A 71,454-nucleotide genomic window follows, 5' to 3' on the forward strand; every position below is an offset into this window, starting at 1 on the left:
TAGTTTGAAGTGCAATGAAGTTCTCTGTTCCCTGGATAATGTTGCTTGTGGTGTAGCATGTTCACTGAATTTTGGACATGCAAAGGCACAGGGGGGAAGAGAGGACATGCAAAGCTGTGCTCAGTTAGCTTACCCAGCTCATTCTGTTAATTCTCTTAATTGTTTTAAGGAAATCTGTACTTTCCATGCACTGAAGTGAAGCTTTTCCTCAAGTATCAATATAAGGAGACGCTTTTCTTACATCTACAACAAACCGTAACAACAACAACAAAACCCCAGAGTTCAGATCGGCACCAAGTCCCTGTTATAAGTAATGTGTATGTTCTAGACAGAATAAATCACTGAAAAAAGAAAGAAAAAAAAAAAAGTAATAAACCAAGCAAAGACACTGGAGAGTTCAGGGAGAGCAAAAAAAAGTTAGAAATGTTTTGAAAAGAAGACCTCTATGAAAAAGTTGGTCAGAGTTGTTAAAGTGCCAGCAAAAGACAAGGGAAATGAGCCGCGAACAGCTTGAGAAATACTGCTAAGAGAGGAAACAATCGTTCTCTTTAATCAAACCAGAACAGATCAAGAAGTAATTCCCCCGGGAGCTGTGTAGTATTAGGCAAAGTATTTCATATAACTTTTCATAACAATAACTAAGGAATGTAACAAGCTCATTAAGGTTACCAGGAATAATTGCTGCCATCAGGAGACATCTGTAGCCTAATTAGCAATCCACTGAATGCAAGTGAATTTGGGCTCAGTTAAAAATCATTCCTCTTACAGTAAAGGGGAAGATGAAATAAATAATTCAACTAGAAATTTCTTTGTACCAAAATGATTGTAATTCTACTAGAGTGAAACTGGAGAGGTTGCTCCACAGTCATCTCCTTGTCGTGAGCAAATTAATTCCTAATTTCTTGCCTTGTGCCAGGAGTTCCTTATAGCAGGATCAGGAGCTTCACTGATCTCCCTGAAACTGGTACTGTTTTTTGAAAAAATTCAGCAAAATAAGTTCTCTGTTAACCCAAGAAATGCTTAAGATTGCAAAGGGAAAAACAAAAATACCAGTATCAAAGTGGAATAGCTTGCACAGTTCACTAATAGAGCTGGTGATGGAGGGGAGGGGGAAATCATGAGCAGTTCCAAGTGTTCACTCTTGATTTCTGTCCTGGTGTGAACACTGCATAAACTCAGGACATTCAGTGTTCTGCTAAGAAGAGACATGGGAGAAGTGACAGCCATCCCTGCCCCCTGCTCCCAGCAGGTTTGTGGCTTCTCAGCTGCACATTGGGAACTGGGGGTACCAAGTGATCGTGGTCCTTGGACACAACACAGAGGGCGTCTTGGCCGAGCCTGAGCCTGCCTGGTTTGTCCAGGATTTCCACCTTGGAGCCAAGGGATGTTCCTGGTGCATTTCGTGAAGGTTTATAGGTACTGTGAGAGATGATTTTTGGACGAAGCCGGCATCGACTGCAGGTGTGTTCAGCTGCCCTCGCCTCGCCAGGCTGCAGCAAACCCCTCCTGTGGCTGAGATCAGCAAACCCCTCACAGCGTCAAGCTGGAGAGTGAAGGGAAGAGAAGCATCCAACGCAGCTTCTCAGCAGGAGAGGGCAGTGCTCTGCTGGGACCCTGTTTCTTGGTAAGTGGGGCTGGTACGGTGTTGAGCTTTGCTTCTACAGGGAGAGATTTTGGCTGCCACCAGTCTGGCCTGGGAGACAGGTCTGAACTGCTTGGGAGCACCAGACTGGCCAGACGAGCTGCAGATGTCACGTGTAGGGGTTCAAAGCACGCGGGGGAAGGTATGAGTTCCCGAAGACAGGCTCACCTGGGGAGCACGGTTGTTGCTTGTTCTCATGACTTTGTCACAAGCACAGTGGCAATTGGCAGGTCTGTCCTACATCTGGGTCTGGGCATGCAGGACCATTCCAGCTGCTCGAAGGAGCAATGACTAGCAAGCAGCTTGCTGTTGCACTTGCTGAAATAAGCCTGAAAGTTCCTGAGGACAGCTGATTGCCAGGGGGCAAACAAACTCATTAAAGAGAGCTGTTAACTATCTTAATCGGCTGAAAAGGGCAGAAGGGGAGGAAGCAGGGGAGGTGCTCACCAGCTGCACTGGAGCTGGTGGTGCCTTCAGGTCCAGCACCCAACTCCTCTGTGCCTCAGGAGAAGCCTCCGTGCCTAGGAAGTTGTGGCCTCGACAGCACCACAGGTTCCCACAGAGCCGTCCTGCCAGGTGAGCTTTTGGCTGATCTTTACAGTGGTATGTTGGGTGTTGCTTTCCAGCATTTGCTTTCTTCCCCTCCAGCCTCAGAGAACACCTGTTGTTCATTTTTCTTAGTCATCTAGTCACCTCCATCTTGTACTGTCCTCTCCATGTACTTGTTTTGCTTTAAGCTATTTGTGGAAAAGGTGCACTGCGGCACCTCCCCGTTGCCATGGGTGTGTTTTACTTGTACCTTTGGTTGCCCCATCCCGTGGTTCAGTCTGCCTGTCCACTTCTGTGGGGCAAATGGCTCGGGGCAGGGCTTATCACGTCCTCTTCTGCAGCACCCTTGAGTGAGCTGAGGGCTCGCTGTCTCCCCAGGACTGCTGTGACCGTCCTCTGTCCCGGCGGCAATGCAAAGCTCAGCCTGCCTTTCTGACAGGCGGGAGGCTGGCAGGGGTAGGTGTCCCACCTGGAGAAGGAGGCCCCTGGCTTTGATTGGGACAGTTGCCCCAACCACGCACTGGAGGAGGCTCTGCTGGGCAAGACCCAGCGAAGCTCCCTGTCTCTGCGAGCTGGGAGACCTGGAGGAGCAGGAGGCGGTGGGCGAGCGGTGCTCTGCCCCATGGTGGGCGAGTGACAAGAGCAGAGCAGGGGGAGGATTTATCATCCCAGTCCCACAAGGCGGTGTGGCAATTGAGGACCTGTGAGCTCACGCCCGCTTCTGCAGCTCATCACTAATGCACAGACACAGGCGCTCCACTGCTGCCGAAAGCTGAATATTACTGCTCCTCCCTCCATCTCTGGAGTGGTTTTCCCTGCAAAAGCCATCTGTCTGTGCCTGCCTGACAAAAATGGCTCCTTTGTCGCTGTGGGTTGCACACCATGAGGCTCGCTTTTTCTGTGACCTCTGCTATATTTCATTTCTGGCTGCTTTCTTCAGCCGCAGGCGCAGCAGCACAGCCCCTCAAACCTTTTCTAACTCGGGGCTTGCTCTGAACGGCGGCCATTCCTGGTTGCTCCCCTGGTTGTGTGTGTGGAGCTGCTCCCTGGGCTGTTCGGGATTTTGGCAGCCTTGTTCAGAGGTGGGGGTGGTTTGGTGTTGCCCTGCGGCCCCACGCACCTCTCTCAAGTTTTTGTTGCTTGGAGGCTGCCGGCAACTTGCGCGAGTGGGAATGACGCTGGCCTGGATCGAGGGGCCTCCCCAGTGTGTGCACTGGTGCCAGATGGGCTGCTCTAGCTGGTGTGGACAAGCTTCTCATCTAGCACAAACCGGTTATTTAATCATTGTCAGCTAAACTACCAGCAGCCAGGCTTGGCTTGCAACTGAATGCGTATGTATACATCTCTTGGAAGGAGCACGTCGCCTCCATGAGTGACCGAAAAGCCCCCGTCATCTTCAGTAAACTCAACTCCTGTGCAGTGATTCCCAAAAGGTGACACACCATACCCCTGATGATCCCCACCATGTTCTGTGGCACGGCTGCCGTACCCATGGGGTGACAAGTCTCTGCCAGATCTCGTTTCTCCAACCGCGCTGGCAAAAAGCTCAGTTTGCTGGGAGCCGTTTGTTTGGTTTTAATTTTGACTGAATGTACAGTTTGCAAAGGGAAGCTGATGCTTTCGCACGTCTTCGTTAGCACAGATGTGGGGGAAGCCCGTGCGCTGGACCCGCTCCGGCTCCCAGAGACAGCAACATGGAATGCAGGTCACCTTTGCTGAGCTGAGGGTCAGCAGGTGCTGTGGTGTGGGGCTGTCTTGAAAGTAGGAATAACCTCCTTTTCACGCAACGTTGGGGTGTTGCGGCAACATGCTTGGCCATCAGCGCCCTACGAGAACCTGCTACGATGATTGCTGGTTCTGATTTAGGGAGAGAAATGTTTCACTTCATTCGCTTGACACGGCCTTGTTAGATGAAAGGTGTTTCGCAGTGCAGCATAGGAAATGCCGGAGAGTGCAAACCAGATGCTGAGGGTGATAAGGGAACCTTGCAGAAACGGCAGAAACCTTCCCACCGCTCTCCTCAGACCTGTGAGATAGCGATGGGACCGTGGGAGCTTATTGCTTTCTTCTCGGCAGTGCTCGCACGAGAAACACAGCATCTTGGCGGCGTTCCTCCAGCCGCTTGTACTCAGGCTGGTTCACCCTTCCTCCAGCTCAGTTCGTGACGGCGCACCTACCTCCGGGACAGGGCGCGTGGCGCTTGTGAGGCAATGGAAAATGACCTCATTGCTGCCCTGTTTCCAGAGCAGTGTGGGAAGTCCTCACTCCCCCTTGGCTCCCCCCCCCTGCTGCTTTTCAGCTGCGTGACCCATGGTTTGTGGCGTAAATGGTTTCGGAAGCTCAGCAGCAGTTTCGTATCGATCCGCTCTTTCCATAGCTGCCTGCAGGTCGATCAGTCTCTCTGCAGACAGCAAGCAGTTGTTAGCCAGAGGAGATGCCAGCCCTACTTCTGTTGATGAGACCCTCTCCTAAATCACCGCTTGTGTTTCTCCTCCAATTATTAGCTTTTAATTAGGCACCTACCACCCCTTCCCATTGGCTAAGGTCATCAGGCACACACCGCGCGTGCCTTTGGGCTCCCACCATTAGCACTGCTTTCAAATCATGCACTCACCAAACGACTTTGAGTGCTGAGTTTGGGTTTTTCCTGCATGTATGTCCCTGGCACGTAATGCTCTTGCCAGGGCTGCAAGAAATCAGATCATAGGTATTTTCTGCTTAATGAAGGCTCAGTTGTACAATTTTCCCACACCATCGCTGTGGTGACACACAGATGCCACTGAGCAATTTTCTCCTAGCACTTCGCTATCACTTTCACCACCACTACATCACAGCAAGCACAGCTGGTCTCCCTCTCTCCTGGCTTGCAGGCTTTGCTTACGCTTTCAATTGCAGCCTTGAACATCGCAGCTCTGCGTGGCCTTGACTGAGCCCTCTGTGGCTTATGGTGGTGGGATGCTCCTGATGGAAGTAGAAATCTGGGACACCAAGACCTGATGGAGATGCCTGGAGTGAAGAGCCTGCAGAGGCCAAGCTCACGGTCACACAAGCTTTTCCTGTCTGTGAGTATTTCTGCCTTCTGAGCAAGGTTCACAGGCAAGGTTATGAGTTTCCCTTGCAATAGCTGAACTTCATGACCCAGGTCATGCATCTGCAGCAATGTGCAACTTTTGGAAGCCCTCAACTCACAATGCCACTAAGGAGAGATACCTGTGCCTTTTATAGATGCCCTGCTCATTCACTGGTTGGTGAAGGGTGGGTTTGTTTTTTGTCTAAGAAAGGAACCTCTCTGTTCATTTGAAAGGTTTGTAAAAATTTATCAATTAAGGACTAAAATTTGTCACACAATTTGTTGAGGACCAAATAATGGCTTCTAGAAACGCTTCAAAAATCCTGGAGTGAGAGGTAAAGTATCTGTTAACTCTTATTTATTAGTTTCCTTAGTGAAATGTAAACCTGTGAGCATCCTCCAGAACAACTTACATGACTGAAGCTCAGTAAGCTGCAGGTTTGGTTTTGGTTGCAACAACTTCATATGCTGTTTGCTGTGATAAGAGACCTGAAGCCTAACCAGACCAGTGTTCGTCTTTCTGAAGAGACGACTTCAGGGATGAGCACAAAGCTCCTAGATGGCTTTCTGTCTGACCTTCTCCTTGCTTTCTCTTGTCTGGGTAGTCCTTTGTCTCTATGACCAGCCCCATCTGCAGACCTGTCAAGCCTGAGTTCAGCTGTCTTGGCCAAAGCGTCATTGATATTTTGTATAGAGTTTTTTAGAGAAGTCCTCAAGAGACTGAATATTGAGTTCTATAAATAAAAATAGGAAACAGATGGCACCAGTATCAAAAGTTAAGTGTTTTTTAACTAGTCTAGTAACTAGTGTTCTCGTATACCTACAAAAATATTACAGTTTTATCTTTGCAAAGATCAAAAGAACAACTTTGAAGCACTTGCCAGGCACACGCAGCCGTGCATTTTAATAGATGACAGACCAAATATATCCTTACAGTAATGGGACCGACATGCCGATTTCAAATTTCCCCATGTACCCCTGCAGTGAACAAACCCTAATGAGTGCTCTGGGTTTGGTGGGGTTTTTTTTGTGGAGTTTTTTGTTGTTGTTTTGGTTGGTTTTGTTTGTTTTTTGTTTTTTTTTTAAATTGCTACTACTGTGTTGCTTCAAACATACTGCAGATATTAAAAGAAGAGAGGTCCACAAGCCTGGGGTCTGGGAGAGAGCCCAGTAAGGAAGTGTTTCGTGAGAGGAAGAAGTAGGAAGCCTCTGGAGCTCCCAGGTCTCCTTGAGATGCTGTGTATGTCAGCATCCCTCCCTGGTTAGATCAGCCATGTATTGGTTTTAACTTCCAGAAAGAGGTGGGGAGAAATAAGACCATAACACTCCTGACTTAGATTGGTACAAGCTGGCTCTGTGCTGCAACGTGGTCTCTTGGACAGGTTGCATATATGATGTCTAACATGACCAAACGCAGGGGAACCGCAGCACCGTCTAACAGCAAGTGGAAATGTTGTGTGCCAGCTGCTGCAAACTCAGAAAGCTGTCTTCCAGTTGCACAATTTATTCTGAAAACAGACTCCCAGCTGTACAATTTATTCTGAGGGCAGAAGAATTCTGCCCATTTCTCCCAAGCTAGAATAAACCTTTTGGAGTCCAGACTTTTTTAGAGTTACATTTGAGCCGAAGCTTGCTCTTATGCGAGATGCCGACTTTTATTAGTTTGTCTGCAAAACAGCTGCTTCTGCTTTCCATAAACACTGAACACGGGTTTAAGGTCTGTCTCTCTGCGGTGCCTGGCTGCTCTGCTCTGCAAGCCAAACCCCGTGCTATCGGAGGGGAACGCCGCTGCCTGCGCCATGACTCTCACCTCCTTTTATCGTACTTCAACTTGGCTCCCCAGGGCACGGGCTTCTGTTTTGTTTGCCTGGTTTGTCTGTTACCTGTGTGTTTGTTTGGTTTTAGGGATTCTAACCTTTTTCTTAGCTTGACTGAAAAGTGTATTTTTGGCAGTGGCGATGGAAATATAAAGCACAGTTAAGAAACCCCTGGATGTGATAACGGTACCCTTCCTCTGCGTTCCCTATCAAAACAGCCTGGAGTTGAGCTCCAGAAGGCCTATGCAAGAAGCTGGAGGTCAATGTCACCTCCAAAAATCATGCAAAAAGTCTGCAGCAGGGATATTTTCCTCAAAAATCCATCTTATCCATTAGACCTTATTGTGTCTCCTACAATAAAGAGAGAAGGAAAGAAGGTCGGCTTTCTTTTGGTAGGTAGATCATCAGCAAGTCACATTTAGTGACATTTGTAATGTGCTTTAAGACTTAGACAACACAGTCTTACCTCAGTGACATCAGAGAGACAGACTCGGGCAAAATTTGGGATCTTCGTGCCCCTTTAGACATTCAAGTATTTAGCATTTAGTTCTCAGGTGTCTCGTATTCAGCTGGCACCTCATATCTGGAGGTCCTGTTGGACCTCTGGTTCTGCTGCTGCTTTGGAGGGTGCTCAGGATGTCTCAGTGCAGCTGGTGCCAACCGTCCCTGCCGGTGTCCCATGGTTAAGCTCTTGCTTGTATCTTCTCTGCCCACCTTTTCTGCAAGGCTTAATCCAGTTCTTAGTCGCCTGGCCTCCTTCAGAAAGCACATCCAGAAGAGGAGAAAGTAGCACTTCCTTTTCTTCTGTGTCTCAGCTGTAGGAGCATCTACAGAGGTTTAGGGAGCTCGTAGGTTCCAAAAAAACCTCCTCTGCCACGGGACCAGAGCAGTCATGGGGTGTCTGCCCTGAATTTTTGTACGTGTCCCGCTTACTGTAGGAAAAGGAGCAATTGTGACAGCTTGTCTCGGTGGTTTCTGCCTGCCACAGCCTCTTGGACAGAAAATTATGGCTTTCCAGAGCCAGGCAAAGCCAATGCCTCTGAACACGGGAGCATCTTGCCCTGCTGCCCTCCAAGTGTTCAGGCCCGATTAAATGCAGCCGCTGGCGGCGATTCAGCTCTCAGCTGCTTCTGCACCGGCAGGGACAGGGAGCTGGGGGATCTTGTTGTCTCCCATCTGTCCCCTCTTCTGGCTTCCCACCCTGGAGCAGGGGGAATGGAGCATGGAGGGGTGGATGCAGGCCGCCCTCCAGACAGACCTCAGCGCCTTCACTATCTGATTTCCTCTTTAAAATGCAGTGGGGGTCCAGCTAATTAGAGAGTAAACACACCGTTAAAGGCACAGCTTTAGCTACAAAGTTGTTCTCTTTCATGCCAGAAGTTATAGGGGAAAAGCAAAGGTCAGAGGGGCAGGAAAACCCCTGGCTGAACTCTGGAGCGGGAAACACGAAACTTTCTGGACAGACCAGGGCAGAGAAGGCTCCCAGGCGTGGTGGTGAGCCTCTCACCTCCCCGTGCCTCGAGGGCGGCTGGGCTGAGGCCCTTGCTCAGCCTGTGATTTCCAAAGGCTGAGCAGCCAGGTGTGGTGGTGGTGGTGGTGCAAGGCTGGCAGTACCCTCCCAGTTCCCCATCCTGGCTGCCTCCCGTCCCAGGGGTGTCCATCACCCCCGACAGGTCCCCGTGGAGGTTTTGCTCCCCTTGAGATGGCAGGATCTGGCCTGAGTAAGGCTGATCCTTGGCAAGACAAAGGAAGATCTATTAGCGATTGCCATTTCTTTATTTATTTTCAGGTATTTCCTGGTTTCAGTGTTGTGCGATGTTTACCAAAGATGACCAGCCAAAGTAAACCACCCGGGTGAAAAATTGCACATGCAAAAGCCGGCTGCGTGGCGGAGCTGGTCCCTTGCCCTCAGGTGCTTTAGTCATTTCAGATTAGGTGCTCGCTTGCCGTTCTCCTGCAGATAGGCTTGTAAGGAATCGCCCCGAGACAAACCTGCCCCCATACGCAGCCACCGGCAGAAAGCTTAGGCGGGTCTGGAAAGACTCTCTAGCAAGAGGAGGGATTAACATGCCTGCTTGTTAACTTTGGCAGCGTGTGTAGTGGTTGCTGTGCCAGCAGAGTTAGGGAAAGCAAATGGGGAGGGATTACTTTATGATCGGTGGCATTGCTGGGGGATGGGCAGGGAGGGGGGTGTTCTTTTGGGAACTTCCTAGCAGGAGTGAAATGCAGAGCGGAGCACAAAGTGGTTCCTTCATGGCCGGGAGGGTGTTTTGGCAGCAGGAGTGGTATGGAGCCAGACCGGATGGAAACACTCCCTTCTCCCTTAATCCAGTTGCAGACCTGACTTACCCAGAATGAGTCAGTGGTATCAATGTTGTCCTGTTACTCAGTGAGAAGTTATGAGCTCACAGGTGTTTTTTTTTTTTTTTTTGTCCAGCAAACCAGCTTGCCAGCTTCTTGCAGAGTTGCCCATGAAAGAGAAGGGACTGCCTGGCCTGGAGACAGGATTTCTGCACCTGCAGAAACAGGGAACGACTCAAACTCATTCATAGGCTGTATTTCATCATGACAAGTGGGAGGAATAGTTATTTTACAGAAAAATTTAGACCTCCGAACAGTAGGGCAGAAGAGTCTAGCCAGCCTTCACCTTATCCATCCCTTCTCCCATTACTCACTGCATTTTTGTTAGTGACTCTTGAAAGAATACTATTCAACTGGAAGGCATTGCAAATATCAGACAGAAACATGGAGACACCAGAGAGATAACTGAGAGGGAGTCCTCTCAACAGAGGGTCATGCATCTCAGTATGCTTTACTTGGCCTTTTGGTCCCAGATGTGAGCTGGGAAGAGTTCAAGGAACCAACCCCAGAGAAATAAAGTACTCCAGGGGACTGATTTTAAGGAAAAGTGTTGGACCTATTAATCACGGAACCTACAGGAAATTAATTTAAAATGATGTCATAAAAATATCTCCTGAAAGAAGTGCAAATGTAACATAACTTCTATAAATAGAAAAGAATCTTTATACCGACACTTGTGGAAGTTATAAGCTGAAAACAAACCAGGTGGCCAGTCTCTTGGGTAAGGGTTGTTAAATGTTGGATGCTGAGACCCAAAGAAACAAAGATCTTCTTGTACTCACAGGTGCAAACCTCATGATGAGTTCAGTGTTGGAGGAATATCACCTGAAATGATACAAACTATGAGAGTGCACCCAATTTGATGCTTTTTCCCTCAGCAGAGCAGATGTAAGGTAGACAAATTTTATTGCCCTATGGTTACCTCTGAACCAACTTGTACTTGTCCTGTTGTTCCAGCTGTTGAGATGAAAGTTGGCTGTTTTCAGCTCTTTCTTGCCTATGATATTTCCTTTCATTCCTCTTCCTTTGGTATCTCTTCTGTCCCAAAGCAGCACATTACAGGGCAAATTACTTGAAAACAGGAGTTACCGTGCACTTATGAGAGATCTACAAGTTTTTTTAGCATTACTACAACCCCCTGTTGCACTCATATAAGTTCCCTACTTGCTTTCAAGTAAAGAGCGGGTTTGCTGGGGTTTTTTGTTGTTTTTTGTTTGCTGTTACTCTGTGCTTGCAATCACCTATTGCACCAGGGTTTTAGTCTCTGCTGGAGTTCCTAAGTCCTGCTTAAAAGGTCTACAGGGTCAGCAATGTTTCTGGACCATCGCTATTGGAGTAGTGGGACTTTGCTAAGAAAGGACTATTCCTTCTCAAGTCTGTGCCACCGCTGCCCAGCCTGTGCGTCATTTCTTCAAACAGGCACCGTACCTGGCAGAAACTGCTGGGTTGAAACTAAACCTGAAAAAGGAAAAGAAAACCATTTCCCATCACAGCTCTTGACTAAACGCACCCCTCTGGGAGAGCATGGTTGGCTGTGGCAGGACTTGCCGCAGGCTTCTCCAGACCATCCTGGACGTACCTGCACTGCCAAAGCACAGGTGTGCCCTACGTACCATGCCCAGATAGTTTTGTTTGAATGTTAGAGAGGAATGTGGTTATTTCACGGTAGTAGAAAGCACCTTGTTTTGGGGGGTTGATCCCTAGTATGGGCTGTTTCTCTCTGTAGATACTATAATAAATAAAAAAAAGTCATATTGCAGTACAGGCACAAGAGTTACACAGTCCGTTCTGAATATATCATTACTAAGCTGGTACTGCTACACTCAAGAAAACTTGCAGAAGAGCAAGAAATGCAATCTGAGGATAATTTAGGAGGAATGATTAAAATAACTGAGTGTGTACTCGAAAGTCAGCTTAGGATGTCTGTTTTCAATCATGTTCAAGTCTGGAAAGTCAGAGAATGGTCAGATATTGGAAATACCTAATTATTTGAAGATGTTTTGGTGCCTCTGTCAGATTCAACACATGCTTTTCAAATACTTATTGACAACGTTTTATGATCAGGATTTTAATTTTTAGTAAAAATGATTTTTTCATGGGTGTTTACAACTCTGCTGTATTCAAGCTTCTAAAAAGTTGGTTTAAAAAAATATGCAAATGCATAAAAACACAATAGAAATAATCCCTGCAAGAAACTCACAAAACATGTCATTTTTCCAGTGCAGAAAAGCTTGGAAATAGCTCATTATATTTTTCCTAGTTTTTTTAAGATACAGAAGTTTGGTAGGAGATAAATCAAGAAAAGTACCTGCACTGAATAAAGAGCTTCTCTAGGTCTTGAATAACTGAAAATGAAGATTTGGAATGGACTGGTTTTCTCTTTCTGAAATGCACTGTCATGTTGGAAATATTTCATGGCATCAGGTACAGAAGGAGTAAACGCAAAGCCTGAACTACCTGTGCAAAATAGATCCTGGCATTGTCTTTTTTTTGGAATGAGTACAAAAATCTTGATATTATTATGGCATATGATAATGATCTGATTCATTTCCTGCTCAGATTCTTGCCCAACTGTTAAACACAAATATTTTTTATTTTTTATTTAATAACAAGCAGTTAAATATGTATCTCTGCATCCCAGCACAGTGTTTTCCGTCTCCGTACAGGAAACAAACTCTAGCTGGTTCTGCAATGACTTGGTCCCATTCCCAGGAATGTTTCCTTTCTGTTTAAAAAAAAAGAAAAAAAAAAAGGGAAAAAAAGAAAGCACTTTTTCAGTGTATTAGCACTAGGTAGACCTAGGCATGAGATGTGTCCACACACTCCTCTCAATGAGAAAAGACAAGGTTTGTTGGACCTTTCTTGAACTGAAGCGCACGGACACGCGTGTCCCTTTGCCCAGCCTCTTTTCAAGGAACTTTTCCTCAGAGCTGAGTGAAACCATTTTTCCTCCTTATGGGAAATTCCACTGCCGGGATGTTAAACTCCAACTTCCTCACAACAGCCTGCTGGTGACGGCTTGCACCCGGTGGGCTGTGACAGGGTATTTTCTCTCCTGGCGAGCTGAAATGAAGCAGAAGCCGTCCAACAGTGAGTGTAAGAGATTTCATTCCTCTCTCTTTCCCCGACACCCCCTAGTGCAGCTTGTGCCTTGTAGGATACATGAGGACCCCAACCCTCCGGTACCTACTGCAGCCCTGATGGCCAGGGACATGCTGTGGGGATGGCACTGTCTCAGCACGGGGAGGTTTGGTGCCTCCTGGGAGGCCAGAGCCACGGGTGGTTGCAGCTCTGTCCGGAAACCTGCAAAATCCTTGTTTTGAAATAGGCACGGCACCTCGTTTTTTTAAAAACTGGAAATATGTTTTATGTCTCCAAATACCTCTCTGGGCAGTCCATAAAAGATGACTTCCATCATATAGTTTGGGATACAGCAACGCAAGCTGATCAACACAACAAGAGTGCGATATATGTAGAGCAAAGAAAAAAAGGACCTTCAAAATACTGAGCGGTACTTTGGAAAGCTACACAGAGGTATTTCCTGAAGATGCCTAAAAAACTGAAGAAGTAGTTTTGTACGTTGATAACTTCAAACCAATTAGCAGTATGAAAATAGCAGAAAATATATTAAAAGAAAATATGATTTCCAGATTGTGTCTGTTTTAGGGGATGGGGAAGAAGCAATCTGGGAGCCCATTTGCCCAGGTGATGAGAAGTACATTTGGGCTGAGCTCCGAGGTCTCAATACCCTGATGTTTGTGCTTCAGGTTCCTGGGTCCTACACCCTGTGGAGTGTCTGTGGAGATACAGGCTTATGAAAATGGGAAATATAAGGGCTGACACAGCCAAGGTAGCCTGTAACGGAGGTCAAGGCTCCTCTGAGCAGCCTTTTTATGGGCCTTGGGCACTTGTGGTTCCCATCCCTGCATCTTCTCTAGGAGCTGGACCCCTTCCGCGGGGGGTGGTGCTAGGAGGAGGTTATACTTAACCAGATGTATTTCCAGACAGACCTCTCCCCGACGTGCACTGAGGGAGTTTCATTAGTTGTCAGTATCAGTTTGTATTTTGCCTTCCTCCCTGCAGCGTGCTAAGCAGTCCCGTGGTAAGCACGCTCGTACGCCTTTGATCCTGCCGCGTGTCCAGCATTTGTGTGCAGCTGAGCCACCCATCAGCGTGCTGGACTGGTGTCCAGCCCCACGCAAGTCTGGGGAGCAGGCAGCAATGGCTGAGGGGACCTGTGCTGCATGAGTTGTCTCTGAGTTCTCATTTTCGAGTAACAAATTTGTGTGATGCTGATAACAGGGTTTTGTGTGTTTTTCATAGTGGTTTTCAGAAAAGGGTGCCCAAACTTGCTATAGTATTTACTGTTTTATTACTGTGTATTAATGGAAAATCCTAATGTTCCTGTCAGAAACAAATTGTTTTTACCCCACCTAAAAATGTACAAAGTAAGAAAGGAACTGCGTTGTCCAGCTTTGTCTCGCATGCAGGCTGCTTTCTGTTGATGCAATTTCCTTGAGAGTCAAAAAGTCACCAGGACTACTTTGGGAGAAATTAGGGCTTTTCTCCTGTTGAGTGATGCTGACGCAACTGTTCTAGAAAATCAAAACTTTCCATATTATTAGAAAAAGCTTTGGTGTCGGAACATGCGAACTTCCCTGCTAGCTGCTCCTCTGTTAAGGCAGCAAATCCGCGTCATGTTATTTTGGTGGAATGCTTTCAGAAAGGATATGATAAAAAAAATGCCCCACAACCCTGCTTCCTTGGCAGGGGCAGTCCCGAAGGCTGGCTTTTGAATGAGTAAGCATTTACACAGCATTATCATGCTCTGCCACAACGGCAGGGCGAGGATAGCCCAGAAGAAAAATAAGGGGAATCTGCTCCTCCGCATTTAAACTCTCAGTCTGAAGATCTAACCAGGGAATTGAGCTGCTGGCAGGGTAGGCCTGGTCCAGAACGCGACAAAGTTAAAATTGTTTATTTTTCATTATAGCGTTCCTTTTTGTTGTAGTTTGAAGATGAATACCCGAAGCCCTGAAAGTCAGATTAAAGCATAGGCACCGGCAGTGCATGCCAAGGCTCTGCTTCCAGGGCCCTGAAAGGATGCCAGACTGTTATGCTTTTAATTACACGGGTATTATACCTCCTGTTCCAAAGACTGTGAGCGCAGATTTGACCGCTTTGCCTCGCCAGCCTTTTCCAGGGGGGTTAGGAGAAGAGCGCCCGGGGCTCAGCCCGGCTGGCACCGTTGCGGCCGAGCTGACACGCTGACAGATCCTGCTTACCAGGGGTAAGTATCGGGAAGCAGTTTTGCGCTGCTTGCAAATATCTGGGAAGCGTTTCTGCTCGTACTGCAGGCTGGCCACCAGATTCATGACTTTCCTCCCTTTTCTTCTGCTTCTGGCTTTTCTTCCAGGAAGGGGTCTGGGTGCTGCCTGGGTTGGGCCCCTTCTGTGCTGCTCACTCATCCTCAGCGGAAACGTGAAAAGCAGCTGTGAGTGTGGATGCTGACATACAGGAGGAAAGAGAGGAAGGGAGGGGACGGGCTGCAGGATCCTCTCGTGTGGGACTGGGAAGGGGAAGTGCTTTAAAGGGTGCAACACGCCCAGACACTGCAGGAGATGGAGAACTTGGCACCTCTGGCTGGCGGAGGGGAGGGGGCTGCAGGGCTCTGGCAACTGCAGTCTGATCCTAAAGCTGTGTTCCCCTGAGTAACACAACACAGACACAGAGAAAGGGGGCAGTGGGGTTGTAACAGTGAAATAACCCTTCTAACTCTGATGGCAGGCTGAGGACTAGTGTTGCCGCTTGGTTCATGGTTTTTGATTAGCAAAACACCAGTGGGGTCCTGTCCCGCATAAATGGATTTCTACCTCAACAACTATTTTGGTCAACACCTGTCTAATGCAGCTCCCCACCGCTGGTCGCTGCCCCGTCTAGCAGCAGCAGTTTACTAGCGGAGGAGGGTTGTGGCAGGAGCCTGTCCCCTCTGCCAGCAGAGACAATGCACGGATGCGGCACTGAGCAGCGGGAGGCAGGGATGCTGAGCAGGCTGTGGCTGGGGGGCAGGGGAGATCCAGCTGAGGGAAATGTGTGCTTCTCGTGCTGCTGTCGGCTAAACGGGAACATGGGTCCAGAGGAGGGCTACGAAGATGATCAGAGGGCTGGAGCATCTCTCCTACGAGGACAGGCTGAGAGAGTTGGGGTTGTTCAGCCTGGAGAAGAGAAGACTCCAGGGGGACCTTATAGCGGCTTTCCAGTATTTGAAGGGTGCCTACAAGAAAGTTGGAGGGGGACTTTTTACAAGGGCATGTAGTGATAGGATGAGGGGGAATGGCTTCAAACTGGAAGAGGGTAGATTTAGACTAGATATCAGGCAAACATCTTTCACTATGAGGGTGGTGAAGCACTGGCACAGGTTGCCCAGGGAAGTTGTGGCTGCCCCATCCCCGGAAATATTCCAGGCCAGGCTGGACAAGGCTTTAATCAACCTGGTCTAGTGGGAGATGTCCCTGCCCATGGCAGGGGGCTTGGAACTACATGATCTTTATGGTCCCTTCCAACCTAAACCATTCTATGATTCTATGATTTAAAGAAAGAGAGCTTCAAAAATGATGACCACAACTCTGTCTCAGCCCTATCTATCTGCTGACAAAGGCTCGTGTGATGTCTTTGCTGAGAACATCTGCAGTTAAAAAAGCACAGGCTTGTTGGAGATCTGTGCCCTTCTGGTGGGAAAAAAAGTAATGTACTGGCACAGGTGGAGGTATGTGCCTTTTTTAGAGGAAGGACAATCATAGCTTAAACTTGGAGGAGGAGGGAAAGCACCCACAAGGTGCAACTGTTCAACACTAAACATGCAGTTACTCTAGAGAACAGACAGATGAATGGTATTGTCATGTTAAAAGACAGCGGTTTTCTCCTACTTTAGACTCTTTGATTTCAAAAGAAGTTGTTCTAAGTCCAGGCTGCCACTCAGCTTGGAAGCTGATGGTCTGGGACGCAGGTGGCTGGTACCTCCCCTCTGTGTGTGGGGCAGCTTGTGGAAGGCATTTCTGGCCACCTTGAGCATCCTCGGGCCTTCCTGACTCTGTATAACCTGATAAATCCTCAAATTGACCTGGAAAGAGAGGGAGAAAAGTTGTGCTGCTTGTAGACTTTTTTCCCTACTGATGGAAACAAGTAGAAGGCCCATCCCAATTTCTTGGCTTTTTAAGCAGCTTGCTGAAATGAGCTGCTTGGTTTGTGAACTGCGGCATTAGAAGGTGGGAAGGGTTGCTCTGGTCCTATCTTTCTGAGACAAACCAGAAACCTGGCCCAGTTTAGAAATGTGATGAGAGTGGGCTGAGCCTGGACATTAGGAGAAAGTCAGTACTTCTGAAAAAATAGCTAGTGCCTACCTCGAGTCTCCATGATTGTGTGGTGGTGAAGCTGTAACACACAAAAAAGTGTGCTTGCGAAGTATGTGGCCTCATATGTGGTCATCGTCTTCAAAGCTCTTCACAAATTTAACTATATTTAACTTTACCAAGGAGTTACAATTTTGGTGACAAAACCATATAGGAACGAGTCGTGACAACCTTAGAACTAATATTTTAAAACATTTTGAAAACTGAGTGTCTTCTCTTTTTAAGAATTAGAACTGTTTCAGCTGAGAGGTGCCAGAAGGAACAGGCAGCTTTTGGGAAGTTGGTGACATCCCTTCACTAAAATGCCAGTTCCCTTCTCTGCTGTGTTCCACAGCCTGCTCTGTCTCTATTCCCCACGCCCTCCCCCCGCCCAGTAAAACTGCTTTAAAAAGTTGTTATACTTGTCATGTGTCTTCTGTAAGACAGAAAATACAAGGGTATCTCAGTCTTTCAGTTCCCTTTTTTGGAAAGTGTCAAGTTCTTAACCTAATGTGCAATGCTAATTTTAACATAGTGGGACTGAGGGTTGTTATGAGATGCACTCAGGGTTCTGCCTGGGCTTTGCCACCCTTGAGCACACAGATGCCACCGTGGGCCCTCTGACACATGGCCAGGCAAGGTGGCAGGAATGGGTTGGTCTGTCTGGTCCCAGGCAGGTACCCCTTGGTACAAGCAGTCAGCAGACTGTGACAATTTCTGTGCACAGAAAAAAAAAAAAAAAGGAAATGGCAGTAGGAAGGTTTGGTGTTCGAATGTAATGGGTTTCCCTTTCAGAGCTGGTAGGAAGACTCCCTACCCCTTCCTGCCTGCAGCGTGCTTGGCCATTTGACCAGCTGTGTGTTTCCATTCAGTCAGGCTAAAATAAATATCATCAAACCTCCCCTCTCAAAATTGCCTTGGATGTTTACAGAGGGATACTTTCTTTCAAACTGTGTCTTCTTTCTTAGACAGAATATCATTCCCATTCTTACGCGTTTTCTATTTGTTGATAACGTATGACTGCGGTGTCCTGGGAAACGAAAAGATACTGAGTGTTTCTGTAGTAGTCTCTCTGACTAAACAATTTGACTCCAACATTTATATCAATATAATATATATATCAATATATATAGTGATAATAACATTTTACAGAAGCTACACAACAAAATAACTTGGCTGTGCTGAGATTTTCTGCTGCTCAGTCCAGTTAACACCCACCCCAACACGTACCAAATAATAGTAAGTATCGAAAGTAGAGATACAAGGAGGTCAATGCAGTTCTGCCTAGGAACTATTTCTGCACTTAATGCTAGAGGAAGTGGTTGTGAAAGAATGACTTGTGTAAAATCGTTGCATCAGCCTTTCCAGCCATGGGTGATGACCAACAAAAGGAGAGAGATTTGCCACTGAATTTCAGCTCGCGAGGAAGAGAGTGCAAACACTATCTACGCTCATTTTTGTGTCCCCTGTCAGTGGCAGCAATAGAAATGGTTGAAATGTGAGTTTGAAGGGCAGTGCCATGCGTCTCGGACAATGCCGAACTCTTCAGAAGGCATGGTTTCCTTAGTTCCTTACTAAAGGAAAGCCTTGCAAACCAGTACGCTTCACTGGCTGAGCAGTTAGAGGACGTTGGGAAACTGTCAGCATAAAGCTTTGTTTGAGGAGTGTGCTCTGAAATATTTTCTCACTCCAGGACTGTCGTTGCATCAGGCCTGGCAGAGGGTTCCTGGCTTTTTGTTGTACTCGCAAGTATGAAGTGACCATTTGGATCCCAGAGTAGACTGTCAGCACACAAGGAGACTGAAACGCAGCATGCAGTACACAAGGTAAGTATTTACTTTCTGCATATTCAGGGTTTAGGGGTACTGTTTGTCTGCAGTACTGGGGCTGTTTGCAGCAGCTTGTGAGCTTTAATAAGTGACTTATTTTCTGGTGTAGCCGATGGTGAAATGTTCTTTGGCACCCGTGGCAGGAAATACAGCCCTTCTGTAAATTAAAATCAGTATTGTTCTAATTACATCCACTGTTTATAGGGTGACGGTAACATCTAATTCCCATCTATTACCAGTGTTGATTTACAGAAAAGGGCGATAGACTTGTTTGGTTGCATATCAGCTTGTTCTGCCTTTCCAGTAAAGAATGTAAATTGCTTACACAGTGTAAAAAAGGGTGTGCTGGGAGCCTGTGCAGCTCTGCTTTTTAGAAGCCCTGAGGCTGGTGAGACTTCAAGCGGGGGACCCCAAAATCTCTTCAGGGAAATTTTGGGGTGTCAGAAGCCACAGCCCACTCGAAGGGCCGAGTGGGCGGACACGCTCTGTTTGAGCTTCTGCCTCATGGGTAGCCATACTAGATGGACCCGCTAATGCTGCGAAGGCTGTGAGCATTTAGAACCATAGAATCATTTAGGTTGGAAAAGACCTTTAAGATCATCGAGTCCAACCATTAACCTAGCACTGCCAAGTCCACCACTAAACAATATCCCTAAGTGCCATGTCTACCTGTCTTTTAAATACCCTCAGGGATGGTAACTCAACCACTTCCCTGGGCAGCCTGTTCCAGTGCTTGACAACCCTTTCAGTGAAAAAAAATTGTCCTAATATCCAATCTAAACCTCCCCTGGTGCAACTTGAGGCTGTTTACTCTCATCCTATCACTTGTTATTGGGAAAAGAGACGGACACCCACCTCGCTACAACCTCCTTTCAGGTAGTTGTAGAGAGTGATAAGGTCTCCCCTCAGCCTCCTTTTCTCCAAACTAAACAACCCCAGTTCCCTCAGCCACTCCTCATCAGACTTGTGCTCCAGACCCTTCACCAGCTTTGTTTTCCTTCTTTGGGCATGCTCCAGCACCTCAATGTCCCTCCTGTAGTGAGGGGCCCAAAACCGAACACAGTATTTGAGGTGCGACCTCACCAGTGCCAAGTACAGGGGCATGAGCACTTCCTTAGTCCTGCTGGCCACACCGTTTCTGATACAAGCCAGGATGCTATTGGCCTTCTTGGCCACCTGGGCACACTGCTGGCTCATATTCAGCCGGCTGTCACCCAACACCCTCAGGTTCTTTTCCACCAGGCAGCTTTGCAGTCAGTCTTCCCCAAACCTGTAGTGCTGCATGGGGCTGTTGTGACCCAAGTACAGGACCCGGCACTTGGCCTTGTTGAACCTCATACAATTGGCCTTGGCCTGTCAATCCAGCCTGTTCAGATCCCTCTGTAGAGTGTTCCTACCTTCAAGCAGATCAACACTCCTGCCCAACTTGGTGTGGCCTGCAAACTTACTGAGGGTGCACTTGATCTAACCATCTTCCCCTGTTTAGGGCCGAAACATGCAGCCATAGCTTTGTTGCTAAGAGGAGGTATAAAGCAAGAGATGTAAGAGGCAAGAGCCAATGCACATAGGAAAAGGCAGGACCTTAAGGATGGTCTTTCATGACTGTTGATAGATGATGTGGCTGTACTTTAGAGATGAGGAGCACGCCATGTTTGCAGGACTGAGCAGCTGAAGTAAGAGTAGAAGACTGAAGCCACAGGAAAACTCTTAGAAGAAAAAATTTGAATCTGAATCTCCTAAAGAAAGTGCACAGGTTTTCAATTGTTTTCAGTTGCTGTTCAAAACTGAAAATGGATGCTACTTTCTATCCTTTCTGTTTCCTACAGGAAAATGTTCAACCAAACAAAACACGAACCAAGAACTACACACACCTGGCAAGTGTGGGCCATCTACATGGTCTTAGCTGCAAACCTCTCCGAAGAGCAAGTGCTGAAGCAGGTTTGTCCTTCATGCGGTGCCACTCAGCTTTGCAACTGCTCTTCCATGGACTTGGACTTCATTCCCGCAGGGCTCACGGACAAAATCACAACGTTAAACCTGTCCCACAACAGGATAAAGCACATCCGATCCCAGGATCTACAGCAGACTGTGAACCTGAGAGTCCTGCTGCTGCAGTCCAACAACATCAGCTCAATAGACGAGGACTCATTTCGCTCCCTTGGGAAGCTGGAGCTCTTGGACTTATCAAATAACAGCTTGGCTCACGTGTCCCCTGCGTGGTTTGGGCACCTTTTTTCGCTCCAGCACCTCCACCTTCAAGGGAACGCCTACAGAGACCTGGGGGAAAGCTCCCCCTTTTCTAGCCTGAGGAACCTGAGCTCTCTCCACCTGGGCAACAGGCGGTTCTCCACGATCAGGCGAGGGAACTTTGAGGGCATTGAGCTTCTCGACAAGTTGTGGATTGACGGTGGCAATCTCAGACAGTATGAGCCGGGAAGTTTCAAATCAATTAAGAAGGTAAATCACATGATCGTAGACATAAGAAGTATTAATGTATTCTCAGCAATTGTCAGGGACCTTCTGCACTCTGTCACTTGGTTAGAACTGAGAAAAATACCATTCAGCATACCTGCTGAAATGCAACTGTTGAGAGTCCTGTCGTTGTCTTTTGCACAGAAAATTTCTCTTAAAGAGGCCTTGTTAACAGATGCCACTGTGCCTGAGATTGTCAGCATTTTAGAGGACATGCCAAAACTGGTGGAGGTGGAGATGATAGACTGTAGACTCATGGGAACTGGACAATGGCAAATACAAATTCAGGCAAACCAATCACAGACTCTTAGAGTTCTGACAATAGAGAAACTGTCTATAGAAGAATTTTATTTGTTTACAGATCTTCAGGCTGTGGAAGGACTACTATCTCTTCTTACCAAAGTCACAGTTAGAAACACCAAGGTCTTTTTGGTACCCTGCAGTCTTTCGAGACGTCTTCTGTCATTAGAATACCTTGACCTTAGTGCAAATTTGCTTGGAGACCAGAGTTTGGAGCATTCGGCCTGCCAGGGTGGTTGGCCCTCACTACAAGCTTTAAATTTAAGTCAGAATTCACTGGGTGACTTAGAAATGACAGGCAAAAGTTTGTCTCGTCTGAGACAATTAATTCTCTTAGACATTAGCCAAAACAATTTTGGTGAGATTCCAGATGTGTGTGAATGGCCAAAACACCTGAAATACTTAAACCTCTCCAGCACTCAAATTCCTAAACTAACAACTTGCATTCCCCTGACACTGGAAGTTTTGGACGTCAGTGCCAACAACCTGAAGGAGTTTGGCTTGCAGCTGCCCTTTCTCAAAGAGCTGTACCTCGCAAAAAACCAGCTGAAGACCTTGCCCGGTGCTGCACCCATTCCTAACTTAGTGGCCATGTCGATCAGAAGAAACAAGCTGAACAGCTTCTCCAGGGAAGAGTTTGAGGCCTTCAAGAAAATGGAGCTGCTGGATGCCAGCGACAACAACTTCATCTGCTCCTGTGAGTTCGTGTCCTTCATCCAGCACCAGGCCGGGATGGCCCAGGTGCTGGTGGGGTGGCCAGACAAGTACATCTGTGACTCTCCCCTGGCAGTGAGAGGGACGCAGGTTGGAGCCGTGCACCCCTCCCTGATGGAGTGCCACAGGTCCCTTGTGGTGTCGTTGATCTGCGTCCTGGTGTTCCTGGTCATCCTCGTCCTCGTGGCCGTTGGCTACAAGTACCACGTGGTCTGGTACCTGCGAATGACCTGGGCGTGGCTCCAAGCCAAGCGGAAGCCCAAGCGCGCCCCTGCAAAGGACATCTGCTATGACGCTTTTGTCTCCTACAGCGAGAATGACTCTGACTGGGTGGAAAACATCATGGTGCGGGAGCTGGAGCAGGCCTGCCCCCCGTTTCGGCTCTGCCTGCACAAGCGGGACTTTGTGCCCGGGAAGTGGATCGTGGACAATATCATTGACTCCATAGAGAAGAGCCACAAAACGCTCTTTGTGCTGTCCGAGCACTTTGTGCAGAGCGAGTGGTGCAAATACGAGCTGGACTTCTCACACTTCCGCCTCTTTGACGAGAACAACGATGCAGCGATTCTCGTCCTCCTGGAGCCCATCCAGAGCAAAGCGATTCCCAAGAGGTTCTGCAAGCTGCGGAAGATCATGAACACAAAGACCTACCTCGAGTGGCCTCCTGGTGAGGAACAGCAGAAGAGATTTTGGGAAAACCTGAAAGGAGCCTTGAAGTCATAAGACAAGTTGTCAGTCCCCGTTTTGGTATATTCCCACATAGGACATGTATCAGTGTTCCTTCCTACTAAGAAATTTTTCTGTCTTATTTTTCTGCCTCAGGAGAACCTGCTCAGTTGTGTATAGAAATTATCATCATCTTACTAAATAAGAAAGACCCACTTTAGGCTTTCCAGTAATCTGATACTGTAATCTTTCAAAATCCCTGCCAATAACTACGATATTTGGAAGACATGTTGGAATTCATACACTTTTCTACATACATTTAGCTGAATGTAGGCTATTTCTGTACTTTTTCCTCCTTTTACCACATCCCTGACTAGTTCCTAACAATGCCATTGTAATTTAGAAATGAAAATAAAGCCAAGTGCTTCAATACTCCCCCGTGGCTGTTGTTCTCCTTTAGTTTATTTTCAGTGCCATCATGCATAGCAGGGTAATTAAAATTAAATTCTGAAAAAAAAAAAAAAAAAAAAAAGAGGACTTACATTAAAATAAGCCCTCTGAAACTCTACCATTGCTGAGCAACACAAAAACCAGAGAGTATTGAATACATACCTCTATGCACAAGTCTGTTATTCTGGCTAGTTACACCAGAGTCCATACCCCCATGCACAGGTTGGACTTTACTCAATGCCTGTAGAGGAAGCATCCCAGCATCTTGTACAATGACTATGCTGAAACCAAGAGGCATTAAATCGCTGTTGGTTTTTTTCCTTAGGCTTCTTTCTCCCTGCGAATGGTTGGTTTTCCCTCTGCTGTCACAACCACATTCCCTTCTACCTATGCACAGGTGAAGCCTTCTACTTGTGGGGTGCGAGGATGTGTTTCTAATGAGCGGTCTAGATGGTGTTGTAGACTGGCTCACTTCTTGTTTCTACTCTTCTACTTTGCACAACACATTTAAGTAATCATTAGGCCATGCCTCCCTTACAGCTCTAGTTTTATATATGTGTATATAGCTTCTTTATAACCAGTGTAGCAAATCACACAGATAAGAGGCAATTCATCTTTCTACCTCAGTATGAGGTACTTCCTAGAACTACTGTATTGCTCTTAACCAGTTATAAAGGCAATCTAGACAAGCAAGTAGTACAGATGTTCCTATTAAGATGGTTGGTCTCACCCTAACTGCCTGGAGTCACAGTTGTTGTGGGTTTCTTGTGCTTTGGGTATTCTTGTGGAAACCTGAAATTGTCTCTGAGGGGGATACAGTGAGGTGTGGGTTTCTCTAACTCGGCACTTCCATGCTGTCCTTTGCTTGTGTTGGTGCAGTTTAAGTGCAGGAGAGTCTAAATGAATCTTGGTTAAACTTTATACATGCAGTTGTTTTGTGATGAAATAGCAAAGCATTGGCATATGGACTGAGTGTTTGAAAAATGGGGAAATTTGCGTATACACACATGTCTGTGTTGGTCTATATGTACATAGTTATATCTATGTATATCTGTACATGCTTATGCATACGTATATATTCACACTCCCTTGTGTATGTGTAGGTGTATATACACACATGAGATGATAGCACCCATGCGTGTAGCCTGCAAACGCCATTTTCAGTTCTGCATTCTGGTTATAATGGTATCTCTAGGGTTAGTCCAAAGTCTACTACAAAAGGATTTTTCTGTTCACTCTCCTGGAGAAGTAAAACTCACGGGCTAATCATGGCTGGACTCCAGGTAAGTGATTAGTGAATCATCCGACAGCAAACACTGAGCGCTCATAAAGCAGATTAGGAGACTGTGTGCCTAGAGGTAAGGAGGAAAACATGCCTTGCCGGTCATTTCAAAGAGAAAGTCAGGGAGAGGTAGGAGAAGCCTATGCAGTACGCTCTAACCATCGACCCAGACTTTTCTGAGTTGGCACATTTAAAAGTACTGATAATGGCACTGCTCTTACGTGCAGCAGATCCCCCAGGTGGGAATTCCCCTGCTTACATAGCCAAGGTGGGGAGGTGAACTGGGAAGGAAACAGCACCGTGAGAGGAAGCTGGGTAAAGAGCGATCAGCAAGAGAGAGATGAAACACGACGTAGGTTAACCGGCATGCAGGCACTGGAGCTGGAGACCCCGGGAATCTTTCCTGCACGGCAGTGAGTTTGCAGGCGAGGGAGCTGCAACGCCAGAGCAAGAGGCAAGGAGGGGAGCACTGGGAAGAGGCTGTCCCATCTCTGCCACCGAGTCCTCCTCCTCTGCATGGGGGATTCAGGGAGCTTGGGGCTGCTGGGCAGGGGCCAGCCCCTGCAGGAGTGCAGGGCAGGGAGGGATTTCTGGCTGCCTGCAGAAGTGGAGCAGGCAGGTGCAATCGCAGGCAGCTGGCAGGGCTGGATGGCAGGCAGGAAGCAAAAGGAAGGCTCCCTGCGAGAGCCGGGACATGCTGATGAGAGCAGTGTCCTTCAGGAAAGGGGAGAGAGGAAAGCAGCAAATGAAAAAGAGACAGGTTGGTTCAGACTCTGATTTCTGCTCAGTTTCCTTGTGGGAGGGTGCCTTGCATGTGCTTTGTCCTGTTTATGTGTTGTCCCACCTGTGTGTCGAGACTGGCTGCGCAGGAAAGGCTGAGTGTGAAGGTGGAATGTATTTGTTTTAGGAATTCAACCAGGAAAGAGCTCATTCAGCAATGGTCTCAGGGCAGTGGGAATAGCTGTCTCCTCGCCTGACTCTGCCCTGTTGCACATCTTCTGTGTCGGAAACAAGAAAGGAGCATGCCTACATAAGTGTGCATATGTGTGTGTATACACTGTACGTATTATTAAGGCAATGTTGGTGCGTGGTAGCCAGGAGGTATGCAACCCACACAACTAAGCGGCAAGTAGCAGCTTTGCCAAGTCTGCTAGTGGATCAATCCCTTCACCAACCAGTGACCCACCTGCTGCAGACTCTGTCACACTGCTCAAACTTACCAGCCCTCATCTAGCTTGATAGCCTTCCCCGAGCTAGAACCAATTTACATGCTGTTGGCATACTTTATTTTAGCAGTTATGTTAGCCTTTGGCATTTGTTAGTATTTATAGAACTGCGTTCTTTTGGCACTCATGGCTTTGTTTGAGAATATGTGCGTATTTCCTCAAATAATTCCACTGGCCTGGACCAGGGAAGATAATCCTGAGCATGTCTGATGGCTCGAACTCTTTTTCCATAACCCAGAAACACTTTGAAAGTCTAGTTTGTCACAGTGCCTTATGGTATAAGGGCATCTGTGCAAGTTTCTGTATTATTAGCTGCATTTCAATTTCTATGTGGCTTTTTTTCTTCCCAGCACAACAGGGAAAAGTTATTTCTTGGTAGGGCAATGATATTGTGGGTGGGGCTATATTTCTGAGTGGGAGCGGAGAGGCCTGAAACGACTCTGTAAGTCAGGGTCTTCAGCTGAATTATTAGACAGGAGTAGGAAGGGGAAGAGAATGGTTGAAAACGAATGAGGGTGGGAATGGGATTTCCCTGAGCGTCTGCTCACATTACAGATGAGCAACAAAAACCTGGAAAAGATGCTCAGGGAAGTTACAATAAAGAAAAGCGTCCTGTACCACCAAACAGGGTTCAGTCCTGCAGTCCCTGATTGCTTTCAGTCTGGTAAGGTGGAGCGCCATTAGGCTCAGCTGGTATTTCCAGCACAAATATCAGTACCTGCCCAGTTCCTTTCTATGTTGCCAATTTTCCATCTGTAAATAACGTACCTATAGACAAATTTTGATCCGCCAAGTTGCCTGGTTGTTTCTTTTTCTAACAGTAAGCATTTTGATGGCAACTTTTAAAATCCCACACAAATTTGTTGCTTGTGAGACTCATCTTACTCATACCTTTGCTCCTATGACTTACAGCACTATGTTATCCAGCCAGACTTTCAAGACCAAAAAGGAGCCTTAAAAGAGCCTCAGCTGGACAGCAGGTGAGTGTGACTACATATCTCAATTTTTTGGGTGGGATTCACATGCATAAATTCACATACACTCTAGGTATCTAAACTATGATGCTCCATTTTAAGTTGATGGGGTCATTTCTCTTCAAGTCATCCCATCTTAATGTTAATGTCTAAGAGACATGATGTGAATTGCCCTAGAAGTTGTTATTTCGCTCCATTGACATTGGAGGACATGGTGGGTGACTGGCTCACCTGTGGGCATGTAAAGACAGGGGAGAGGAATGTGTCCTTCAAGACCCAAAGCTCTACGTCAGAGAAAGACAGAGATCAAAGGAAAATCGTAGAATCATAGAATGATTTGAGTTGGAAGGGACCTTAAAGATCATCTAGTTCCAACCCCCCTGCCATGGGCAGGGACACCTCCCACTAGACCAGGTTGCTCAAAGCCCCATCCAGCCTGGCCTTGAACACCTCCAGGAATGGAGCTTCCACAACTTCCCTGGGCAACCTGTTCCAGTGCCTCACCGCCCTCAGAGTGAAAAATGTTTTCCTAATATCTATTCTAAATCTACCCTCTTCCAGTTTGAAGCCATTACCCCTTGTCCTATCACTACACTCCCTGATGAAGTGTCCATCCCCATCTTTCCTGTAGGACCCCTTTAAGTACTGGAAGGCTGCTATAAGGTCTCTCTAGAGCCTTCTCTTCTCCAGGCTGAACAACTCCAACTCTCTCAGCCTGTCTTCATAGGAGAGGTGCTCCAGCCCTCTGATTATCTTCATGGCCCTCCTCTGGACTCGCTCCAACAGGCCTATGTCCTTCTTTTGTTGGGGGCCTCAGATATGAACGCAGTACTCCAGGTGGGATCTCACAAGTGGAATAATACAAGACGTCAAAATATTTATAGTCCTTCAGGTGGGAAGAGATGGAATGATTGAAAAAATTATCCACAACTTTTCCTCCTCTCCCCATATCAAACAGTCACAGGTAATTCTGCTGATTTTGAATAACTTTAAGCAACTCTGGGTAAAAATAATGCAACTAGAAAGGTAGAACTTGTCTGTGTGAATCAGCTATTGTAAAAGAAATTAGAGTATGAATTCAAAGTACAGTAGATCTTCTGCACAGAGTCTCAGTGGGATGAGTGAGGGAGAAAGTACTCCTCAGTGAGCCAATCTAACCTGATTAACCTGATACAGAGCACATGGTGATATTTGGGAACCTGTTTATTGACCTCTTTGGAGTTGTTTCACTCTTTTCACCATCTGTGATACCTACTGAGGTGGGGGGTATGTGACGCTCTGGGGAAAGTTATACTTTAAAAGTGCTCTTTGATCTTGTCAAGGAAGCATAAACAAAAAAGGGCTATAATTCAATATGTATTAAGGGTTTTGAAGGGGAAACAGCCCTCTCGGGCTTCAAGAATTGTTTTTCCAACTCCTCAGAGGAACAGAAGAATGAAAGTCACCATGTTGGGAGGAAGGACAGGCTGGGTATTGCAGCAAGCTCTGTAACACAAAAAGCCACATCAAATCAGTACTATGAAAGGCATGACTATGAGAGGAAAGAGAAGTGGCACAGGCTCCACAGCTGTGTGGCTTCTCTCAAATCATTTCAGTCCAGAAGATGAGGAACAGGCTGCAGGGCTGGAAAAAGCTGATCTAGTCCTGCCAGCTGATCTGCAGGAGGCTCGAAAAGCTCTTCCTCGTGGCTGGGCCTGACCTTCTCTCTGCCCCAGAGACCCAAACCGGAAAAAGCCACTGGCAGAGAAGGATGTGGCAGTAAAAAGGAAGAGGTAAGAGTGAGTAGGCTACAATGATCAGTTTTCCCAGATTAAGTTTCCTTAGCAAGTATCAGACTGATCACAACATGGTAATGATGACCTGCACAGACATCCAGGCAAACATTTATTTCCCTGCTACTAGAACGTTAACAATCAGAATAGCCAAAGGCAGGTAAAATGAGGAAAGAGACTGAAACATATGCAACCCTCTTCTCCCTATTGTCAGAACTGAGATTAGACATATGCTTGAAATGAGTATTAAATGTGAACATCACTATCTCCCGCAAGACACTGACTCTTCTTGATGTAACCAGGATTTGAAACACATACAGGAGACTCCTTATAGTAAATAATAGTCACAGATGCAGAAGAAAAAGACCTAAGGAGGGGCTAAAGGGGATGTATGGGAACTATTTTCTAAACAGTCAAAGGATCATATTATTAATAATTTTGTGATTCCAATATTTAGCTGAATCTGCAAAAGATTTGTGCAGCTGTTAATTAATTTAAGAGTCCTGATTCCAAAAACAGAATCACAGAATGGTCAGGGTTGGAAGGGACCTCTGGAGATCACTTAGTCCAACCCCTGCCAGAGCAGGGTCACCTACAGCAGGTTGCACAGGATGGCATCCTAGTGGGTTTTGAGTGTCTCCAGAGTGGGAGACTCCACAACCTCTCTGGACAGCCTGTTCCGGGGCTCTGCCACCCTCAAAGTAAAGTTGTTCCTCCTCATGTTAAGATGGAACTTCCTATGTTCACGTTTGTGCCCGTTACCTCTTGTTCTATCACTGGGCACCACTGAAAAAAGACCATTCCCATCCCCCTGGCACCCTCCCTTTAAGTATTTATAAGTATTGATAAGATTCCCTCTCAGCCTTCTTTTCTCTAGACTAAAAAGACCCAAGTCCCTCAGCCTTTCCTTGTAAGAAAGATGCTCCAATCCCCTCATCATCTTAGTAGCCCTTTGCTGGACCCTCTCCAGCAGTTCCCAGTCCTTCTTGAACTGGGGAGCCCAGAACTGGACACAGTACTCCAGATGTGGCCTCACCAGGGCAGAGTAGAGGGGGAGGATGAACTCCCTCGACCTGCTGGCCACACTCTTCTTGATGCAACTCAGGATGCCATTGGCCTTCTTGGCCACCAGGGCACATTGCTGGCTCATGGTCATCCTGTTGTACACCAGGACTCCAAGGTCCCTTTCTACAGAGCTGCTCTCCAGGAGGTCAGCACCCAACCTGTACTGATGCATGGGGTTATTCCTTCTCAGATGCAGTACCCTACGCTTGCCCTTGTTGAATTTTATTAGGTTCCTCTTCACCCAACTCTCCAGCCTGTCCAGGTCACCCTGTACAGCGGCACAGCCTTCCGGGATGTCAGCCACCCCTCCCAGTTTTGTGTCATCAGCAAACTTGCTGATGGTGCACTCTATCCCTTCATCCAGATCATTGATGAATATATTGAACAGGACTGGACTCAGTACTGACCCCTGAGGAACACCACTTGTTAACAACCTCCAACTAGAAACCATGGGGAAGACTAAATTTGGTGTACTTAGGATTTAGCAAATGATTCTGGAATATTTATGTACATGCACCTTGTTTTGACTAATTGTTTCATCTCTGAACAGTATTAAAAACAAATATATTTAGAGTGCCTTCAACAGGACAGAACAGTAAAGGTTGTTTTCGGTATATCCAAAATGCAGCTTCTTCAAAACTAGCTATTCATCTTATATTTGCTCTGACTGTATTTTGTATTTTAGGCAAAATAATGACTACACACACCTGGCAAGTGTGGGCCATCTACATGGTCTTAGCTGCAAACCTCTCCGAAGAGCAAGTGCTGAAGCAGGTTTGTCCTTCATGCGGTGCCACTCAGCTTTGCAACTGCTCTTCCATGGACTTGGACTTCATTCCCGCAGGGCTCACGGACAAAATCACAACGTTAAACCTGTCCCACAACAGGATAAAGCACATCCGATCCCAGGATCTACAGCAGACTGTGAACCTGAGAGTCCTGCTGCTGCAGTCCAACAACATCAGCTCAATAGACGAGGACTCATTTCGCTCCCTTGGGAAGCTGGAGCTCTTGGACTTATCAAATAACAGCTTGGCTCACGTGTCCCCTGCGTGGTTTGGGCACCTTTTTTCGCTCCAGCACCTCCACCTTCAAGGGAACGCCTACAGAGACCTGGGGGAAAGCTCCCCCTTTTCTAGCCTGAGGAACCTGAGCTCTCTCCACCTGGGCAACAGGCGGTTCTCCACGATCAGGCGAGGGAACTTTGAGGGCATTGAGCTTCTCGACAAGTTGTGGATTGACGGTGGCAATCTCAGACAGTATGAGCCGGGAAGTTTCAAATCAATTAAGAAGGTAAATCACATGATCGTAGACATAAGAAGTATTAATGTATTCTCAGCAATTGTCAGGGACCTTCTGCACTCTGTCACTTGGTTAGAACTGAGAAAAATACCATTCAGCATACCTGCTGAAATGCAACTGTTGAGAGTCCTGTCGTTGTCTTTTGCACAGAAAATTTCTCTTAAAGAGGCCTTGTTAACAGATGCCACTGTGCCTGAGATTGTCAGCATTTTAGAGGACATGCCAAAACTGGTGGAGGTGGAGATGATAGACTGTAGACTCATGGGAACTGGACAATGGCAAATACAAATTCAGGCAAACCAATCACAGACTCTTAGAGTTCTGACAATAGAGAAACTGTCTATAGAAGAATTTTATTTGTTTACAGATCTTCAGGCTGTGGAAGGACTACTATCTCTTCTTACCAAAGTCACAGTTAGAAACACCAAGGTCTTTTTGGTACCCTGCAGTCTTTCGAGACGTCTTCTGTCATTAGAATACCTTGACCTTAGTGCAAATTTGCTTGGAGACCAGAGTTTGGAGCATTCGGCCTGCCAGGGTGGTTGGCCCTCACTACAAGCTTTAAATTTAAGTCAGAATTCACTGGGTGACTTAGAAATGACAGGCAAAAGTTTGTCTCGTCTGAGACAATTAATTCTCTTAGACATTAGCCAAAACAATTTTGGTGAGATTCCAGATGTGTGTGAATGGCCAAAACACCTGAAATACTTAAACCTCTCCAGCACTCAAATTCCTAAACTAACAACTTGCATTCCCCTGACACTGGAAGTTTTGGACGTCAGTGCCAACAACCTGAAGGAGTTTGGCTTGCAGCTGCCCTTTCTCAAAGAGCTGTACCTCGCAAAAAACCAGCTGAAGACCTTGCCCGGTGCTGCACCCATTCCTAACTTAGTGGCCATGTCGATCAGAAGAAACAAGCTGAACAGCTTCTCCAGGGAAGAGTTTGAGGCCTTCAAGAAAATGGAGCTGCTGGATGCCAGCGACAACAACTTCATCTGCTCCTGTGAGTTCGTGTCCTTCATCCAGCACCAGGCCGGGATGGCCCAGGTGCTGGTGGGGTGGCCAGACAAGTACATCTGTGACTCTCCCCTGGCAGTGAGAGGGACGCAGGTTGGAGCCGTGCACCCCTCCCTGATGGAGTGCCACAGGTCCCTTGTGGTGTCGTTGATCTGCGTCCTGGTGTTCCTGGTCATCCTCGTCCTCGTGGCCGTTGGCTACAAGTACCACGTGGTCTGGTACCTGCGAATGACCTGGGCGTGGCTCCAAGCCAAGCGGAAGCCCAAGCGCGCCCCTGCGAAGGACATCTGCTATGACGCTTTTGTCTCCTACAGCGAGAACGACTCTGACTGGGTGGAAAACATCATGGTGCGGGAGCTGGAGCAGGCCTGCCCCCCGTTTCGGCTCTGCCTGCACAAGCGGGACTTTGTGCCCGGGAAGTGGATCGTGGACAATATCATTGACTCCATAGAGAAGAGCCACAAAACGCTCTTTGTGCTGTCCGAGCACTTTGTGCAGAGCGAGTGGTGCAAATACGAGCTGGACTTCTCGCACTTCCGCCTCTTTGACGAGAACAACGATGCAGCGATTCTCGTCCTCCTGGAGCCCATCCAGAGCAAAGCAATTCCCAAGAGGTTCTGCAAGCTGCGGAAGATCATGAACACAAAGACCTACCTCGAGTGGCCTCTTGAAGAAGACCTGCAGGAGAGGTTTTGGTTTAATTTGAAAATAGCTCTAAAGTCCTAGACAGGGACATTAAAGACTGAATATGTAGCAAATGTACTTTGGATTGGTTTCCCTTGCATGTTTGTCCCATCACCTACCTGTATTTCAAGAACAGAGAGCTGAGCTACTACAAATTCAATTACTTTTTGTGAGAGTATTTTTCTTTTTGTAGCTGTGGTTGTGAATTGTTGTACAGGTTTGGCTGGAATAGAGTTAATTTTCTTAATAGTTGCTCCTATGGTACTGTGGTTTGGATTTGCAACCAAAACAGTGTTGTTAATGCAGAGATATTTTAGTTATCGCTGGACAGTGCTTGCACAGCATCAAGGCCTTTTCTGTTTCTCTTGCTGTCCTGAGAGAGAGCATGGTGCATGTTAATTTGGGATGAGACACAGCTGGGACAGCTGATTCCAGCTGACCAAAGGGATGTCTGATACCATATAATATCATGCTCAGCAATAAAAATTGCAGGAAAGAAAGAGGAAGGGAGGATGTTTGGAGTTACACTGTTTGTCTTCCTAAGCAACTGTTATGCGTGACAGAGCCCTGCTTTCATGGAAATGGCTAAACATCCACCTGCTGACAGGAAGTAGTGAATGGATTCCTCATTTTTGCTTTGCTTGTGTGCAACTTTTTCTTTATCTTTTGAACTGTCTTTATCTCAGCCCACAAGTTGTCTCATTTTTACCTTTCCGATTATTTCCCCTGTCCCACTGCAGGGGGAGTGAGCAAGCAGCTGGAAGGGACCGTGTAGTTCATCTAGTTCCAAACCCCTCTGCCATGGGCAGGGACACTTTCCACTAAACCAGGTTGCTCAAAGCCCAGACCAGCCGTGCCTTAACATTTCCAGGGATGGGGCATCCACAACTTCTCTGGGCAACCTGTGCCAGTGCCTCACCACCCTCACAGTAAAGAATTTCTTCCTAATATCTAATCTAAATCTACCCTCTTTCAGTTTAATCCTGTTACCCCCTCGTCCTATCACTGCCCTCCCTGGTAAAGAATCCCTCCTCATCTTTCCTGTAGGCCCCCTTTAGGTACTGGAAGGCTGCTATAAGAGGAGGAGGAATGTCACTCATCACTGGTTTCCACTTGGACATAAAGCTGTTGACCACAACTCTTTGAGAGCAGCCATCCAGCCAATTCCTTATCCACTGAGTGTCCATCTGTCAAATCCATGTCTCCCCAATTTAGAGACAAGGATGTCATGCAGGACAGTGTCAAATGCTTTGCACAAGTCCAGGTAGATGATGTCAGTTGCTCTTCCCTAGTCCACCAACACTGTAACACGGTCATAGAAGGCCATCAAATTTGTCAGATATGATTTGCCTTTAGTGAAGCCATGTTGGATGTCACCAATCACGTCCTTATTTTCCATGTGCCTTAGCAGAGTTTCCAGGAGGATCTGCTACATGATCTTGCCAGGCACAGAGGTGAGACTGACTGGCCTGTAGTTCCCTGGGTTTTCCTTTTTTCTCTTTTTAATAATGGGAGTTATGTTTCTCCTTTTCCAGTCAGCTGGAACTTCACTGGACAGCCATGACTTCTCAAATATGATGAATAGTGGCTTAGCAACTTCATCCACCAGTTCTCTTAGGACCCACAGATGAATCTCATCAAGTCCCATAGACTTGTACACCTTCAAGTCCCTTAGACGGTCTCAAACCTGGTCTCCTCCTACAGTAGGTGGTTCCTCATTCTCCCAGTCCCTGCTTTTGCCTTCTGTGACTTGAGCAGTGCGGCTAGAGCCCTTGCTGGTGAAGACTGAAGCAAAAAAGTCATTGAGTACTTCAGCCTCCTCCATATCCCAGGTAAGCAGGTCTCTTGTTTCCTTCCAGAGAGGGCCCACATTTTCCCTAGTCTTCCTTTTATCACTGACATATGTATAGAAGCTTTTCTTTTTGCCCTTGATGTCCCTGGCCAGATTTAATTACACCAGGGCTTAGTTTTCCTAATGTGAACCCTGGCTGCTTGGACAATTTCTCGGTATTCCTCCCAGGCTATCTGTCCTTGCTTCCACCCTCTGTAGGCTTCCTTTTTGAGTTTGAGTTTGTCCAGGCCTTGTTCATCCATGCAGGCCTCCTGACATTTGTTGGGATGCATCACTCCCGAGCTTGGAGGAGGTGATCCTTGAATATTAACCAACTTTCTTGGGTCCCTCTTCTCTCCAGGACTTTATCCCATGGTACTCTACCAAGCAGACCCCTGAAGGGCCAAAGTCTGCTCTCCTGAAGTCCAGGGTAGTGAACTTACTGTGCACTTTCCTTGCCACCCTAAGGATCTTGAACTCCACCATCTCATGGTCACTGCAGCCAAGGCTGCCCTTCAGCTTCATATTTCCCACCAGCCCCTCCTTGTCTGTGAGCATAAGGTCCAGCATGGCACTCCTCCTCATTGGCTCCTCTATCACTTGTGTTGTTAAACCACAACATCTACATACGTTAATCAGCAATGTTAGCAAAAGCTGTTTAATTTAAATATTTAATGATGAAAAGATGTTTAGATATGCAACTATGTAGTTTATATATCTTTATCTTTGCAAAAGCTTTAGGAGAGAGCCTGCCTAGCCAAGGGTTTTTATGCATTTGTGTAAACCACTTCTAATCAAATGCGATAAAACTCAGTTTACGCAGCAAGGATTTTTGACCTAGCTCTCCTAGTTAGTGGATCTAAGGACTGATTCTCAGCAGTACTTCACAATCACTGTTAGTTAAATGTCTAGGTCTCCTGAGGATCGTGGCGGCAAGGCTTAATGTAAAAATGCACTTTCACATTGCAGTGCTGGCTGTTGTAGCACGTATGTTCTGTGGCAGACAACTCTCTTGGTGAAAGACAGCTATGGATGATTTCTGTCTAGTTTAATTGTACCATATATGGGAATAGATGCTTCAGAGTAGGGTCCAAACACTGTTCTGTCTTGCTTGAATTGAGTGTGAGCCATTCTCAGCTAGAATGTGGGAAACACTAATATATAGTCTTTGAACCCAGCACCATACTCCTCTCTCTGATCAGCAGCCTTAGCACAGACATGAAAAACATGTTTCCTGCCTTTCTGCTCTCTCTGTAAACATAGTCCACAAAACCAGAGGGGGTGGAGAGCATTCCACCTCAGACATTGTGTTTACTGTCAGCTGGAGCCATGTTTTCTCGAGAAGACTGCTGGGACAAGGCCTCTAACTTCTGAAAAAGTGGAGTAAACAGGAGACACTGGCATCAGGCTCTTCCTTCAGAGGTGATTTAAAAAGAAATGGGTGTCTTGGGTGTTACCTGCTTTGCAGCCATAAGACATTTCAGGTGATCACAAACTGCTTGAATCTGGTAGACCAGAGGGACAACTAACTACTGGATCAGTTCAGGGCTTAGGCGCAGTGTAGGACATTTCCAGGCACGTACCATCTGTAGATGGCTTCATGCAGTCTCTGCTTTATTCTCATACACATATTAAAGTGTAAATTAAGGTGATCTGTATCTCTGATTTCTAATAGCGATGTAAAGATTCTTAAAATACTGATCATATTTCATCTGCATTCAAAAACTACTTCAGCTAGGCTAATTACCTTTTAAGATCAGCTTCTCTGACTCCTAAGCAGAACTGCCCGTTCTGGCCTAAACACGCTGTGTTTCAGTTCCTCTCAGTGTGGCCAGTGTAGTATAGATGTCAGACATTCGGCTGCTAAGCAGCAAGACTTATGCATCCATTTTGATCTGGTTTTTGTTGGGTTTGGGGTTTTTTTAAAGCAATAGCAACATAAGGAATTGGTGGTTAGAGATCGCAATTTCATCTTCCTGTGTCTGAGAAGCTGGTTATTGGAGGTTGGGCCTCTTGAGCATGGTGACAGTAAGTTGAAGAGGGCTTAATATAGGACCTCCACATATAGACCTCTCTGACTACCAAGCACACCATCAACGTTGCCATGGTTAGAGCGTTTTGTGAATGGCCGTTGGAAGGTATACGAGTAACAATACAACATCTTTTGAAAGAGGTGAGGGGGAAAAAAGCTAATGGTAATATTGTGTTGCCTTACATTAACAAAATGAACGAACTCTTTGGGTGACATTTTAGATAATTTGCTGTATACAAAGACATTATCTGACTTAAAAATCTCTTTATATGCTGCACAACTTTCTTTAGTCCGAATTTCAACTGGAAGGCACTACCAATATATTTAATAATGAAACAAACTTAGAATATTGGCATTTGCTTTTCCTATTTTTTTAAGGTATATTCATAATAAGAAAATAAGTCCTATTTTTTCCTAGCACAATCATCCCATTAAAGGCAGCAATTTCTTTTAATACTTACTTTAAGAAAATAAAAAAATGCTTTAATAGCATGCTGTACAGTCTTGCTGTAATGCAAAAAGAGGCACTATCCTGCAAAAGGGTATATAGCACACCAGAAGTCAACCGACTGCTATTTTCTCTTGTCTTTTAAAATTAAGTACAGAATATGCACATTATTGTAGACAGGTAAGTATCCAACACTTTGCATTCTCACTAGTAATCTGAATCCTATTCTAGATCCAGTGAGTAATTAATGCCTTGGACAATGCTTATAGCAGCCAGTTGCTAAGCCACCAGACAGCAGATCCAGTCCAAAAGCTGTCCATACAATACGTGTGCATTCCCACCTAATCTGTTGTTAAGGAAACTGGAGAGAAAATGCAAAAATAGGTAAATCTTGGTGTTTTTCTTAGCCAGAATCAAAGAAAAAGTCTTGTCCGAAAATTTTGAAATGCCTGCTTTTCAACTCTTCTAATTTACTTCCTTTTTTTGGTAGGGGTAAGGTTACATTTAAATATCTTCCTTACATATGATTAAAATAGGCTTAAAAAAAAGTAAGCCAAACTTTGCTTCCACTCAAGCAGGTTTCTAGAGATGCAGCAGCAGATCTTCAACTATTATTTTATTTGCTAAAGGAAGAAGTTGTTTACTAACTACTAAGAGAAGGTGTAAAACCCAGCACTTGTTCTGAAAGTGGACTATATAAATTTTGTTATTTCATTAAAGAGCAAAATCTACTGCGTGGTCTTTCTAAAACTGTGTTTTACATTCTTTAAAATGTTCTTCTTATAAAAATGATTTCTGGATGTCTTAAAATCAAGGAGGAAAATATATATGCACTTTTCTAGCTTGCTTGGGGTCTTAGATAAGATAAAACCAAACAGAGCTATCATCTTCCCTAAGTATAATTTTTCCTTAATAATAATTGGTTTCCCATTTATTTAATGTGGCCATCTCATCCCTCCACTGCAGATCAAAACAAGTATTAGTACGTAATCAAGATACGGTTTAGAAAATCCAAATCAAAAGCACACTTGTTAAGGAGAGGATATATGGGTTACTCAGCATTCTCTTCAAATCAACTGTCTCAGCAAAGTATGGGGAAGTCTGTTTCTTGCCAGTAATGCACCAACCATGGATGCAGGATTCATGAAACCTGGTATCAGGTGTATTGTTAAGGAATCTTTCAAATATAAACAAAGCCCAGTGCATACATCTGCAAATCTAGTGAAACCATCAACAGGTAATTTTAATGACTGATTATGATACTGCCTTATTTTATAAACGAGCGGTTTCAAATTACTTAAAATATTTAGAATATTTAGAATTATTTTAAAGTTGAATCCAATGTCCTGAACATCCAGACTGGTATTCATATTTTCCAGCTCATAAGAAGCCAGGAGACTTTGATGAACTGCAGAAGAGTGTGATTAGTAACAATGTTCCAGCACGCATGTGATACCTTTCTTTTTGGCTTCCGGAATGCAAAATGTGGAGTTGTTTGGTACCCCTGAGTGTGCGACACTGGGTCTTCTGCCAGGTTATATGCCACCTTTTGAGAAGGGTTCCACATCTGCCTTAAAACTACCCAGAAAACACAGCCCCAGGCACAGCTGGAGGAAATCTTCTGCAGTGCACAGGAGCCTGAATTAGCACACCTGACCAAGGGGTCAGCGTGCCCGGTCTAACATACGTCCAGGCACACCCACACAGGCTGGGCATGAAGTACCTGGAAGGTGGGTTTAGGCCCGAAACTGTAGGGTTACAGCCATTCTTGCATCAGTTTGTCTGTCAAAAAGCTGCGTGGCCTCAATCTGTGTCAGAGAACTGAAATATATTTCATGCTCCTATTTTTGCTTTTGTGCTATGTAGTTTCTGAATGTGGTTTTGGTTCCTTTTTTGCTTGGTATTTACTGCTGTTGTTATTATTTTCTAATGCGGCATAAAAGAGGAGAAAACAACAGCTCCATAATTACATGGAAAGGATACACATGATTACAGGACAGCTGGTAGGTATTTTCAATGATCCCTTCTTCATTTATATGCACAAAAAAATTCTGCCTGCAGACTGCGCAGATGTCATTGGAAAAATTTCTTGTTGGTATGCCACTGATGTTGTAAAACTATCAAGATTGAGCTTACAGGAAGAAAAAAAGCCAAAGAACAACAAAATATTTGCTTAGAGTCAAGGATGCATAAACACATTTTAAGTGCCATCAGAGATAAGGACAGCATGAAAAAGGCCACAGTTGTCTTAGTTTACTAGTGCCAAGATGCACAGAGTTACCAAGAATAATTAAAATCTTATTGCTGACACAAGAACTTAGGAAACCGTCTGCTTGATTTTAAGTAACTGGGACAGAATAGAATTGTGCTGAGGTAATCACCTTATTTGGAAAGACAAGAGCTATAAAAAGGAAAGGGCAAGAAGAGTCTTTCATGGACTTCGGGGAAGTAAAAAGCTTGTCTTCCTATGGCAACTAGGACAATGTTGTAGTCTCTTTAGTTTACTGCAAGAGTATCCAGTAGACCTTATTCTCACGAACCGAGGGGCACAAGAGATTCAAGAGCTCACTCCCAGTCCTTGCAAGTGGTATTCAGGACGATGATCCCCAGCCCTTACACCAATGGTGGAAGCTATGTAGTCGGAACAAATGTATGCAAATTCTCTTTCCATCGCTCCATAGTACAGTCTGTAAAAAAGCAGCATCACACCAAAATCTGTGGAGTCATCAGGCTTGATTCCATCATAAAACAACAGAAGAGTACTCAGGTGAGTCTGTTCTTGACCAAAATGCCAGAATACAATATCAAGAAGATTTTTACTCCCGTTGGCTCCTGCTTCCTTTAAACTACAAGTTTAGTTTCATTTTCTTTTGTAGCAGCAGACAACCTCATACTTGAATATGCTTGATGGCAAGCAATGTTGAAAGTAGGCTATGAACTGCTTTTGGAGCTACAGCTACTCAGCTCTGTTATTGGAAGGCCAAGCTGATACATTTTCTTATAGAAAGGGATTTTGCTTAGTGTCTTATTCTGCAGAACAATTAGGTATATTTAATTGTTTTGCAGAAGCAACAAGAGCAGCCAAATCTCAATAAGGTGTAAGATGCCAGTCAAAGAAATGTTAAGTTTCTGTAGCTGAAAAAGCCCACTGTCCTCCTGAATACAAATTCCTCATCATAAAATCTTTGCTAAATTGCAGCAAGTGGTATTTAGCCCCCTACCCCCCCAAAACCCAACCCAATGGAGTCTGCAAAAATATTAACATCTCTTGTTGTGTCTCTGAGATTGTAAGTTTTACAGGTCTTGGGAGACAGAAACTTGGCTACCAAATACTTGTAAAACTGGAGTTCCTCGACACTGAAAAGAATTTATCATTTCTGCTGGACCAGGGGACAAAGTAAGATCCTTTAAAACAGGGCTAACAAATTTTGTAGTTATGTCTTTAAAATACACTGATGGGGAAATTTAGCTGGTTAAACAAAATACCTGAACAGCATAAAGCTTAACAGTATCTGTAACACAAAACTGCAAAGTTTCTGCCAAGAATTTGCCATCAGAGCTATGTACTTTTGGGTTAATCAGCTATACAATATATGGGCAATAAATCTGACACTTAAAGGAACATCTGATTTACATATATGCAGTATCTCCAATACCTCCAAGAAGTGTTGGACTTAGAGCAGATGCATTATGTAGTTGACCTACATGTTCTTGAGGAATCCCTGGAATTTCTGATCAGATGGTGCCTCAAGCAGAGTCCAGCACAGTAGCTCTGAGTGGGCTGCTAGTCAGACAGCAATCCTGGACAAACATAAAGAAAATTCAAATCCTACCCAGGCAAAAAGTCTAGCTGGATTAAGAGGTTAGGTCAAGAATCATCTGGACATACAGTACTGTCATTGGCAATAGTCAAAATAAAAAGAGGAGAACCCGCTAGCAACATTACAGACTTGTAGAGTGGGAAATCATAATTATCAGAATTATACTGTGGTTTTGATATGAATGTGCTTATTTATTTTTATATTTTACGTCAAGACTTTTTATGTCTCATCTCCTTCAGGTGATGAAAGACTGAGGATTAACTCAGCAGTTTAATTAGGGGATTAAATGAGTGAACACAGTGGTTGTATGAAGTTTAAGGTTTTTCCCCTCCTCTCTTCACACCACAAACACAAGTTGTAAGATGACTAAACAACAAACTTCAGGCCAACTATGCAGTAATAAAAATCAAGAAGTAAGAGAACCTACAGCTACACAACGTAAAACGGGTTTCATATGTTGGGGTGGGTAGTGAAGAGACCAGCCTGGAGCAATTTCACTGCAAAGTAAAATCTATCAAATAGGAAATCAGTTGCCAATCCCCATTTTACCTGAAGATACCTACCTAAAGAATAAATTAAATCCATGCATGCTAAATATTATGGCTACATCACCCACAATTCCAATTGCACAACTCAGTTTATAGATCAAGAGGAACCATTTGTAGATCAACCTATGGATAAGAGAAAAGAACAACTGCTTGAGACCTTGTATATTTTGCAGAGTGGCACAAAATGCCACCTACGGAGCTTCTACTGAAGTATTCATAGAAATTAAATAGAAGTTTTACACTTCCATATTTCTCCCTTACTTAAAGGTGAATAAAAAAGTGTAATGGTAATTGTGAACAAATTGCTAACATAATTAAAACTAACAGTTGGGAATTGTAAAGGAGGGAGACATAGGTCAGAAAAGGACAAGAACAGGTAAAAACAACTGAGGTAAGTTAGATATAGTCAGGTTAGTATACCACCAATTAAATTTGTCTAAAATACTTAAAAGTTAGCAGAAGCAATCTCTGAACCACTACAGTAATTGTCTTTGCAAGCCCAGGGTATCAGAAGACTGGAGAAGGAAGACTACAGACCTCTCTTTAGGGAGGCAGAGGAGGCTCTGAGGGATAAATTCAGACTATTTGGTATATATACTAAGTCTAGCTCTTCAGCCTCAGTAACAGCTGGGATGACTGCTGGTGGTAAGAGTCTGAAGAATGAAAAACCAAGATGGAACTGATGGAATGAATTTAATTTTAACTCTTTTTTAATACTTTTTTATTTGCATGTTGTGTTTGACAAACACTGGTTTCGAGGAACTTATTTATACTGCAGTTGGAAGATTCCTTCAAATGCAACTGCTTGTCACCCTTTTCATAATCTGTGAAGATTTGTTCCAGGGAAATTCTTATTTGCTCTTCTACTTCTACAGGTTTCCTTTAAGAAACAATACCAAAAAAATCCCAAAGCCAAGGCAAAACCAACAAAAAAGGACATCCTGTGGTGTTCTTCCCGAGAGAAGCTTGTGGGTTGATCTGAAAGCGGTGTAACACGTAATAACTAAGAGAATTCCTCACATGGACAGGGATCACCACCAGTAAAGTCTGATGGTAAAACAAAGAGGAACAATGCACATCTCCAGTAGTGTGACAAACTGTTTGCAAAATTGAGACAGTCGTTTCATAGTAATGACATCCTATGGTTTCATTTCACACGGTTAGGTTTGTTAAACAGATTGCCAAACTTTAAAACTCATACAAAAAAATGTGACTATACAGCATCTGACACAGAGGAGGGCCTTTGGCCCTAGAATATCGGTGTTAGTCTGCCTTGCACCCTGTAAATAATTAGTAAACCCAGTGTGGCAAATGGTTGTAACACTGAGATACAACTCATCAGACCACCACATCCTATGCTCAAAAACTGAACCAGTCTATTGACAGAATTAATCCTATTGAAAAAGACATTAAAGTTTATTTTTGAACTCAAATGATATATGGTGACTGTAGGTCTAAAGCTTCGGGAGCAAGTTTTCTGAAATCGATGGAGGCAGTTTGGCCTTTAAGCCTTACAGCTGCTCTTACGAACTTTCAAAGGCACATTCGGCTGCATTAATTTGAGATGCTGCTCAGTCACATGACCACACTACTACAGGTTTTTCTTAAGAACTCTTTCTACAGCACAACAAAATGCTGTGGCTTAAACTTTTAAGCCTTTTTTGTAAATTGAATGATATCAAGTTTAATGATGTATGTTTATTCAGATTACCTGCAGTGAGGAAATATTCTACTTCTTTTCCAATAAGCAAATGTTTGAAACCCACTGAACAGTCAAAAGCCCTATAATACCAGTTCTCTCCATGATCACGTTGATAAACCATGGATTTGGGATCATGGAAGCCTGATGATAGCAAGGATAAAGCAAGACTGACTTTAATATGTGTTTGCAGAGTTATCTCCTGCGTCTTTACAGAAATGTTACTGAAAAGAAAAAAACCTGAAGGGAGACAGTTTTCAAATTTGGTGCAGGGGGAATTTTTAAAATCAAACAAAAAGCACAATCCGTCTAGAGTAATAAGCTATTTCTACAGAAGATGAATCTCTTTCTGTAACCCAAAAAATGGAATTCTGAAGGAATGTGTGTTGCTCCTTGTGAACCCTTACATAGTTTTGACAGATTTCAATTGAAGCAGGACTAGATTCTTCTCTTAAGGAAAAGGAGTAACTCTCCAAAAAAAAAAAATCCCCTCAAACCCCAGAAAGGATGCAACCATTGAGCAAACTGGTATTTGACAATATAAGTTAAAATAAATTAACAGAAAGATAACCACACAGCATCATTAGATCACATCACTGTTATGCATTTCTCCACCCCACAGTCTTGGCTTTATGGGACCACAGTCTGCTACTTGTGACCATAAAAGTGACAGAGCTGCTTCCGTGCCATGCAGCCCTTCTGGTATGCCACAAGTCAGTGGTTCCTACACATCCCTGGATGCACAGGCTGAGGTCTCCTGGCCTTCATCAGAGGCCACCAAAGGAGGTTCCCTGTCACCTGCCTACGTTGCTACTGTCCAATGTGATCCCTGCCCGATACGCTTACATACTGCAGGTTGCTTTTTTTCAGTCAATTGAAAGTAAAGTCTGAATTTGAGTGGCAAAGCCAAAACTCAATGGGCACACATCTTCAGTAAAGTGCCTATGTTCTAATACAAATCTACAAGAGCTCTTTGTTATCGTGTTAGCTGCAAAATGAAAAAAAAGGTATCATAACCTGCTCTTGGGTGATGGTGTTATCAGATCAATTGATATATATTGTTTGCAATAATTGTATCAGATTTCCTTATTGATTTTTTATGTCTTCCATGTTGTTAATTTTAATATTATCAGCCTCTACGTGAAATGCATGAGTATTTTGTCATGTAAATGAGGACAAAGATAGGAATCAAGTCATACAGATGAAAACCCCTGTATCGATTCATTATTAATACTGGAAGGTCACCATCTGGACAATTCCATAAAATAATACATCTGCATCGCTGCTAAATGGGAGCTTTAACATCTGGATCATATTATTCCAAATTTTCCTCATCCACCCATCATAGCAAGAGGAATTTCCTGACAAATCAGATTGCTGCCCAAAGGTAAAATGTTTTTCTCATTACCATACTTTAAATGAGCTCAAAAAGACCTAGAAATGAAGTCAGCATCGGCGTCATAGACAACTTTCTTATTTTCTAATTGTGCAGATTAAATAGGTCATACAAGCACCAACTGAAAAACGTCCATCTGTCCTCTGCTTCCGTCACAATGCTCCCCCCACTTTGAGCAAGTAAGAATGCCTGTCACCAGCAAATACAAGAGAACAGCATTGTTCCACTACCCTTTCCATCTTAAAGCATATGGTGAAAACTGCATACATAAAGAAAATAACAGTGTAATAATTAGATTTATTGTGACAGACTGACCTTACCAGAACTCGTTAACTTGGCAACGTAAGCTAACTGGCTCTCTAAAAATCTAGTTTCTTTTGATGCAGACATATTCAAATACTCAAAAACATATGCATGAAAGAAAGAATAAATCAGCTGTTTGGGTTTTTTTAAGGTTTAAATTAATATGCTTATACTTGGATAGTACATTGGAAATTGGCAGGGATTTCTATATTAAGTAAATCCACCAACCTTATTTTCAAGATTTGCCTCATTACTTAGGTATAGAAATCAATGCAGTCATAACTATGCTGCTTCATTTTTCAACTATATTCCAAAGTAAGTTCTCATTACATGACTGCTACATGATACAAGATATACAATCAGTAAAATGGGCAACCACCTATGGGACCAGAAGAAAGGCTTTTGTGTTTGACATTGTTCTGAGACCATGACAAATCTGCCTTTCTATCTCAGATATTTTAAGATTTCTATTATGCCAGGGGAGAACAATTTTGTCCACATATATCATATTTATTTAATTTTCATCAATGGACAACTTCCAAGGGCAAGCAAATTCCATTATAAGAATCAGCTGAGTACCTGATAGCCAGAATTTCTTTTGGGAAAATACAGAGTCAGAACACTAATAAGATTTTTCCTTCCTTTCCCATTTGATATGCTAGACTCCAGACTTTGTGTTGAGAAAAGTGGATAGCATAGAAATGGTTTTTCAAGGATGGTAACTCTCTGACTGGGATTCTTCATTGCTACCCCATGTCCCAGAGCACGTAATATAGTGGCAAGCACATAATTGTCTCCACCTCAGTGAATTAGAGGGGTGTAAAATTTGTGAGTCAAGTGGAGAAATGAGAGTGTTACCTGAACACAGATGCAAACTTATTGAAAAACAGGCTTTTTACAATGTGAATTAGCATAACGCAGGCTCCATATTTATTTTTGAAAATCTCAAACAACAATAACAAAATTCTCAAAAGTAACTGAGAAATGATCATTTTCTCTAATCTGCTTCCCCATCATATGGAAGTTAACCCAAAACTGTCAACTACCACCTAGAAGAAAAAACACAATTGTCAGAGAGGCCTACGTTTCATTTCAGGCCAAGAACTTACAAGAAAACCTTCTTATTTTTTCCCCTCCCCTCTGTGCTAGGGTCACACCCATGTTACTTTATATGTAGCCATCTGGTGAAGGACAAACTCTTCCATCTTGCCAAAATTATCCACAGCTGAGCCTTGGTTGCTTTGCTGCAACTTTTTTGCTCTTGCCTCTTTGAAATAGGAGCCTTCCCCAGCATGCCTTTTTTTTTTTTTTTTCCAGGAGACATTTTACATTCTCGATAAGCCTGGATAAGGCCCTTTTGGAAGCTACAGGCTGTTGCTGTTTCTCTTGTATCTAGTAAGTAGTTGCTGCTTTTTATTTTTTGTTCTTTTTGAGCAAGCTAATGAATGCCCTTTCCATGCAGGGCTGATTTTATGCTCCTTTTGACCTTCATTTCCTTTTTCTTTCAAAAAGAAACCAAACTTTTCTTTTTTATGTGTTTGCAAAACACTTTGAAGGGGAAGGAGGGAGTCAATCACTGCAATTCTTTGCTTTATTTCTACTAACAGGACTGTGCAATTCTCTCTGAGCTCTTACTATGCCTGAGAATAGTGTGAGTATCCAGAGCAGGGATGCATACATGCAAACGTCCACCCTGACCTCAGAATCAGACAGAAAGGTTAGCCGATGCTGCCTTTGAATACATAATGGAAGGCTGGCTGCTTGTTTTGTTGATCTCCTGGGACAGAAAATAGAAAAGAAAGCAGGTTTTTCTCAGAGAAAAGGAGCATTAGGTTTACCCCTCCCATTGAAAAGAATGTGTTCTACCTCTTCATCTGATTTCCTTTCTCTTTTGCTCATAAAGATGCAAGCATGTTGTTACAAACAGGAGAAAGTGTGTGGTTTCTTAAGTGTTAGACACTGCTGTGCATAACCTGTATGTGAACTACACAGGCATAAATGGAATGGTCAAAAGCTGGATGGCAAGTAAGAGAAATGTGTAAGCAAGCAAAAGTGGAAGGCTGTTTTCTCTTTAGTGACCATGTGGTTGGTTTTCAAATTTTGACTTATTTAAGTGTTTCCTACCAAATCAAACAAAAATGATATGCACATGAACACAAGCATAATAACTGCCACCTGGCAGAACTGTAATGCAGAGGTCTAGACCTGCCTGTACTTAGGGGAGCAGTAGATTATTCTTTTGTTTGTTTGTTTGTTTTTATGTCAAGTAGGCAGTTTCCTGTTTGCATTAAGTTGTTTAATTCCTAAATGTGACCACCTTTACAGTTTCTACTCCTAAATCAGAAGGTTTCTTTATCTGATGCAACAATGCATACTACTTATTTTTCAGCTGTCTTGTGTAAGGACCTCATTAATCGTCCAACTTTGATTCTTAATATTTGTCCTATTTGTTAGTATTTGAAGTACAGTGGATTGGATTTTGGCAGTCACTGCTCTGGTAGAAATTTGTAATTTTAACATTGCTGCATGACATGCTTTTAAAGAAAGCAAGCAAATATGACGGGATCAACAGTGTGTTCAAAAACTATACAAAAGTATCTGGATATGAAACATGAGGGCAGTTATAACTTAATACACAAACTTATAAGTTGTTTTGGTGACAAACTCTTAAGTTAGCTAATGTGGAGTAAGTGCAATAAATCATCTACTGGCAGAGACCCACTGTGAGTAGTGTTCACTGTTACAAAGTAACTTCAGACATAGATGGTAGGTGTGAGAATATATTACTCTCCCAACTAAACAGAGCGTGAAGCAGAACCTCAGTGCAAAGTGAACTTTAGCTTCTGGTGCTTCTATTTTTACTGAAAGAGGCTCTGCTTCAGTTCCTTTTTTACTAGAGAAGGTGGTCGCACTGCAGCCACACAGCTGTGCACTAAAAATTGAGGCCCTGACATGCTTCTGGTGCAGATGCTTTGCCTATTTTAAAATGCACTGCAAAAACACAAAAACCATCACAAAGTCTTTATTAAAGCGTCGTGATGGTTGCGGCTGTACTGGAGCCTCCCTAAACTAGGCTAAATGCGTTTAAAATTATATTTTTTCCGTATTGGCTATGTCACTTCATAGGTGTGACTGGCTGCTGTAAACTAATAGTGGGGAATGAAGCTTCAGTTGCTGAAGACTGAGTTACACAAGTAATCGGACTGTAACAAGTGTAAGCTATTGGCATTTTGACAGAGGTTAAGTCGATGTAGTACACATTAACTAACTTCAAGTACTGCTAAGCAGGATAATGCTAAAGCAACACTAAGTGCATGCTGCTTAGACTCCCACAGGCTTTCCCATGCAGACAGGGACCTTCTCAGCTGGTCATCATTGTATGCATACTTAGAGTTCAAGAGTGTTTCAGCACTGATTCGGTACCAGTCTCATGCAAATTATTTTCAATGGAAAACAAAGACATGGACAGTCTGAGTGACTTCAGTCACTTCAGCGTTCTGTTCTTTATTATAAATGTCTGTTGACATTTATATCAGTAAGGCAAAAATTGATAGGAAAGAAATACTTGAAAAGCTCTGAACTGAGACATTAATGTGAACATAAAATGATTGAACGATACAGCAGAACCAGTCTAGAAGAGAAGTTAAAGAGAACATAATGGTAAAGTAAATCATATATGATTGTACTACACATGCTCAGGGTTAGGGGTGTGTCTGTGTAAAGGTAGAGAGTTAGTGACATGAAGCTAAAATCCTCATTGAGCTGTGCTTCCTGTGACTTCATTAGACACTTCACCTGCATATATGTTGCCATCACTGTTCCTAACTCTGTAAAGTATAGCTGATGAGCCTGTTTCACAACCTCTGTATCGCCATTTTATGCCACTGTGAAAATCCACTAACAGTAAAGCTGTCACAGATCAGGCTGTTTTTATATCCTAAAACAGTTTTTGTGAATTGCATCAAGGTTTCATTCTTTAGTGTTTAACAGACCTGTCAAATCAGGAAGTCTCAGAAACAATTGTCAAGGGATAAAGTATTGATCATGACAGCTATTGATGTCACTGGTGTTAAGAAGTTCGGTTACAACAACCTGGATTTCAATCTACAGATGCCTTAGGGCACTCATCAGCTGATGAAGAGGGAAAAGCTAAGAAACTGCTTGTGTGCTTAAAACTCTGCCTGTCTGAGATATCTGTGTAATTGTCATTATTTGTTTAACATTTACCTAAAACTCACACTGGTTTTTAAGGACTGTCCCTTTCTGAGATGACTAACTTTTTTTTAAACTATTGAATAGGGAGGTCAGGGGGTGGAAATCATATCACTCTAGTTTTCTCACGTTTGCAGACAAGTCTGTGGCAGGGGAAAGGAAGTAAGCTGAATCACCACAAGCCCAAGCTTTAGCACCTTAACCACAAGGCAAGCTTTCTCTCTAATTAGGCATGAGCGTGAGTAACTTGATGAATAGGGCCCTGGATTCTCTAAGTAAACTATCTGTAGCATTACTTCAGCTAGATAAGGGTAGTGACTTTGTTCTCCTACCTAGTCTGTTATTAGATAGTTGTTTGAAAACTCAAAGCCTCTTCCTTAAAAGGTTTAACCTACTAAAGAGTAGCCACAGCATCAGTATGCACACACAGAAAATAAAACACAAATGGTTTTTACTTCCTATGTAAAAGCTATTGTCCACCTGACCAAAAGCTATGGCTTCCTGCTTTCCACAGAGACTCCGTTGTCTCGCTAGGCATAAACTCTCAAGAGTATGTCATGACTCTTAATTGTTACCTGAGAAAGATAATGTCTTAACCACTACTATTGGAACTATTATCCTTAAAAAGGAAATTTAAAGTAATCTTTTTTTCTTTTCTTTTTCTACTAACTCAGTCCTGAACATAAATATAGCCACAAATACATAGTGCTTATGAATTTTAAGCAGACATTTCATAATTGCAGATCTGAGCCCCACATAATCTTTTAGCCCAAGGTAAATGCAAACTCTGAGGAGGGCTTAAACCTCTGTTTCACCTTTCTTCCCTGTAAAGTGAGAATTGTAGGTGGCATTTATCTTCCTTCTAGAGTTAATGAGAGTTTTTTTGAGCGCCTAAGAAAGAAGGGAATTGTCTTGGACCTATAAATCAGCCTCCTTCATAAATAAAGCTGACTGAGCTTCTGTGTTAGATTGGATCCTCATGCCACTGTAGTAAGAATCTTGATCTCCACCTGAGCTTGACACAAATTAACCCGGATGTTCATTTTTCTGTGATGTGGAGCTTGCTGGGCCTACATTTCCAGGACTCAACAGCATCCCCTGGCTACTAGATCTGTGTGTGCCCCAACTGCACCCTGAAACACAGCTAAAGAGACAGACACACACTGTCTCCCTTCCCCTTACATGCTCTGGTCCCTTTAGGGAGAAACCCCGTGCACATGGGCTGGAAGGGAGCTGCAGCATGTTCTCGTTGATGCCTGCCCTGAGTGATCTGCAGATCAAGACCTTGTGTCATAGTGGCTGGTGGGCAGCCTCCACTCTGTTCAGACACAGCCAGTGTTAAACCAGTTGGGATCCAGATTTGAGCAAGGAACTATGCAAAAGCCCGAAGCCATTCTTTGCTGCTATTACTTGCTATCCCATGTTAGCCAGACTTTGAATCCAAGTAAAACTTTTGACTTTGCGGAAAGCTGGATATGGGTTTAAAACCTGTGCTTCTTTCCCACCCCTTCTTCTGAAGCTGAAGTGCCACAGCAGCCATGCTTTCTTCCATTTACAAAGAAATGGCTACACGGTGGATGCTGTGCTTAGACGCCACAGCACTGAAAAGCAGGTACCCATACCAATGTCAAACATGTCTTTTTTCCCAGCTTTATGCAAGTACCACGGAGCATGACACCTTTGCCAACAGCGTGCTTGCATTAAGAATCTCGAAGCAGCTCATGGCACTTGGTGTCCCTCAGGCCGCAATCAAGGGTGCCCCCTTATGGGCAGCGCACTGGCGGTGGGCACGCTGGTGGGCCAAGGCTGTAGCTGGAGATAGCATAATTAATGTGCATCCTAAGAAAAGGGAAGGCAGCAACAGGGAGATAACAAGCTTTTCCTCTTCACCCCACTCCCCTCAAGCAGACATTAAAATGATGGCTAAAGGACGGTTTCTTTATATTAGACTTGCAAGGACAGGAAGCATTATATTTGTTGTACCTAGACAAAAACATTGTACTACTACAGCAATCTCCGTAATGATTGCTATAAAGCTGTTCCCTATTTTGTTTTGCTGAGGAACTGATTAAACTGACAGAATAAAAAGTTCCAGTAAAACTTTTCAAGAAAAGAAGATTCTTTGCTAACTACGCTTCTGTGAACAAAATGTTTCTGGTATCGCTATAAATGTATATTCAACAAAACAATCATTTAACAAAACATTTGCAAGCAGCATGTAAATTAACTTACTTCCATTGTTCCTCTGTTGATAATAAATCATTTTCCTGAAACACATTCAAAACAAATATTATAACTTCACCGTGAGCAGCCAGATGGGTTTTCTTCTCTTAACCCTCACCACCCCTTCCGTCCTGTCAGTTGCCAGACAGGTTGGCAAGTTCCCTCTGCCCCTCTCACCTGGAAGCTCCTTAGAAACCATCAGCTATGCAGAGGATGGCGGTCACATAGTATCAATGGCTGCGATATACAATGGGTGCAGCTAACGTATTCTCTCGGGGTGACTGACCAACAGGGGGCTGTGGGGGTGATGTACTCTACGGACCTACAGTTATAGCGTAACTTTAGCCAAAAGGGACATTGGCAGTTGTCTGGACCAACCTTCAGTGCAGAATAAAACTAAGGACATCAGGCTGCTCAGGGCTCAGTCCAGCTGATGGGAATGGATGGAAATTTCACTGGCCCTCTGGACCTCCTACAGCAGTGAATTCTCTTTTTATTCTTCAGTACACGGGGACAAAATCACTGCAACAAAATTAGCAAGCTGAGGTTCAAATTAAATGTCTCCTAGGCTTAATCAAAAAGGTGTAGGTCTGATCTTTCAGCTACTCTAATTAGGCAGATGTACGGATACACCATAAAGCCTGTGGTATAGCTCACACAAAAATGGCTGAAAGGGGGAATTCGAGGGTATTGATTGAAGTCTAAAGGTAGTACTTCTGGTTCCAAACTGGTTTCTGTCAGAAAAGGTCATTATCAAAAATGGTGTTTAGTTCTTGTTTTTCCTTCAAAATCTTCCAATTCTCTAAATAAGTCTTTAAATTTTCTATAGAAATTATAAAACTCAAGGGGATATGTTTTTCAAATTTTTATGAGAGTTTGTTGTTTTTCAGTTGAAATGTCCATGTTTGGTGGTGGTGGTTGTTGTTGTTAATATAACTTGAAGTGTCAGGGTACCCCTTTATGTTGGCTTTTGCCGTGTACATCTTAGCCCTATGGGTGATGTGCCCTTGCATTTTGCTCTGCGTACTGAGAGATATGCTACAGTTTTACCATCTGCCTGAAGTAACTGTGTGGCACTTTGTACTTGTCTAAAGGAGAAACAGGGAATCTGAGTCACCATTCACTTGGGGCAAAATGTAGACTTTTAGAAGAATTTAAGTTCCGAATGATACAGCTGCACCTAGCAGAAACTTCAAACCCATCTAGAAGCCCAGCTGCCTCTCTGCTTTCTCGGGTTCTTTTTCCGTTTCTGTCAGCCACAGAGCAAGTGGCTCCTGATCTCTTGCCCTTGGAGGTCATGACGATCAAACTGAGGGAATAATGGGGGAAAAAAAGAAAAAGAAGAAAAAAAAAAAAGAAAAAAGTCTTCACTATACTTCTGCAGAGTCAGGTAAAGGAGTTGACATTCTAATCTTAGTCATCAAATACTGTAAAATGGAGACTTGCTTTTGTAGTTCATATGTATGCTAATGTACCTTTACAAAAGTACTGGACTAACCCATCTGCAAACTCTAATCTCATCAGAGCTGAATTAAATTGCAACAATTACGTTATGTAGCTCAAAGTAGAGATGCATTTCAATCCACACTGCATTATTTATTTGTTTACCAGCTAGGAAGTAACTGAGAATTTTCAGATTCTGAAAACGCATTCATATCTTGCTAATCAAACCTGATATCTGTTGTTACTATGCAATAAAACTGGAAATACACTTGGGATAGTTTAGATCTCACTTCTCTCAACATTGTAGGTGGTAACATTTTGACTCTGTAGCAAGCTGAGGACCAGTTAAGAGGAAGGCTACTGGGCCTTAAAAATAAAACTAGTTTTATTTCAAAGACAGTGGACCATTCGCTAGTATTTTATCATATTCTATTAGTATACCTCTTTCCAACTTACTAAAGTGAAGAACTTGTGCAAAATACTGATTTTTTTGTTGTTGTTGCTGGTTTTACTTTTTTCCCCAACGCATACTGATAATGACACCTTTTCTTTAAGTATCAGCCTACCTGTGCCAGAGTTTGGATTTGGCAGTGGTTAAAAAATGGAAACAAAATTACAGCCCATGCAGTATTTTTAGCTTTATTTTGGATACTGCACAGCCAAATGAATCCTTGCATCTCCAGACTTCCCTTATTAACCTCCGATTGCTCTCCTTCTCCCCTACGGTGGTGGCAATGGCTTGGTGATGACAGCTGCCCTGTACTAGGTGGCTGTGCCACACAAGGCAAAGACCAGGACAGCAGGTGGAGGCTTGTCACAAGGCAGCTAGGATGGGCTTTCTCCATAGGGTGAAGAACTGGACAGGAGAGATTAAGTAAAGTACCGTGAGATGCTGCTACCTGGGTGCTGCAGTTCATGGTGCAGGGGTTGGGAAAATGAAGAACAAAAGTAGTGTATACATGGAGAAATACAATGCTTAGGGGCAAGTACTGCACAGTGCTGTGTGTGCAGCAGTGGGTGTAGTAACACCGAGGAACCCTGGCCGTGAAGGTTGGGTACGCAACGTAGGGGAGAGCATTGGGGGCTGCTGTGTGGCATCGGAGCAAGGGAGAGTTATCGTGAGTGCTGGCAACGGGGAGAGGACAGCAAAGCCCTGTTTTAGCATGTAGACAAAGGTATATGAAAGTTTTATTTGGCCCCCAGGAAAAACACAATTAAAGGTTTCAGATCCAGCTAGGGACTGCAGCATCAGCATGTAACGGATGATCAGTGAATGTATGGCGGTGGGCATGATCTTGCCCTTGCCAGCGTCCCCTCAGTAGTGGCAAACAGTGACCTGGCAAGAAAGTATTTGCTATAAATGCAAAACGCCTGTCTAAACACAGCGTTGGTCAGCAGCAGACAGGGATAAAGCCTAGATGCCACTTGTTCAGTCAGGGCTTCCCTTCTGGCTGCTGGGTAAAAAGTACTTGCTAATGAGGTGTAAACTCACGATCCACCAAAAACTGTACAAAACTGGGCAAGAAAATAATACTGGCTTAAAAGGATGGCTTTTATGTGAGTAGAAGGACTATTTTCTTGTCACAGTCCAGGTAAATCCTGATTTATTTACACTGGGGTGAAATACAAGCTTCAGAGCAGCCAAGCTGCTCTGACATGCATTTTAATTTCCTCAGTTGGATTACTGAGAGTTCTGTTGTTTATGTTTTTGGGTTCTTTTTTAAATCTTGAAAAAAAAGCAATTTCTCTAAATACTTTTATCATTATCACTGATCTCATCTTTATTGCAGTGCTGTACTAACTTTCCAGAGTTTATTGTCTTGTTTTAAAGTGATGGCAAGGTTGTTGGGGGAAGGCCCATGTATACTTTTTTATGCTTTAGCCACTATGCACCCAAAAATTGTGCCTGGGCTTTTTCCATACTACTGCACTCCTAATGAAGAGCAATTATGATTAATGCATAATGTTGTACCCAGAGCTACCGTCTCACCCTGTGCCAGCTGTTGTAAAATGCCGCAAAAGCTGTATGTAGGAGGGCAGGGGAAGGTTGAAAGTTTCTTGATGGCTCCATTTTTCCAAGAGGGAAGGAAAAACGCATAGAGGTGAAGGAGGGCCGGACAGCCTCGCTCTCCAGGAGTGGTTGGGCAGGTGGAGGGGTGCCAGACCTCACTGAGCTGGGCCAGGAGAGGCGGGCGACACCAAGCCAGTGGGCTGGGAAGCACGAATGCCCCCGTATTTTGGAGCAGGAGTGCTGGGTTTAGGGGTGGGTTTCTCTCTGCCCCATCCTGTGGAGGCCTGGGGAGTGCCTGGCCTGCTGCTGAGGTCCCTGCTCCGTGGCAGCCTGCGGGCAATGGGGCTGAATGTGCGGCTCCTCCTCGCACGACCACCACATGCACCTCTTACACACACCCCTCTATGCGGACACACACATGGCTACAGCCAGACACCCCTCACCGCAGCCCTCTTCAGCTGCCCGATTTCCTTTTCCTCCTCTTCTCGCCAGCCCTGCTGCTGGGCCTCCGGGACCCACACCACTGCCATGCTGGCAACTGTGCCCCCAGCTGCGGGCGGGAAGGAGGGTGCCACCTCCAGGTGCCTGTCCAAGCCCACAGCCCCTCAACAGCAGCACTGGAGGGTGGCCATTTGGTGGTGGTGCAGTGAGGGGCACACAAGGCCCCAGGATGCCAGTGCTGGGGCGGGAGGGTGCCAGGGCCAGCTCGGCTTTGCCCACACGTCCTCGTTCCCCCAGCCCGCATCACAAAAGCCTTATACAAAGTGTCTGGGGTTTTTCTTGCTCCGAGGTTTTGTGGCATCACTGTCACCAGCCCAGGGCTGAGCAGTAGCATGGCTTCGGGACGCCCTTGGGAGCCGACAAGGCAGCGCCTTGCTCCATCCACCCAATGCTTGGCTGGGTGCCTGCAGCCCATACCATCACCATTGGCCTCTCCCACCTCCACTACCCATTTTAAACCCAAGAGAGGACATATGTGTCTTCATTAAATACTCGCACTGTTGTATTGCTTTGTGCGCTGGACAAGCGGCTGTGGGGAAGTGGCCTGTTCGAGATCCCTCGAGCAGACTGCTCGAAGCATCCCAAGGTGGCAGCTGATCAAACTTTATCATTGTTTGTTGGTGCCAGATAATTACTTAATTTTGCTTTCTGATGCACGAGACACCAAAATGGAGGTGGTGTGTGCTCTGCTGGCCCTTTCCAAGTCTGTTATTGAGGATCCCAAAGAGACGGCCACCCATGCAAGTCCCGAACGGCCATGAAGTGCTTCATTCCTGAGTGGCAAGGTGCTGAGGGTTTGTACATGGTCCTTTGCTTTTTGTATGGCGTGGGAGGAGGTGTTTGGTGTGTCTCTGTTGTATGGAGGGAGACATACTAGTAGTTAGTTAGTACATGGTCACACATAGCAGACATCAGTCCTCCTGTGAAGGGAAGCAGGGGCTGACCCTCGCCCTGCAGGAACCCAAGGGTGGCCAGGCTCTGCATGGGTATGGAGCAGCATGGGGCTGCTGGGGTTTGCAACTGAGAGCTGGTCAGGTATGGCGGCTTCACAAGCTGCTCCCTGCCAGCTGGGTGACTCTCCAGCTGGAACCTCCTGCCAGCCAGAGCAGTGCAGCCTGTGCCACAAAATTCTCCCTGTGTACAGCCCCTAGTACGTGCATGAATAAATTCTGCAGTAATATAGTTAATTAGTATCAGCCACTGGTGGGAAGGAAAGGCCTTACCTGGGGAGGATAGTGGGATGGGGGTATATTTCCCTATGAGCACATACATTTTTTTATTTACAAAAATAATAGTGGGTTTCATGTCATAATTTTATGCTGTTTTGTTGTATAGTTTCCATACTGGCCATTTAACCCAGGATATGCTGCAAAACCTGCACAATAAGCTAAAAACTGTTCTGTTATAATAGTAGCTTTATCTTTCCAAGGGCTCTTTAAAATGCAACAGCAAGATCTCTTTTGGTGAAAGTTGGAAGGCTAAAGTGCATTTACCTGTGACAAAGCAGAAATATTCAAGGGAAAATGTGTATGTATTTTTATCCTACTTTTCCCCTTTGTTTCTTCTGTGTTTTAAAAAGCAGCCGAAATGAGACTAGGCAACAGAGGAATGTTTCTGCATAAAAATAGTGCCCACATTCAGTACGCACACACTGTACCTTTATAACACTTATCAAACAAGAGTCTCACAGCACTTGGCAGAAATCTAATCAAAGCCAAGGAGCTGTGTAAGATAGTGTAAACTGAATCATAGCTATTTAAATGACATGTGCAATTAACATTTGGGGCCCTGTTTTTCCATCTCAATCTCTTGACAACCAGACAGCCCTGTCAGTTGTTAACTTTACCCCCTCATTCAACAGAATGCAACAAACACTTTAAATTTAATTCTTTGAGCTCCCCCCTAAAGACTGCTTTACTGGATTCGTCTATGTTTTTATAAACTTGATATACTTAAAAGTCCTGCTTTGGCCTTAGAAGGAAACAACTCTTTCTGGCTGACTAGGCTGGATTCTGGGACTCCTGGGAAGCAAAAAATAAAGGATTTTTTTTTTTTTTTTTCCTTCTTGGAACTTTTGTGGGAATGTCAGAATGGCTGAAGCTCCGGAGCAGTTAATTTTGGCAAATTCTCAATGCAATAACTACAATACAATGCTGTACTTGAAAGGAAAACCCATTAGGAAAATAATAGTAACTGGTATACTTTTTTACATCTCATGATGCACGCAATTTACCAAGAAAGTAAAATAACATAAAAATATTCATTGGATACATTTATGATCAAAGAATAAAGCAATATGGATAAAGCAAGATGGATATCAGCTGGTTTCACTGTAAGCTTAAGTCACTGAAAATTGTTCCCCTACACAGGCAATAAAATTTTGTTTTTCTAACTGCCCCGTAAAATGCAAAAATGGGACCTCTTCTTGCAGAAGTTGAAAAGCTATTGCTTTTAGTTGTCATTTGCACTGGTTAAAATTAAAAGTGCAAATTTCTATGCACAGAAACATGCACGCACACAATGTGCTCTGTGCATTGTCTATTTTATGTCCAGCCTCTGGATATTGTCAGATAAAATAAGAACATTTTTATTTTGTGAAGGAGGTGCTTTTAAAAAGCAGCAAAGCACACCAGACAAGGGAGAAATAGTAAGTTAATTTGCTGTAAAGCAGGACATGGAAATGTGTTTCTCCTCATATCTGCAAAAGTTAGTGAAGCAAATCTCTTTACTTCAAATAATGAAAATCCAAGAGCCAGTCCCCCTGTTCCCCCCATGATGTGACTGGTTTAGGAATAGAAAATTTTCTGCAATAACAATACAATTCGTCTTAGTTGCTTTTAGTTTTTTAGCTATTAGGGTTCTCTTTTTCCTTTTTTTTTTTTTTTTTCTGAAAAAGGAAGTCTAAAAACGCGTATTTTGTAAAATGAAAACAGTGAGACCTTTATCATCCCAGGACCCCAGAATTCAGGCACCAATAAAACGTTTTGAAAGACTGTCAGTGGACTCTTGCTAAAGGCAACACATGTAGACCTGTCTTACACAACAGCAAATCTGGCACCTGTCCCTCTGTAGAACTGGGAAATAATTATCATAGAGAAGCAACATTAGTTTTGCCTCCGGTGGTGTTTATGTTGTCTAAGGCATCACCACTTCGGAAAATAGTAGCAGAGAGCGTGAGAGTTCTGGGAAGGCATGGCCAGTGGGAGTGGAATGCCATGCAATTGCAAACTGAAAATCTGGCAACCGAAGTAGCGTGGCGCTAGCTTGCAGGAAAGCTCAGAAAGTGGTAGGACAGCAGAGAGCAGGAGAGGAAGCTGGAGCAGGGTAAAGTGGTGCTGCGCTAAACAAAGTAGATAACACAACTGGGGGATAAAGGGTGTACTCCAGTCAGAATACAGCAAAGGAATGAGCGATACGCATGTACCCTTGCTAGAGCTGCTCTCCTGTGCAGGAAGTCTGTGAACGGCGCAGAGTTTGCCCAACCCAAGCCCTTTATGCCTGCTCAGCCTGTGGTTCAACTTACTGTGTCTTTTGCCTCGGCATCTAAAGCCTTGGTCTTGCTATCGCTCACTGAGATGCCAAGTGTTGCTCCCACTGAAGTCGAGAGGGTGACTCACGGGAGTGAAGCCATGTGGCTGCAAAAGCCTTTGTGGTGTGGGCAAGGAGCACGCCGGCCCACGGCATGCTGTGGAGGCAGCTGCTGAGCAGCATGGCGTGTATGCAAAGCAGCTTCCCCAGCTCAAACCTGACAACTGAAGGCACCGCGAGGTCTCCGGACCCTTGGCATATGCCTTACATTCTGGGTCACACGCTGAAATCCCTGCCACGAAGCAGTCGTGTGCGTGCTTTAGTCTTGCTGAAGTCAAAGGGAATTAAACACGCCTTCAAAGTTCAGCATGTGCTCCAGCACTCCTGTGTCCCGGAGGCACACGGTCATTGTGCTCTGCTGCTGCAGGGAGGTGCGTTTCTGCCTCACAACAGCTTTGAGACAGCAGCCATAGAGTCAAAGGCTCACAATAGCTGCTGCTGCATTTTAGCTGTGTTCGGAAGGGAGCACATTCCATCTGAATCTGTGTTCGGTTTTGCGCCTCTGAGCAGCGACTGCCCCAAAGCTCCCAAATTTTCAAAGAGTTACATGGGGATTTACCCAGCCAAATCCTATTATAATCAATAGGAGCCGGGTGAATAATTACACTGCAGTTCTTTGTAAATAACGAGGAAGGTTGCCACTTATTGCTGATTATGACGCTGACTTTTGTAGATATAGATCCACGAGTCTATTGGGAAATGCACTTAGACCACCAGGTTATTTCACTTATCGGTATAGTTTCAGTCTTTACTGTGCGTATCACTTCAAAGAACCAAGGTTGATGACTTCTGGTCCACTGTGTTAGCAGTCCGTCTCCTCTCCATCTCCTGTTGTTTCCTTTCACAATCTGAGTAACAAAAAATGGTGGTGTAAATAGAACTCCAACAAAGAGGTCTGTTGAGCCTGTAATGCTCCCCTGAAAGGAGGCTGTCTAGGGGATGAATGGAGCAGGCTCAGCCTAGCAGTAGCAGGGAAATAGATGACTTGGCATTGGAGAGTAGCAGCCAGCAGGGTGCATATGCCTAGTGTAGTGGCAAAGAATGGTTAAGCTAGTCAGTTGAAGGGCTAAATGAGAGGACATTGTCTAACCCTGCAACCGTAACTAAATTGTAACCTGAAAAGAGTTTATAAACATCTGGCTGCTAGCCCATCTCTAAAGCTTAATAGCTAAATCTGAGGTGCAGAATTTTTTAAGGCTGCAATTGAAATTATTACTTGGAAGTATCAGCGTCTTAAGGGGATTAATTGCATTTCAGGATTGTAGAGTGTATTACATTGTGGTTTGAGCATCTCTGCTGAGTTTTCACATTAAATTAGTTTCCACAAGATCAACATTTATGATTGATGCTGTTTCCATTTGGAAATAGACACTTGTTTGGAAACTCATTTTGGTTTCATGACATCTTGCTGCTGATTTTATAGCTCTGCTCAGTATTTCATACAGAATTCTAGGCTGGTGGTACACCTTAACTTCACTAGTTATTATAGTCGTGTCTTTATTCAGACGCTTATTGGTTTAATGGAGAACATGACACATCTGTATCTTTTGATTTCTCACAAACTTAGCAGTGCAGGAGCACATTTCCCTGTACGGTCTTCTTTTATTTTAATATTGCTATTCGGTGACAATGAAAAGCCTATACTGGTTAGACTAATAAGCATGTGACCTCCTCTGCAGACTAGCTTTTCAATCTTTTTATAGCTCCCGTTATTAATAGGACAGCATCTATGTGCTCTGCATTTGTGTTGCAAATACTTACAATAGTTGGAATCATTTTCTAATTACTTAAACAATGCACTGTAGCAGCACCAATTGAAATTCCTGTAGGCTACAGGCTTGCTAATTGTTTCCTTTAGTAAACCTAATTTATAGGGCTGTGCAAACAGTTGCTGGGTTTAAAGTATTTTGGCAGCTGAACTGAAAAAAAAAATGTTATGGACTGAATGGAAACTTCATTTCTTTAGAATCGTCAGCACAGCAACAAGAATTGATTTGAGGTTATAGAGACATTTTTTAACACCTGGCAAACTGTTTCATTTGGTTTTCAGGTACATTTAATATAAGCAAAGGATTAGATCATAAACATGAGAGGGAAGTAGTCCCAGCTCTCCCATTTTATCCACTGGTTGAGTGAGTAGGGCAATTTACCTGGGATGTTAACAACTTAAATTCAAGACTCCAAACTGCTTCAAGCTTTTAGTAAGGTTCACCTAACACTCAGATGAAAATCTTAACACTGGAAATGAAGTATTCTGGGATGGAGCTCTGTTTCTTTCCTAGGATGCCTAGATTAAAAAATAACCCTAAGGGATCAAACAAGAAAAATTGTAACTCATAGGTCAGATTTCTTGTGCTGGATCTTCCCTGTTTATGAGTCTGATGTGGGGCCACGGCACACATCTACAGGGGCAAGAGAGAGGCTGAGGATCAGAGATGGGCTCTGACCCCTCTACTTCATGTTCTCCCACTGCTGTGCAAAGTAACCTAGTCATCAGGCCATAAGCTTATTCTTTCTCTATATCTGATTTATTCTAATTTTATGCAATTTGGAAAGGCTTCAGTAGCAAAAGTTGAGAGTGAAACACCCAGCGTACTCCCCATTCAAGCAGAGCTACCAAAGCGGTAGCTACCAAAGCTACCAAAATCTCTGGTTGCTGGTTGAGCTCTTGATCTGAGCTGGGACACAGAGCACTGAGGGGAGGAGAGGACAGATTTAAACCTGAATCTCCCACAGCCTAGATAAGTGTTTGTCATCTTGTCTCACGTACCTATTTGAGTGTGCATGAGTGAGTATAGATAATGCCAGTGACTGTGCAAGTCTGCTACCAAAACTAGAATATTTTCATTTCAGAAATGCCCACTCCCAACCTTGGAAATGAAAAAGAAACAGCACTAGGTGAATTTCCCCAATTTATTTGTGTCATCCAAACCAATAAAGCATTTAATGAAAAAAAGTTCAGCCAGCTGTGCCAGCAACTAACAAGGTCTTATTTTTTCAGTCTTTCTGAAGACTGTGCATTTATCATCATCCTCAGGTTTTCTTCCTGTTCTTTAACATACTTACATTTTAGCAATGTCAGCTAAAACTTTGGGTTTTCTCCCCCCTGTTTTTTTTCAGGACCAAATAAGATTGACTCAAGACACATCTGCTGTGTCTTTGTCACTTTACTCTGAAAGCCTCCAGAGGAAACTAAAATACAAAAAGAAGGCGCTTTCCCAGGCGTAGACCTAAGCGTATGCAAGCTTTGGGCATTCAGGTTCTCAAGGTCAAGTCTAGCAAATCTAACTCTTCCCAAAGATGAGCATTTTCTTCTCCCCACCCCTTGCTTTCCTCCCCACCTGCAACCTCCCTGCTAGCTGTAGCATTTATACCATAACACAGAGAACGAACATGAAATGTCAGACTAACAATTCCCTTCTGGGGTTAAGCTAGCAGCAGATGACTTGAGGACTCTGCAAGCCCCTGCCCCAAACTGGGGGTTTGCTGTGACCTGTTGTATCCCTATCTCTAAAGATAAACTTGAAGAACCAGCCCTCCTCTGCCTTCCCAGGGATCTGCTCTCTTATCTCTAATAGTCGCTCACCAATACTTTTATCTGTCAAAACCCTCTCCGCTGCCCTAGCAACAAGCATCCAGGCTCTTTTCCAGCTGACATAAGCTTCCTGCCACCTCCTGATGACAAGTGCTTCCAACGTTTCCAGCTGTCACACTTTCAGCATCTGCTCCACATGTCACCAGGCTGACTTTGCTGAACCTCAGGCAGCTTTGCGCTCAGCTGCCTCGCGCTATATGGTGAGAATGACTTCATCCTGACCACAGTCACTTGTCCACCTTTTTATGTGCTGAACCAGTGACAGTCAGGGTTGCTGGTTTTTTCTTCCAGATAGCTTCTGCTATTTCATTTACATACCAGTGCATGTTTTATTCAGACTTAGCTATTGCATTAATACTATTTTAGAGCAGTGGCTTCGGTAGGGCTCCACTAAATTTATTCAAAGTGCTTCTCTTCTAATTGGAGTTTGAGCAGGAGTGGCTCTTCTGAATTGTTGATGTCCTTAAGTTATATATAGCATGACATTTAGAAAATAAATGCTCTTGCTGTTAAAGAGTCAGACTTTTCAAAAGTAGTCAATAATGGATTTACTCTGCTTCTATTAATGTATACGGAATTTTAGTGCTGGTTTCCCTAAGACCAGCTCTAGGCCATCATTTCACACTTCATAAAGTCTACCTAGAATGTGTGTTGGTACCAAATTCCCTGGCAAATCTTGTCCTCTTTGCTTTTTTAAAGTTCTGTTTCTGCACCGTCCTTTCAGTAGTGTGTCAGAAATGGAATACATCAGCCAGATGAGAATCTCCCACTCAAGCAGATTATGCCATTACATTATTCACCAGCACCTTCTTCTTATCTCTTTTTCGAGTGCTGCTGTGTGTAAAGTTTTCCACAAGCTCTTCTAGATCCTTTTTCTCCTTGAGAGGATCAAAGATAGAATGAGTGTGGGAGACAGGCAAGCAGGAGGAGAGCCCAGTTGGCAAATACAGCAAACCTGGGCATGGGGTGCTCACCGTAAGGCGTAAAAGGTATATTTTTCAGGTCCAAGAGACAAATGTGCTGAGCCCTGCCCTGCAGATGGTCATCTGGCTGTCATCCGAACGGGTCCAGCCCACTGCTCTCCTGCCCTGTGGGAGCTCACAGAGCCAGAGCTGCACACCAGCCCTTGCTCCTTACCTGCTATGAGGGGCACATTCCCAGGGGACCCCCTCATGCGCTGCAGGGACAGACTATACAGAGACAAAGTTGATACTGCAAGCCCTTTAATAGCCCTCACCATCCCAGCAACTTCACTTGGTGCTGGGCAAGCCATAGCAGCAAATTGAGACTGTGCCTGCTGTAACATACCTGCTTCTTTGCAAAGGTTGGGGCTGAGGGCCTGTTTTTAGGATGCGCTTTGTGTGACCTACCTGCCACCTGCATCAGCCCCTCCCCATACATCAGATGGTGGAGCCGTGGGACTAGGTGAGCTGAGCTGACACACTGTCTGCGTTGTGGGATTGACACCTCTGCCCTGAGGAAGGTGGTGGGAGCATACAGCTGGCTGGTCAACAAAATGGAGCCTCTGTGCGGCAGCTCATATTTAGATACAATACACACACATTAAGTGTAGTTATTGCTAGGTGAACTTCACCCTAAGCTAGGTTGTGGCACCGTGCTATCACAGATGAACTATATTGCAATCCATGTTCTAGATGTCTCTAGTGATCCTTTTGAGTTTCATATGGGAGAAAATGCAGTGTCTCTTCCGTCTTCCATTTTCCATTTTGAGAGATCTCATTAATTAATAGACCCTTTGTTAACTATATCTATCTATATATAACTATATTGCTGACTTTTCTACTACTCCTCTTGTTATGTGCTAGTTAGTTGTAGCAGTTGCCAGGCAAGTCTTAACCATTCATGTAGTTTCCTGCTCTAATTTGTTGTAGAAAGCAGCGCTTCAAACAAATATTTTCTTATTCATCTACTTAATGTAGTAGTACAAAGTTGAGAAGGATGCTAATCCTTCCAGCAAGATTCCTAAAGCTCAGTTCTGGATTGAGGGACTGATTTCCATGCAGTATTTTCTCGTGAAGGTAGAGCTAGCTTTAGAATTCCAGAGGTCTCCCAGTAACTCATATATTCTAGTCAAATGATGGAACAAAAAGGTTAAGACAATTTTAACATGTCACATGTGTGGGACAAATTATGATACTACTACCTGCTAATATATTTCAACAGTCTAGATCCCATTTCCAAAATCCCTGGGTGCCAAGTACATTAAACTCTCTAAGGATATATGTATTGCAGCCAAATTTTTAAATATACGTGGGTATCTCAAGCAACAGATAAGCATCTGTAAGCATCTAACAGGATTTTAAATACGCCTTCTTACGTTGCTTCCAACAAAGGTAATTTTTCATCCTTTTCTTGTGTAAGTTACTTAAAAATCAAAACCTAGAAATATTTTGGAAATTGAGCTTATGCTTTAGTTTCATAGACTCTTGAAAATCCATGCTCTATTTAAAAATGCATATTGTGTGAAAAATACACCATTCATATCACTGGGATGATTAGTGTTAGAGTTCACAGAATGTAAGTAAGAGTACTGAAAATTTTTCCTATATTGAAGAATCCAGAGTCTGAAGGAAATGAAGGGGCTGTGTAAGGCTATAAGATTATCTTCAAAATAATTTTCTTCCCTTGTTGAAAACAAATTATTAAACCCCCTAATTTTTAAATTACAGTGTGCTTTCTTGTCTTGTCTGATTATTTGGGGGTGGGGTGGGTGAGTTGCTCTAGTTTCTGAAACTCTGCCTCTCAAAAATCTTTTGCCTTGCCTATTACAATTAAGCTATTGTTTTGCTTAGGAAAGTGGCCTGACTTAATTCAGGTTTGTGCCTCAGAATAAACTGAAATGATTAATAGCTCTGTGTGTGCTTAATGATGTGAGCCCTGCAGCCACTAAAGCACCTGTCTTAGTGTGTAAGCAGCCAGGGTTCACTATTGTGCATGGCTGGAGATTCACATAACAAAAAAGGCAATTAGACAATGTTAGGGATTTGAAGCAAACTATCAATGCAGGGAAATTGCCAGGGAAGGATTAGTTAGTTATCTCTTGCCTGATAAAAGCAGGTATCAATGGAAAACTCTTATATTGTTCTTCCACAGAGGCTCCATATAGAAATTTTAATGTCTAATGAAGACTACCACGGTTAAGCTCTGAAAACAAAGACCTGGAAAGTTGAAAGTGTGCTTAAATTAGCATTTCAGCTACCCTTTCAGATCACTCCTAAGCCTGTGAGTTGCTGCTAGTTTGAGCCGTGACTCTAATGGCAACCTGTTGTGTCCAAACAGAAAATATTCCGTGATTTTAGCATCATCTTTGTGGATTAAAAATTACTCCAAAAGGATGGTCTGCATTGTTTGGGTTTTGAAAGAGTTGCATTAATAGTATTGCCTTATCGTGGGTCTTAGAAGTTACGTATTCTCTTTCTTGTGTCTGTTCTGTAAGACATTGAGCACACCTCCTAACTCGCGCTGCTCCTTCTGGCCGGACAGCTTCTCTGTGTGTGCAGTAATTGGTTTTGAAGTTTGCTCCATCAGCTGCTTCGCAGAGCAGCTTTCTGCGTTGGTTGGTTATTTTGATCAGTCGTGAGAGCGATGGGCTGGCTGGCTGATTGCTGAGGTGTTCCTTCTGGCTGGGTGACAGGCTTGCTGGCTGACCTCGGCCAACTGGCTTTAACTCTGGTGGGGGATAGTTGCTAATATTTTCCAAGGCATCTAGGTGATTTAGGAGCCCACGGCTCACCCTGAAGGGGGTTGATGCATTTGGAAAATGTTACCCTATTAAATTCACCCCAAAGGGATACAGCGTAGGCTAATTTATGTTTGTAAGACAGCTTGGGGTCTTGGATTCCTGTGATGTGAGTGTCTTGCACTTTCCTCTTTGTACAGAGGCAAACAAGATCCATTCCTGTGGTGGTTTCATCAGACAGTCAGGCTGTACTGAGTCTACATCTGCTGATAAGAAAGCAACTTCTAGATAAATCATACAGGCATGTCTCTGAAGCCTAGGAATAAGGACTTCTGGCTCCAACAGCAAAATCCTGGGCTGCCTGACCTAAGGAAGGCCGCCTGCTGCTCTGGTAGTAATCAATCCGTCGCCCTTCCTCTGGCACTGCCGACGGGGGGCGTATCACAAGGGCTCAGAGGGCTTTGGCGAGGGTGGCAGCAGGCCGCAGAAGCAACAAAAAAGTGGCTGCCCTGTCGGCTGCGCGGGGGTCGCTCGTGCCCCATCAGGCACCTGGGGGACAATGAGTCACGGGGGCTCTGCTCTTGGCTGATGCCCTCGATGGCTGAAGAGAGGTACTGAGACATCTGGAAGAAGGTTGAGAGAGGCGCACCATGGCCCCAGTGGGAGAACACAAGGTTCTAACAACAGGGATGAGATGTGCGGGGGACCTGGCCATGCAAGAGAAGGCTCTATCTGTGTGTTCTTCATACTGACGTTATTCTTTAAATATCCTTATATTCTCTCGCTGCAGAATAGGAATAGTGGCCATGCCTGAGGCGACCGGCATGTGTCTGTGGTGCTCCTTGCGGCATCTAACCGCCCTTCTGTCCTCGCAGAAAATCATTAATTAAATTTAAATGCCTCTCACTGAATTTCCCGCACGGGTCTTTTTATGTATTAAGCTGGTCATTAGGGTTTTTGTGGCTTGCATGTAGTTATACTGCATGAATTCTTTAATAAACCATACAGAGGACGAAAGCCTCTGTATGAGAGGGGCTGAGTGGCTTCTCTGTGGGTGTCTGAAGTGAATGAGAGGTGAGGGAGAAAGGAAAAGATTAAGAAGTAATTAAAGGATAGAGAGAACGATAAATAAGGAAGAAAGGAAAAGATTGTGAGGCATATTGCTGATGCGTTTTAAATTTGAATTTGGGCAGTCTTTTTTACACACTGAGGGGGAAGAAGAAGTTGGAGGGACCCTTGTTTGCTATTATTCTTTCAAATTATAATCAGTGGTGCCTTGATTATACACCATTCTGATTGCTGTGGTCTAGTGATTAGAGCATAAAACGTGGAGACAAAAAAATATGCTGCTTTTCATGGCTGTAAAGGACTTGCTGGGTGGTTTTGAATGAGTTATTTCACTTCACTATGCCTCATTTTCCTGATCTGCAAAATAGGGATATTAATGCCTATTTTTGTGAAGGCAGTCTGAGAAACTTAAATGGAAACTTCTGTATAAATGTCAAGTATCATTATTATTGTTCTTAAACTAATCCATTGTAGTCAACTGCTTTTATAGTTTTTATGAAAGCAAATACAATGGGAGCCACATAATTGGCTGCCTAACAATGTTGTTTTAATTAGAAGAAGACAAAAAGTGTCTGAAGAATGCAACAGTGGGTTGCCTTTTTCATCAGCTGCAAAAAAAAAAAAAATCTGCTAGAACTGAACCATACCATACCAGGTAATAAAGTTACTCTGAAGTATATGTGACACACTGATCAGAAGTAACAGGCTCGGTCAATTTTTTGGTGCACATTTGGTTCACTATTTGCCTGGCACAGTCCAAGATTTTCAGTTATTGTTGAGCACGTAAGAAGAAGTATAAAAATGTGAAAAATGTATGTGCTTAATTCTTTGCCAGCATCTCAGAGATGAAGTTTCCTCAGGCTGTTATTTTAAAATCCTAATTTTTTTCAGTTCAATAGTTTTTAATGTCTGGCTTGTACACCTTTGGAAACAGCTAGGATAACAAACACTGACGCTCCCTCTCCTTGGTGAGCTGCGTGCGACCCATCTTTTAATATGATACTGTTAGAACAAGGTAATGGAACTAAACTGGGAAAATGTAAGTCTCATTACTCTTCACATTTGCCTAAATCCTGCTTATCTGAAAGGTAATCCTGCCTCTGCCAATTCACCCTGAGGGTGGATAGTCCCAGTGATTCAGCCCAGGGCCACATGCAGAAGGCTTTATCAGTAGGGGTACGCTGTATGGCAGGATGCTCTTAATCCGGGACACTGATTATTCTAGTAAAATTGAATGTTTGCCAGTCTAGTTTATTCTTTTTCCCCTGAATTTATCCTGACAAGAACAGGATTTTGCTGGGGTAACAGTGTTTATTTTGTCATGGAGGAAGGGCAATGTTTGGGTTTTTTTTAAGACAGAGCAATGTTGGTTATAGGTAAAGTGTCTTCATACATCTCAGTGATTTGGCAAAATCTGTTCTGTAGTCTTGGCCTTAACACGACCCCAGAGTGAGTAACTTGTGACCTGTCTGTCCGCATCAGCGTCAGTACTGCTGCCTTCTATAACAGCCCAATTAAGATAATTTTATGGTAGCTGTAGGAGGACTCAGTATCTGTAAGGCAGTCTGAGTGGAGCAGTCCTGGCTGTTCATTTTTGGTCCCCAGAGACTATGTTGCAACGACTGCCTCTTCGAAGTGCTTTCCTCCACCAGGCAGCACAAGCCTGTTTTCTTCAAGCTCATCTTCAGCCAACTCCTCTTTGTCTGTGAGCTCTTTTGCTCTAAACCCAAGGCTGTTCAGGGACAGGTATTACATTATATGCTTAGCGAGATGGGAAGAGCAATGTGACACCTGGATGCTGCTGGCTTTCTAAGATGATTAACATAGTGCTGGTATTACAATAATTACACTGTAGCACGGAAACACTCAACTCTGTTTCCTGCAAAGCCAGGTCCATTCAGAAGAAAAGTTTTAATGACATTAGAGAGCCAGTTTGGAATGAGGCTTTTTGTTTGTTTGTTTATTATTATTGTTGTTATTAATTTTTGAGGATATTTGTGAGGACTGATCTTTTTTTGCTTACTCAGACCCCAACTGTTGTTGTGAGTGCATTAAGACTTTGGGAGAAGGCAAACTATTCTTTTTTCTAGGACAAATCTCACATGCTGGATCTTTAGATTTTATCTTTTCATCCTGATGGTGAAAAAAATTACACTAAATATATATTAATATGATTTTTTTACTTAAAAAAATAATCTAGTATTGCATTTGCATTCTGCCTGTGAATGGTTAGCATGAAACCTTGTCCTTGGGAATATGGGACTGCTCATCCTCTCAGTGAAGCTAAGAGGACTTTTTTATATGTGACAGCACTGGGAAACAAGACTATTTTTCAGGGAAAAGTACAATAAAATTCTAGCATGTAATGCTCTTCATCAGAAAACATTTGTAAGAAAAATGCTGAAAACCATTCCTCTAGTTACACTATTAGGTAGGTTTTATTTTCTTTCTCAGTAAGAATAGTGAGTGTACATACAGACAAAACATGCCTTGCTCTGCCATTATTCTGAATTGCTAGTTGCAAATGAGACTGTCTACTCTTGCACTCCTTAGTATGTCTTTTTCAAGTGTAAGAAATGGATAAATGGATTTGACACTTGAGCAAACGGTGTCAGTGCCATTCCACATCAGCAAAAAGCAGAGTCTTCTGAGAAGATGAGATGAAAATGCAGGCGGTCGAACAAAGGAGCCACAGAAAACTCTTCATCTTGAAGAGCTCAACAGACACATATAAAATGAGTTGGCTGAACCTCAGTCCTGTGCCTCGTGGGTTCATCTTTGGGGAAATGAGGTCCAGTATGTTTTTTCCGATTGCAGCACTAGATGCTTCCTCGCACTTCTCTACCGGCCACTTGGGGTGGAAGGCCAAAGTTTGCTTTGCTATGACAAAGCCCAGTTGGACAGCTTTCTCCCAAAACAGACTAAAGTGAATACAGGCCGAGACAATGGGTAAACTATGATGTAAAGTTTATATACAAGAATATAACATTTATCTGGAGTATTTACAAGGTTAATTAAAGCAATATTTTACACCTCTTTCAGGTTAACCACTAGGTATATTACAGTTAGGCTATAGATGGTTTAATTTGCAAAATAATAAAAAAAAAAGCTGCATTCAGATCAACCAGCTCCAAAACTTGTTCATTTTTTCTGTGAGAGAAGGGCTCAGACTTGTGGAAAATAAAATGTGAGAATGGTTAATATACTCTTACTGGTACCTATGTATCACATGCAAGAGTCATAACATGACCTTTATAGTGTTAATATAGATGGCAAGCCATTTCACCTTGGTGAAAGAGTCGTACCCACTGTGACAGGCCAGTCGCACGCGTGGCTGTCTTTCTCTGCATCTCCCACTTCTGCGCAACAAACATGCACATATACAGAGAAGCAGCAATATAAATGAACCAGCGTTACCAAAATGAAAAGGGAAAAACCTCAGACCAAAGTCACATTTGCAACCGTAAAAAAAAAAAAAAGCTTTAAGCAAGATACTTTAATACTTCCCAAAAATAGTCATGTTTTTTTTTTTTATTACATTTTAACCTATGTACAAAAACGGAGGGCTCCCTCCCCTCTCGGAGAGCGGTCACCATGTCTCATGCCCGTGGCATCTCGAGGCTCAGAGGGGCCGAAGCAAGAAGGTGCAGGAGGCCCGGAGAGCTCGGGACAGAGGCGGCTGCTGGCAGTGGGCAGAGCCGAAGCCACTAACACTGCAGTTTGCGGATGCTGCGGGAGAACCGCTTGAAAGCCCGCTGCCCTTTCTGCCACCGCTTCAGCGAGGTGATCACCAGTTCCCCAGCTTGCTTTTGCCCCATCACCAAGTAGGGGACGTTGATGTCATTCATCTCGTCACAGGTACACTGGAGGCCACCTTTGAGCCAGAGCACGATCTTCCTCAGATCCCTTTCCGTCAGCCCATTCAGCTTGTAGATGGTTTTGCTCTTTGTTTCAGGGGTGATCTTGGTATCCCCATTGATGTAGGCAATCTCCTTCACTTTTATCTTCAGGGCTAATAGAGCGAGGGGAGGGGGAAGTGGGATGAGGGAGAGAGATTGAGAGGTTTTTTCCCATTAGTGCACATAAAGAGGACCTGGGGAGGGAGGTGCTCTATTGCTAATTAAACTGTCAGGGCTGACAGAAGAGGCAGCAGGTGGCTCCATTTCTAAAGCCACAAAGGGCATGCAAGTCATTCCAGTTTGAATCAACCTTTGGGTTGAGGGGTTTGGGGGTTTCTTTTCTCCTCTTCCCCCTCCCCCTCTTTTTCCTTCCTTTCTAAATTAGTATTTTCTCTGGCTTTTCTCCTGTTTGCAAACAGAGAGAGGGCAGGATTGCTATGTTAAGCAGCGCTCCGGTTTTTGCTGGGAGAAGACGGTCTTTCCGAAACTAGAGTTTGAAGGGGACGTGGGGAGGCGAGTACCTAGACCTAATCTGAAACCTGATCTCTGCTGTGGC

The 71,454-nt window shown here is 44.1% G+C and overlaps 4 protein-coding genes across 4 annotated transcripts in view; 2 read left to right on the top strand and 2 right to left on the bottom strand.

The window, feature by feature from the left end:
- The first annotated feature begins 20,486 nt into the window (after window positions 1–20,486).
- Window positions 20,487–22,865, top strand: LOC104294126 (toll-like receptor 2 type-2). Its single transcript, XM_009893695.1, has one exon. The coding sequence runs from the start codon at window positions 20,487–20,489 to the stop codon at window positions 22,863–22,865; it is 2,379 nt and encodes a 792-aa protein (XP_009891997.1).
- A 7,405-nt stretch (window positions 22,866–30,270) lies between these two features.
- On the top strand, window positions 30,271–32,622 carry LOC104294127 (toll-like receptor 2 type-2). The gene has a single exon (XM_009893696.1). The coding sequence runs from the start codon at window positions 30,271–30,273 to the stop codon at window positions 32,620–32,622; it is 2,352 nt and encodes a 783-aa protein (XP_009891998.1).
- A 5,271-nt stretch (window positions 32,623–37,893) lies between these two features.
- On the bottom strand, window positions 37,894–55,077 carry RNF175 (ring finger protein 175). Its single transcript, XM_009893765.1, is given in 6 exon segments — window positions 37,894–38,041; window positions 38,875–39,008; window positions 39,509–39,630; window positions 41,277–41,406; window positions 42,199–42,357; window positions 54,991–55,077. Coding segments are annotated over 6 exon segments (780 nt in total).
- A 14,872-nt stretch (window positions 55,078–69,949) lies between these two features.
- SFRP2 (secreted frizzled-related protein 2) overlaps window positions 69,950–71,454 on the bottom strand; it is a gene marked incomplete at its 5' end in the record, with an annotated part of 3,408 nt that continues 1,903 nt past the window's right edge. Inside the window, one exon of the mRNA XM_009893766.1 lies at window positions 69,950–71,011. Within this exon, the coding sequence (XP_009892068.1) occupies window positions 70,707–71,011 (305 nt within the window). The remainder of the gene's footprint in view (window positions 71,012–71,454) is intronic.

Source organism: Charadrius vociferus, unplaced genomic scaffold (genome assembly GCF_000708025.1).
Source record: "Charadrius vociferus isolate BGI_N301 unplaced genomic scaffold, ASM70802v2 scaffold59, whole genome shotgun sequence".
NCBI lineage: Eukaryota > Metazoa > Chordata > Aves > Charadriiformes > Charadriidae > Charadrius > Charadrius vociferus.

Coding starts and splice junctions, on each gene's coding strand:
- LOC104294126 (XM_009893695.1), top strand. CDS start 20,487: ATGTTCAACCAAACAAAACACGAACCAAGAACTACACACACCTGGCAA.
- LOC104294127 (XM_009893696.1), top strand. CDS start 30,271: ATGACTACACACACCTGGCAAGTGTGGGCCATCTACATGGTCTTAGCT.